At 36.7% G+C, this 72,089-nt stretch overlaps 1 protein-coding gene across 1 annotated transcript; it reads right to left on the bottom strand.

Annotated features, from left to right (window-relative positions):
• Window positions 1–15,380: 15,380 nt before the first annotated feature.
• Window positions 15,381–16,426, bottom strand: LOC149156589 (uncharacterized). Its single transcript, XM_089445039.1, has 3 exons — window positions 16,041–16,426; window positions 15,855–15,947; window positions 15,381–15,682 (listed from the first exon to the last, which is right to left on the bottom strand). Exons 1-3 carry the CDS (start codon window positions 16,167–16,169, stop codon window positions 15,485–15,487), a joined length of 420 nt encoding a protein of 139 aa, XP_089301165.1. The 5' UTR covers window positions 16,170–16,426; the 3' UTR covers window positions 15,381–15,484.
• Between the last annotated feature and the right edge of the window lie 55,663 nt (window positions 16,427–72,089).

Raw genomic sequence — 72,089 nt, forward strand, 5'->3', positions numbered from 1 at the left:
TCAAAAAATAAGAGCTTTATCGGGACAAATTCCTGAACAAGCTAACTAGCTAATACATTTTTTGAACACCAAGACCAGCAAAGAACTGGAAGCACTGGAAATCAGAGATAGAACAGGCACCATTCTAGACGTCAAGAGAGTTCTAACCATGAGAAATTTAATGAAAAATTTGGAAATAAGGTGCCAGGACATGCAGGTAGAGATTAATTCTTGCATAAAATGGGTTTGCCAAGTCCTTTGGGAAGTAATGATCATCTGATCAAACACAAAGGCTATGTACTTAAATTGAATACATATGCTATGGATCCAGTTAATACATCATCAAGTACTTTAGGAGAGAAGGCACTTCCATCACCATCCCACCTAATTTCTTCAGGTACACAGAGACTAACAAAACTTTGAGGAAGCTTCAGAGACATAAATTACTAGGACCAGAGTGGTGGCAAAGTATGTTAGAAATTCTATAAACTAATCTTTGGTATCCTTGGTTAATTGAAAATTTTGAACCATCCACTATAATGCGGAGAACAGAAATGAATGAGAGTCATGCAGGTCAAAGCGCATCACATCAGGGTCAAAGAAATTTTGGCCAAGATAGAAAAACCAGCACAAAGTATCATTGGATGGCAGCTGCAAACCAACTCGCAGCACCTACCTCTGGTACATCTCATAAAGATGGAACAACCAGCACAACATCAATTTATTGCATCAATTTATTGTTCCCCTGTTTTCGAGACTGTCTGTCTCTATCTTTGTAAAACGCATTAATTGTTATTAGATATTATCTTCTTCAGATACTTTGTAATATGTTTTGATTTTTTTGTATAAATACCCCCCCAGACGAAGTATTTGGGGTTGGTTGGTGGGTGTTCATAGCTTTTGACTATAATACTGAAGTTTTCTGGAATAAAAAGCTGTTGGAACCATTTTTGTCTGGCTTACTGAATGAGGAATTGATGTTGAGGACCATGTTACAAAATTCTTGAATCATCTTATGGATCAATAAGTCCTTCTGACTTGTGTTTTATAGTTTCTATGTTTATTATATCATCTATGTTTCATGATCGAAGTAATAGAGAGAAAGAATAACTCAGAATTTTCTTGATTTCACTCTGTGTTCAGTCTTTGTTATTATCAATGTTTTCTTTGGAATTAGAATAAACAGTGAATTCTTAATTGCTCCTGTTTCCCCTGATTCTTTCATCTTGAATATTTACTAAGGAATTATTAGCTGCTCCTTAACAGTAGTCAGCCATTTTCCCTCTGTTAACATGATGAAGGATTCTTAATTTCCCTTCACCCATTGACGCCATTCCATCTGATTTCAGCCTATGAATTGTCCCATATTTGAGTATCTTGTTCTGTGAAACCATCCTCAGTTAGAAACCGAATCCAGGAAGCTATCCTCCTTTGACTCCATCATGCCTGATGGACTGAAACTCTTCAATTTTACCTCACTGTTCTATTGAATCTCCATTCCTTCAACCAAACTCAAAACAAAACCCTTGTACTTCATAGCAAGCCTAATATATCTCAAAACAAAGCTAAATTATAAATATAGAGCCCTCTCTGGATGCAGATTGGCTAGAATCTGTATCTAAAAGATTGGTCTGTGGTTACCTCGGCCGTATTCCCTTTCTTACAACTTTAGGGAACAACCTGAGTGATAACAGTCTAGATGAATAGTTCCAGTCCCTGCAACACTAAGAGATCTATCATCACCAGCATATATATTTATGGTGTTACAATCACTTAAAAAAGAAAACATGGCTTTGTTTCTGGCCATGTGATAAGAAGCTCTAGAATCAATGAGCCACTCATGGGAATGAGAAGAAGAAGATACATTTAGTGCATAACCAGACCGAGATGCTTGGCAACCACATGCATAAAGTGTTATTCCTGAAGATGAAGTTGAAGTTGAAGAGTGGTCTAAATGGATGTTATGCTTCTTCATTGTTGCTTCCAAAGCTTCCATCTTCTTAAAGCATTTGGATTCTAAGTGGTCATCACGATTACAAAAGTTACAATGTCTATGAGTATTATTCCCTTTGTTTTTATTTGCCTTATCATTTTGTTGAGTTGATTTTTCATTGTGAGACTGAAGTTGCTTAGGACCCTTGTTTGGTTTAGAACCATTCTTTTTAAGATGTTTCTTCTTAGGATTCTTTGAACTTTATTGCTACTAGGCTACTACGGCTTTCTTAGAAGAGTTTCTAGTATTAAGAAGACCAATCTATAAGAGTTTTCCTGTTTTCTTATTAAAGAATAAAAAAAGGCATCAAAAGAGGGGAACTTGTAGTCTTGTCCTTGAGAAATAAAGGCTCTTCTAGTAGAATGGAAGGTGGAAACAAACACAGAGTAGAATGGTCCTAACTTCGTAAGAATGAAATAGATAAGGCTACCATCTTCTTTCTTAACCTTAACACCTTCCAAGAGAGGTCTAAGGGTCTTGAACTTGGACAAAAAATGTTCAATGAAAAACAAATTATTGGGGTCCAACGTAAGCAACTCATTTTTGAGTTGATGGGCTTTAATTTCATTTTTAATTTAAAAACTTTATTGAGTTGTTTCATTACTTCATCGAGGGTATCAATTTATGCGATATGGAATCTAAGGTCTAGAGAAATAGACATCCATATCAACCCACGTGCTTGATCTTGCTTATTTTCCCATTTGGCTTGCTTATCTTCATCTTTAGGTTTAGACTCTTGGACTTAGGCTATTATATAAACACCTTTACTTCTAAGTAAATCCACAATGTAGGATAACCATTGGAAGTAGTTGGTGTTGTCAAAAATAACTAGGCATGTAATTTCTATTTTAAAAGAAACAAAAGCTATAGATGCTGAAAATAAGTGTTCTAATCGAAGGATCTCGAAAAATTAGGCCGATTAAAAAAAGGACGCTGAAAACATCTTCCGGATGAAGAGGTTATGGTTTTTTAAGAAACATTGTTGAAGATGCCAACAAACCACGTGAATGTTGGGAAGTAAATGATAATGCTATATTTAAAATAAAAAAAGCCCCTTTCCAAACTTAATCTAATTAGCTCACTTAAGAAAAATATTACTTTATGTGACCCACTTTTATAAATAAGTGAAAGTCACTTTTACAATGGTACTTTATGAACTATCTACTAAATTGTAACTTAAATAAAAGATAAAATGACTTTAGAGTTATAAGTGGCTCGCTTTTTATAATGGGTGAGAGCACTTTTACATAAAGTAACTTTAAAACATAAGTTACATGTGCTTTTTGAAAATGTAACTCAAAAAAATGGGTGAGAACGCTCTTACATAAAGTAACTTTAAAACATAAGTTACATGTGCTTTTTGAAAAAGTAACTCAACAAAAAGAAAGACTGGGTGATAACACTTTTACACAGTAACTTTAAAACATAAGTGACATGTGCTTTTTGAAAACGTAACTCAACAAAAATAAAGGCTTGAACCCAAGACCTCTATTCTCATAAAGTAACTTTGGACCAAATAAGCTAGTTTAAAAGGTTAATAATTTTTGGAAAGGGAGAAGGGGTGGTAGCTTTGGGTTGAATCTTTGGGGTGTGTGCTTACTTCAAAAACCCATTTTTACCTACAAAACAAAAAAATAACCACAAAAACCAAAAAAAAAAAAAATCAAAATCCATACGGCTTAAAGTTAGATTTGGGCGAAAGCTATACATTTTCCTCAATGTTTTTTATTTTCCGAGATCACACTAAGGTGCAACGAAAAAGACCATACACATGAGAAAAATATTTTACTTTTGTTTTTAGCTTTCCCAGACCACATAGAGTCGTGAGGCAATGAAAATAAACAAAAATGAAAGGTATAGATCTGATAATAATACAAAAATTATAGAAGACTATAAACCGAAATAGACAGAGAGATTCATAACTATAACTGCAAATAAAGATTGTATACCTCCAAATCATAAAAATGATGTATCTAGGGCTACCGGAAACCGTTTCTCATGAAACAAAATGGGTTCCTCACTGGAACATATGCTCCTAACACAATAGAGTAGTCCTCTCAGCCTGAAAGCAGCCAGAAACAGTAGATCTAGGAAACTACAGTCAGATGCAATTGTATTGTCTTCAAATTTGGATCACCAATGGACGTCGTCCTCGAATAACGTTGATACCATGTAGGAATTTACAAGGTAAGTTCCTTAGATAGAACACCAAAGGAAACTGCTCACAAACAGATCACAGATCAGTACACCAGTAATCTCGATGTGGTTAAAACCCTCAAAGAGGGAAACACTCCACGACTTGAGCCAACGTGACCACTTCAGGAAATTTATTAATCTAAAAGAAAGAAAATTTAAATAATATTCTCTCATGAATGGTCACCTTACAAATGACCCTCCATGCTCTTTAAATAGAGATCATGGACCAATCGGGTGCTAAGCCAGGGATCAAGTGTCGATAATACAGAGGAGAGAATGGACCATCACATCAGTTCATGTCTAGAACATATCACGACCGTTGGATTGTAAGTTACAAAACATACATACTAAAGAAACACACTTTGCCTAACTATACACTAGACCAAGTTAGACTTAATTATTTCCTATGTGTTAGAATGTCCTAACACTATCTAGTCTGGTGCGTTACTATGTATGTCTCTCGGGCTGGTGGACTGAGAGCTTCATAAATAGTTCCACGTAAGAATTGCCATCCTCTGTTCAATGTTAATAAACATGATCTGACTCCTCTCATAGACATTCTCATTCAGTGTTGTTAGTGTAATTCCTTGGTGCTTCATCTGAATTGTTGTGTATATACTATAAGTGTGTGTTTGTAGTCTCTAGATTTGTGGAGCTGAGGAAGGACAAGTTGTAAAAGTTTATTTGAATAGTGATATACTACAGGAGGACTATGACATGTTTAAAAACTCGGTTCAATCTAAATTCTTAGTAAAGAGGGAGGATGATTCAAGTACATTCAAGAGTGATAATGCTAAAGTTGAAATTTTTTCGCAAAAGTTCTATTGGAGACAAAATTCAAATGCCAAACCAACATGAAACCGTAGATAATGGAATTTCTCATCATCTCCATTATTGTTCTCCATGGTACTTGAAGGCTTGAAATGAGACCTCAGGTTTGTTTCGTCATTGCCATTTGTTGACGGTGTAGGAACCACCAACATGTCAAGGGGATCTCCCTAGTAAGAAGTCCCAATTAGACCTCAGACTGTTTGGTGTAGGAGTCCCAGCAGTGGGTCGTATGGTAATGCCTTGACTATGATGTCGCACAGAGGCAAGTAGAATAACTCTGTCAGTAGCAAGGGTGTGACTGATACAGTGAGTCAAGGAAGGTGTGTGAGAGGTTCCAACACTTTGAAAGGGGAAGGAGGTGAAGGTGAGTTCCAGGTTGAAAGGGACCAGTCCCAACTCAGCTAGGAACACAAAACACAAAAGACATGCATAGCTTCTGGTAGAGCAATCCACTTAGATGCAATAGTCACATCATACAAGGTAAGGTAACATGTACGGCACTCATAGATCAATCCGAGAAGAGTGTGAGAGTTGTTATAGCAAGGTTCAAGTGAAAGGTTTATCTGATGACCGACAGAGTTGTCGACATGGACGGTGACAACATTAACAACATCTGCAACACATTAACAACAAGATTCATATAATTGCATGTGAATCAGTTCATACACAAGTACGTAAGTTAAAAAAACACATATAATTAAAGCAACCGGAGTAGCCCAACTACAATAACAACATATGTATGAAAATGTGCTGGCTCTTATTATATAAATAAGTGTAAGTCACAATCATACAATACATCCATGTAAACCTACTAGCCCCAACAGTGGAACATTACAACCACATCCACCTAGTCCTCCAAATATATGTACTAACTTCGTGCAGTGGAGAAGCAAAGGCGCGTTACAATATTGTCCAAGCCTTCTTCAAAATAGTCTTAGTAGAAGCTTGGGTAACCAAAAGCCTATACAATGAGTTATGAGGGACCATTTATAACAAAGGGTGGGGTGACCCTTGACATTCCCCTTTGTGACCATTCAACTACCCTCATGACTCTTCACCTACTATATGACTATTACATCCACTCTCGACACTTGACATGACTCAACATTACAATGCACATGTACCTATGTGAACAATGGTTTGGACAAGCCAAACTAGACATCATTCGGACTTAGAAAACCATAGAAGTCCAACTACTTGACATCCTCATGGTGATCAACAGTGACATGTTGATGCCAAGATTGGTAGTCCTTGAGAGCGTCCGTGTGTTCTGCTGTGACATCCATCTGAAACCTGAACCTTGCCTCCATAACATCTGGGTACACTTCTCAGGCTCCTCTGTCCAACTCATCTGTGAGCATGTGCATCATTATCTTTACTGTGGCTGGACCAAAAATGTACTTTCACATGATGTCTTCACTAATAGGCAAGTATGGGCTGGTGGCGGTGCACATCAACTCGTCAAGGTATGAGTCAAGCTCTTGTTGGACCTGCATCTTGGTATTCACCAGGGTGAGGGTCCCAAGTGGTGGGATCACATGAGTGTGCACTATAACCTCCATGATTTTGAATACTCATGCATGGGAAGCCTGTATGCTAGTGATGAGTTGCGGTAGGTCTTCATAGTTCTGGACCTAACTCCAGATACATGCTTGCAGCTCAACCGCATTGGCCTTCATCGTCTTTGGAAAGTGAAGCAGTGCTCCCTTGTACTTCATCGTCCATACTCAAATGTTATCAACAATAGTATGTATGTTCTTCAAGATGCGTACTCCTCTTTCACATCGTTGCCACCATCCGTGGAGATGAAAGACTGCTTGATTCATGGTACTAAACTTGGAGTAAAATGCTCACCTAACTGTGTCCAAGGACAACACTTCATCTAGTATTGCCTTCTTCATTTCATCTCATGCAGACATTTTCACCAAGTCTCCTCCCTTCTTGGCCACCCACTATGAGAAAACAGACACTTGAGCTAGTGGCTTTAGCATACACTCTAGTTGCATCGCCAACATAGCTGGATGCTTGTGCACATCAGTCACGATCGCTTGCTCTTCAAATTACGCAGGGGATGTTTGGTCTTCCGAAGTCAGTACTCTCTGAGACTACACGACTCTGTGATGATTTTCGTCAAAGGAGATGTTGTGCATCTCTGCTTCCAGTTGACCACCAAGGATATCAGTGCCTCCTTGGTCATTCGAGACATGCTCATCGTCTAGATGCATTGAAGCAGGTGAGGCGATCTCTCTTTGGTGAGGCATGAGGTCAGTGTCCTGTTCCAATTCCTACTGCTCCATGTCTGCATCCAGCTGTTCAAGAGGTTGTTCTATCTCATGAGCAATGTCTTGCCCCTGCAAGGGTTCACCCTGTTCGCCTGATGCTAGCTGTTAAAAAGAATCAACTACTTGTACAGGCACTGTTTTGTCTATCTGTACGTGATGCACCCCCCGTTGAATCTGTTGTTGTTGCGCTTCCTTCTATTGTTGGCAAAACTCTTGTTCTTTCCAAGCAACTCCTCCACTTCTTCTTCCATTATGTTCTTATCCCTCTACCTTCGCACAATTCAGTTGTTGCACTACTGCCTCTTCTATTGAATAACCATAACTGCTTGTTCTACAAGTGGATCTACTTGAAACTTGTAGCTTTGCTCCTCCTCCATGCGGTTGACAATCTTCCTCTTCCCTTTGTTGCACACAAGTATGCTAGGCTCTGCTATCTCTGTTGTTGCTACTAATGCTGCTACTGCTAGTGTTCTCCGTGATGCTGCTTCACGCTGCCATGCTAACAACTCTATGGCGAAACTGACCTATTCATTGGGTCTGGGGAATTGTAACAATATCTCCATGTGTCCTATTCGGCCCAATGAAATGCCCCATGGATCCAATTGAACTAAACTATCGTGCAGTAATGCTTCACAATGCAATGTGGGTCATACGAGTTGAAGCTTCGGAGATTGAACATGTACTTCTTCATCTGTTCAGCTTCAACATCTGCTTACTTGATGCTCCAGATCTCATATAACCCAATCCATAACGGAAGAGCGGGCCAAGGTGCCTTCTTCTTCCGCTGCAACCTAGTTGTCAATCCTACTGAGATATGATACGCTACTTCCTGCATGATAAGCACATCCAAAGCAAACATTGGCAGAACATGGAGAGGCTTCTCTGCACTGAACACTCATATGAATGTGCTGTTGAGTGAGGCATACCAATATGCAATGCCTAATAATGCCTTCATCACTTCTTCTGACATGCAGGGTAGATCCTATTCGAATATCAACCTATACACTGGGGTGACAAGATGGTCAGACAATTGTATGATCACTCATCTGAAGCTGCACTTGGACAATAGCTTGAAATATGTGATCACAACAGTCTACACCAGTGACCATGCCCACCCTAAACCCTGGAACTCATGTCAGGCATAGATTGCATCTAGAATGTAGGTGGACATGTAAATCTCTACATGCATGCCTTCAGGTGATTGTCGAGCCTTCATGACTTGCTCCTTTAGCTGACGAGCTAGTTTGTTGGACCAGTTGCATGGTCTTCCTTCTCTAGCCAGTTGGTCCAGCGTGACCACCCAACTTTGAGGGAAGGTCTCAGTTCTCGCTTGGCCACTCAGTCAACATGCGAATATGACCAAGTATTCATATGCCTTCCTCAATATTATCATCTTATAGATCTGATTAGGGGTCATCCTGAAACGAGCTGTCTCCTTTACCCAATCCTTCAGAATGTCTCTGGAGTGGCCTATGCCATTGGGCAAGCTGAACGAGGGATTCATGACAGTCATGGGCTCAGTCATTTGATACATCTCATCGTAATCTCGTGCCCAGTAGGTTGAAAGCTTCTTCCCACTAACACTGCTCAATGTCATCATCTCAGGGTCAGTGTGAGAGACAATCCAGTGAATCATGTCTACGCATGGGAACGCCATGTATCTGCATGCAACCCGATACAAGACGGATTTATGAGTGTTTACATACACCTGATGGTCTTCAAGGTCTTCCCCAAAAGTACCTGCGGATGTTTCATTCACATGGTTGCCACTTCAGTTTGATGTCCTTGTCTAGATACAACTTCATATCTTCATAGATTGACAAACCAGAGGACACCTGCTCAGCTGCTTCTCCAGCTTCCATACCATCAATGTCCTGAGATATTTTTCTCTTGGAAGCCATTGAGACAGATGAGCACCTGAAATATATGGAAACAAGTGGCATCAAAGGCAAGAAATATGTCAGTGAAAACAAAGCAAATCTGGGGAAGGACACGACACATACCTGGGAAACTGATAAGCAAGATTGCGCAAATTTCACTAGGAGGCTGAGTGACTAGCTGCCAAAAATGTGCAAAAGGTAGTATGGGCTGTCTGGGAGGCTGGACTAGCTATTGGATCTGCGAAATGTGCAATCAAGTTGGGCAAAATCCGCGCAAAATAGTTTCATGCATCCGACAATAGTGAGATAACACCGAAAATTGAAACACAGCTAGGAAAAGCTATAAGATATGTGAATGACATTAGGCATTCAAAGAAATCAAGATAACAACACTCACACAAGAAAATACACAGAAAGTGACAGAAATGCTAAAAAAGACAAGTTGAGGCCACTTAACCATGAATAGCTGAGCCGGATGTGTCAAAGAGTCCTAGATGTGTTGTGGGATGTCAGAGATCCAAGATCAATGTGAATGAATGAGCTATGATGCATCAAATAAATAAGTTTTGTCTCATGACGCGCATGCCACAAATCTAGGAAAAGCAACACTTGGGGGGGAACTTTTAAAACATCTTTGCATGTAACCCTTAGGTGCTAAAAATAGTTCCCTAAATCATGGGATTGATTTTGCATGTTGTCTCTTGCTATTCTAGGAAGATCAAGTCATGAATGCATGTAAGTCAAGTTTCCTTAGTCCTGGGTGTAATTGGTCAACCGGACTGTTCATGCATGCGAGTGCTCAACTGCTTGGGAAAAATGCGCATTCCTAACTCGAAGGTGGGTTGACTTCCGAAGGGGATTATACAATTTCTAGGTAGAGCAGCTGACTGTTGCCCAGATTTGCACTGATCCTGGGCTGAACAGGCTGCTGCTGGGAAGAATTTCATAAAACCTGCTAGGAGGGTTGGCTGGCAGGATTGCGCAATCCTGGTAGCCAAGAGGTTGAAAGAGAGGATTGTGCAATTCCTAGAGGGAAGGCTAGTTTCCCTCCAAGAATGTGCAATTTTCAATGGGAAGCTACTCAGCCTGCAGCTGAACCAAGTCCTGGAAAGCAACCTATGAGGGGAATGGATCAACTGTGATCGACAAGCTACCTTTGTGCGAGGAAAACACTGAAGCTTGAGTACTTGACAAAGCAAGACAAAATGTTGTGTAACGTTGGTAGGGATGCTCCAAAACAGGCTAAGGAAAAAATTTGGAGGGTGGCTGTGGCTGCTACAACACCATTATATGTCTGTTCCTCTTGCATTTCTATGATCTGCAATAGTACTTTGATGTCATTTCCGTAAAGTCAAGTTATAGTGAATTGTGTTTGATAGTTGTTTCAATTGTTAGATTGGACTTCAATCCAGATATTTGAGGATGATTGTGTTCCTTTGGCATGTTAATGAGATTGGTTGTTTTATGCTTTTGTTATTTTCGTATTGAAAATTGCTATCGATATAAGTTCAACAATTTATTGCAATCAACATAAGTTCGGAAGTTGTATTGTACAACATAAATCAATGCATCAAAATAATCATGCTAAGCTCTCTATTTTGAAAAAAATTGAGGAAAATTTGTGTGAGAATCCATTATAATAACTTATAGATAGAATGGGAGCCATGAATTATAAGGGCCAGAAGAATGGAGATGAGAGCTTAAAGACTATCGTCCATGGAAATCTTCTAACAGAAAGAAAAGTGGATTGGCAGGTTTAAGTAAAACAAGTCACAAAAGCAAGATGGGCTTAATATTAATATGGTGAATGACTTCAACGTCACCCCAGTACAACTTCAGGAAGAATCTGGCATTCATACTTTGTGGAAAACAACACACTTGTTCATGTATCATGGATTATATGAATAGAAATTCTACAAGTCCAGATGCACGTGTTTATGCTTATGCTACAGCTCAAATAAATAAAACCATGGAGGTCACACATCAATTAGGAGGAGATAATTTTGTCTTTTGGTGTGGAAGAGAGGGTTATCTCTTGTAGCACAAATATGCAACAAATACAGTGAGGTCATGTAAAAGTTCTGAGTTAGCAGTTTAGCAACTTAAAGATGTTATACCTCTTATACCCATAGTTAATAGTATCAGCAGACCGACCTGTCATCTTACTAAACACATAGCCAAAAAACAAAAACCTCTAGTTGGTAAAATTGGTTCACTTGTTAAAGCCTCTACACACTTCATCAATGAAATCAAAAACATAAAACTTGATAAAAAACTACATATTAGTTAGCTTTGATGTAACCTCTATTTACACAAATATACCTATTAATGAATCCATGGAAGTGGTTAGAAAAATAATTGATCATGATACATGTAAAATCATTGAAACTTGCCTGAAGTCCACATTCTTCATCTTTATAGGTGACATCTATGAACAAACCTGTGGTGTTGCTTTGGGCTTTCCATTATCCCCTATCATTTCCAATTTGTTTATGGAAGATTTTGAAAGTAGAACCTTGAACTTTGCTCCCCTAAAGCCCAAATGGTGGAAAATATTTGTCGATGATACCTTCGTCGTCTGGCCACATGGGAGGGACGAGTTAGAAATATTCAAAAAACACCTCAATAGTCTATCAAACTCAATCCAATTCACTATGGAAACGAATATTAAAGCTAGCCTTCATTTTTTTGACATTCTCCTCTCTTGAAACCCTGATGGATCCTTATCCCACCAATTATACAAGAATAAGACACATACTGAGCAATTCCTCCATGCCACTTCCCACCATCATCTAGCCTAGAATCTTGGTGTCCTCAACACCCTAGCAACCAGAGATGTGAGAATTTCTAACAAAGAACACTTGGAATCACAAAAGACACATCTAATGGATGTATTTTTAAGAAATGGTTATAATAAACATCAAGCTATCAAAGCCTTCCACAATGCAAACAAACCTCAAAATAACAATAAAGATAAAGATAAAACTATTGGAAAGGTAAGATTACCTTACATTATAGGTACCACTGACAAGATTTCCTATATCCTATGAAAAAACAACATCTTTACCACTTTCAAACCCAATAACACCATACGTAGTAACATAAAAGTTGTCAAAGATCCCCTTGACCCTAAATGCAAAAAAGGCGTTTATATGATCCCTTTCTCATGTGGTAAACCTTACATTGGGGAAATTGGCGATTCCATTAGAATTAGGCTCAAGGAAAACTCTGTGGATATTAAACATAATCGCTCCAAAACATCTTCTCTAGTTGATCATTCCAACAACAGTAAACATCACATTTGCATTGAAAATTCTTGTATCATAATGATTATTTTCATAGAAAATTATGAGAATCCCTAGAAATAAAAAAACACCCTAATAACCTTAACTGAGACGATGGATGAAAAATCCGTGAGAATTGGATTTGGACATTAACCTCTAAATCAACCCCCTCTTAAAACTTATAATTTATTCTTAATAACTTAAAGTCATTTCCAATATTTATATGATCCCAGAGTGCCACAAATGTGTTTATATGATCCCTTTCTCATGTGGTAAAACTTACATTGTGGAAACAGGTTTTTCCATTAGAATTAGGCTCCAGGAACACTCTACAGATATTAAACATAATCGCTCCAAAACCTCTGCTCTAGCTGATCATTCCAACAAAAGTAAACATCATATTTGCATTGAAAATTCTCGTATCATAGCTAAAATTAATCATTATTTTCATAGAAAATTCAGAGAGGCCCTAGAAATCAACAAACATCCCAATATCCTTAATCGAGATGATGGATTGAAAATCAACGATAATTGGATTCCCAAATTAGCCTCTAAATCAACGCCCTCTTAAAACTTATAATTTATTCTTAATAACTTAAATTCATTTGCTATATTTAATTACATATCTATCTAGCTTAATTTTGAAACTCATTACCCTTAACATAACTAATTTTTTCACATAGTAATGAATTCAATCTCACTCCTTATAACATTTGTCAACAATAAAGTATTAATATAATTTTAATAGAACTTCGTAAAACAATAAGTAAGTAATAATATTAAGATATTAATAAAACTTTAAATTTCCCATTATTTATATAGTTTTAATATCATATAACATAACATCATCTATTAATATAACAATAATATAACCTAATAGTATAACCTCAATTGAATAATATATAACAAATTTAAATCTAACCTATCACATAACATAGGTTAATAATACATATATAACTAACATAATCTGAAAACAAAACTATTTGAAATTAACATTAATCAAATAATTTGATTCCATCAGTTTAGAATTAATATATTATAACTCAATGATATAATATCAGTACAACAAAACCAGCGATTTGCGCCAGATTTAGCGCTAGATTTTAGTGCATTTTTTTTGTAATTGTGATGAGCAACCTGGCGCTAAATCTGGCTCTATTGTACAATTTTTAAAGCGTCCTTTTTTGCACCTAATTTTGCATCCTTTTTCACGCTAGATTTTGCATCATTTTTTACACCAAACTATGCATCATTTTTTGCGTCAAATTTTGAACCAAGATTTGCATCTTATTTTATGACAGGTTTTGCTTCTAGTTTTGTGTCATTTTTTGCATCTATTTTTCATTCTCTTTTGCTTCCTATTTTGTGTCATTCTTTTCTTCCATTTTTGCACCATCATTTGCATCAAGTTTACACTGTATTTTGAATCCAATTTAACATCTTTTTATGCATCCATTTTGTGTCAGTTTTTGCATCTAGTCTTACGCCAGGTTTTGTATCTAGTCTTACACTAGTTTTTGCTTCTATTTTTGCACCAGCTTTGGTGCCTATCTTTGCACCATGTGTTGAATTTGATTTAGCACCAAATTTTGCATCCATTTTTGTGCCCATTTTTGCATCTTTTTTTGGACCATTTTTTACATCCACATTTACGTTTGATTTGTCTCCATTTTTCCCATCTCATTTTGCACCATATTTTGCGTCATTTGTTTCATCCAATTTTGCATCATTTTTAACACCATCTCTTGCATCTAATGTTACATCATTTTGAGCATCCAAATTTGCATCTTATGTTGAGTCATGTGTTGTGTCCACCTTTGCATCTTATTTTGTGTCTAATGGTACATTCAATTTAGAGCCATTTTTTACGTCTACTTTTGTATTTGTTTTTACACCAAGTTTTGCATCTAATTTTAAGCTATTTTATGCCCCTTTTTGCACCATTTTTTGTGTCTACTTGTGTCCAATGTTGCACCATTATTTACACCGACTTTTTCATCCAATTTTGCATTTTTTTGGTTTCTAGTTTTACATCGTTTTCACCATCCAAATTTGCATCTTTTTTGCCTCATTTTGTGTCCACATTTGCATATAATTTTGTGTCTGAGTTCGAGCCTAAATTTTCATGTGATTAGGAATCATTTTTTACATCCAATATGGCATCCTTGGTTTCACATTTTTTCAGCCCCATTTTGCATCTTGTTTTATGTCTTTTCTTACATCTTTTTTTTTTCCTTTTTTTGCACCCAAGTTTGCATCCCAAATTTACACCATTATTTGCATCATCATTTGGCATATTAATTTGTAACGTTTTTTGCTTCTTTTTAACGCTCAACTTTGCATCTTATCTTACATCTAGTTGTTGTCTTTTTTTGCATCTAATTTGGTGCCCATTTATGTGTCCTTGTTTTTGCCCAATTTGATATCCTTTTGTATGCCATGTTTTGTTCCCTTCTTTGTGTCAACTATTGCACAATTTTTCACTTCTAATTTAAAACACTTTGTATTTCAATTGTTTGCATTTTGTATTAATTCCTAGTTTAACATCCAGTTTTGCATCCATGGTTACATCCGCATTTGACTTCTTATATAGAGTATATTTTTCTTTACATATATGACCCCCTTTATAGATTCATAGTGAAATATATGATAGTTTCTAAATATCATTAAAGCAGATATCACAATTCAAAATCATTTGTAAAGAAATTTAAGAGAAATTGACAACATCCATCCAAAAAAATAACAATGTGTCATTAACAATTTTCAAAACATGTATAAAATAGCAACATAATACTAATAAAATCAGTATTATTTTTAATCAAAACAAGTAAAATTCAAATATGATTAACAAATCAAAATATTTCATGAATATCGTTATTCTACGATAAAAAAATTAACAACATACATAAATCAAACTCATCGTATGATTACAAAATCAAAATGTCTCATTGATATAGGGTAAATTCACAACACCCATCTAAACATAACAATGTCATTCTACACAATAATTTCTTCATAAAAAACAATGCATGTGCATGCCTAGCTACCACCACCAAGATCATCCTCATGATCATCTTGACCATCCTCATTACTCTGATCCACATCATCACCAACACCGCAACTATCATCATCATCTCCTCCTTCACCACCATCATCCTCATCCTCATCCTCATCATCTCCTGATATATGTTGAACATAATTTGGATCATCGTCTTGGCAATCATTACCTATAGCATTCTGACAAAAAAAATCAATATTACATGTTAGTATTAATTACATAACACAATGCATGATTTTGTTATACAATGTTAACCATAAAATGAGGTAAGATATAATATCTAATAGTACTAAAAAATAAAATGAAAATATGGTTTAAAAGTATATTGGAAATCCAACTAAAATTACATACCATAGAGTCCATCCAAACAACAAATTCAACCCATCTCTTTTGCTGCAGCACCTCCTTTTCCAAATGATTTGGAGGTCTTCCATATTTTGGTTCCTATCAATCAGTAAATAGGGAGAAATTAGATAACAATGACTTTCTTCTAGTACAAAATTTATTAAAAAAATATCACATGTTTAATATACTTACAAAGGTTGTTATCAGTGCTTTTAAACCTTTCTGGCCACTACGATGAGTGACTTTTGTCTTGGTTAACCTCGCCTTGGATGCCTTGTCCTTAAACATAAACCAATTCAATTTATTTTCACACAAATACATGTCTAAGATACTTATAAGTATTAATACATTCTAAATAATGTTTAATGAAAAATTCAATACCTGAATGCTCTCATTGCCGGCTTTTGTTTGTGCATCCAACTTCTCATATGATTTTACAAGTTCTTTCCATACTTTAAAAGGTATGTCAATAGGTCTTTGTTTCAGTCTTTGATCTTGAGGCATTTTTTTAATTTTTCTTGTTTGGTTAAAAAAAACCGAACAAGTAATTCACATCAATGGCATGGGGACTCTATGGATATGTGTAAAAGAATGGCTATAAAGAAAACATCCAAAAAACATATGAGCTCTCCCTTTGATGGTCACTTGGGGCATATGGCTGGAAAGGAACAACTCCATTTTTGAAAATCAAGGACAATCCTTTCTCAAAGTCCTTCCTAATATTTGCTCCAAATGTCTTAAAATGAAAAACAAAATTCAAACGTCATCCTTAAACATCTCCCTTAAATATAACGTTGGACCATAAATTCTTCATTTTTATTGTTATCGGCTCTGGAATGATTTTTCTATATGCAATTATATAATGAAATATGTGTGCACTAATGAAAAAACATTGAGTTTCCTTTTTCATAATCACAAACAATGAAAAAAGAATCACACGTAACTAGCATCATTTTGGAAATTTTATATTTATTAAAAATCTTTAACATGTTTTCCTCCCATATCTCATAAAAAGGTGTGAAATTTTTTATATACTCTCCAATAAGCACTACAACAAAACCAGCGATTTGGAGGTTTTACACTAAGTTTTTCAACATCGAGCTTACTAGGGCTTGCACCACCAGGGTTATTAGTAAGAATCTCATGAGGTTTGCATAGCCATGATTATTAGAATCAAAATAGTAGGATTTGCACTAAAAAACAGTTCATAGTGCTTTCCTGCTGGGGAGAAAATCACAAGTTCAACTTCTGTAGTGCAGAGCACCGAGAGCTCGTAAGATTTCTTCAGCAATCCACCTACGTTTGGAAAATGTAGCCTGCCTGCTGGCGATGTTCTCAATCCTCTTCCTCTGCATCTTTCCCCTCACTATTCTTGTATGTCCTCTTTCGTTTTTCCCTCCAAACAAACCCTCTCAAATTGAGAAAGCAGAACAACTCACTCGATGAGAATCCGAATCCAATTATCACTTCTAACAATAACCCAATACGATACCAGAAGTGATTACACAAAACCTCATTGACTCTTCATTTGTTTGGAAAAGAGCCAAGAATAAACTTTTGACGAGGGTTTTCGTCTCAAGTCTGGCTCACAGGACGTCGCTTAGTCAATTGCGAGAAAAGTTTTCCACCTGCCTGTCACATACGGTTTGTCACACTATATATTAAAATAAGGTTGATCATACTAACAATAAGGTTGTATAGTGTAAAAGGAGGGCTCTCCTAACTGCATTTGGTTGGTTTATAGAAAAGATTGCTGGAATGTGTAATGTGAATGCTCTGCTAACTATTTTTTAAGCATTTGGAAGTATTAAAACCCCCTAGGATAATTAATGTAAGATCTGTTAATTAATGTGTAAAGATGGCTATTGTCCTTGGGCTACCTTAGCTATTCGTGTTTAGTGATCTGTGGTATTATGACTCCTCAAGTCACTATTAAACCATGAGAACCATGCCCAGGCAGACTAGTGTGACATTGTGGATGAGAACCAAAACTAGACTCCTATAACCTCCTTTTTCATCCTTTAAATTGCAGAATTAACTGACTGTTCTAGTAATCGTTCTTGAGCACCTGAAGATGTGCACCCTAAATAATAAGAATAATACCTTGTAACATATGAATAGTCCATCCTGTGCATGTAGGATATGCACATGAGGTCCAATAAAATCACTAACCAGAATACTAGGTGTTATTAAAGCCTCTACAGGTTGATATATATGAATGTTACAGTGTGCAGGAGTATGATTCAATTCCATACGAAAATACAAAACATCTGATAGGATTTCCTTATACCTCATAGGCAAACAACCATTGTCCCTTCTATAGATGAGCAGAATAAGTGCTTGGTTCTCTACACTAAATAAAGACAAAGTATAGTACTTATTGCTGACAAAATAGGATTTAAATCGCGGTTCAATTGCTTGACATTCAGCTGGTCACAAAATTGTAGAGTGCATAATCATAAGTGATGTTGCGAGCCTCATTGCTCAAATTCTAAGGGTCTTGCGAGCCATAATCACAGCCATGTATGGAATATCTTGTGATTATGGCATTTTATGAGGTCAATTCTTGTGAAGACATTTCAGTTTATAATAAATTTTGAACCTCAACAGAGTTTTGGCAAGACCTGGCTGAGCTAGGACATCAACAACACAGCTGATATGAATGACATAATCTAGCCTCAAGAGGGAGCCTCTTTTGTTTCATCACTCTAACAATCTATGAAGTGGTGGAAAGCATAACAACTTCCCCTTGAATATGACACCTAAACTGAGTACAAATCCTAAATGATGCAGCCTTTGGTGCATGTCTCTCAAAGTATCGATATTTCAAATGTTGAAAGCTCTTGTGCCCATTTGATATGCATTCGATTGCAGTTCCCCTGAAGAAAGAATCTTATAAAGGTGAGGCCATGGCCAATATGTTAGCCATATCCATTGGAGTTGCCATTGCTTGACAACTTTAGTGTGATCAGTCCCACCATGATTCACATGGGCTTCTACTCAACACTGGCTGTTGCTATTGTAAGAGTCTTCAAGCTCGTTGAACCCATAGTATTGATAAGTGTATTCTTTGGGTCCCTGGTTTTCAAATTCTGCCTATGTTTTCCTCTCAGTATCATTATTTCAAATGCTGAAAGCTCTAATTCCCATTGTTGTGTATTTGATTGTGGTTTCCCTGAAGAAAGAAGCTTATAAAGGTGAGCCCGAGGCCAATATGTTGGCCATATCCATTGGAGTTACTATTTCAGCTTATGGGGAGGCCAAGATGAATGCATGGGAGGTGATTCTCCAGTTAAGTGTAGTTGCATGTGAGACTACCCAATTGGTTCTCATACAAATTCCACGAACATCAAAAGCGATTAAGTTGAATCCCATCACATCTTTGTTGCTCCTTGTTGCCTTGTTTTTCTCAGCAACCCCTGGGCCTTAGTAGAATACCCATTTCTGATAATCAGGGTCTCTTCCTTTGATTTGGATTACATGACATTCTGCTTGTGCCTTGGCTCTTAATCTTGCAGTGTTTCTTCTGATAGGAAAGACTTCAGCCTTGACTATGAATGTTGCTGGTCTTGTCAAGGACTGGCTGCTCATAACATAATCTTTGTCTGTAATAAATGAAAAGGTTACAGTCATAAACTTGAGTGGGTGTGGACTGGCTTTTCTGGCTGTCTGTTACTATAATCATTTGAAACTTCAAGCTCTCAAGTCCAATGACAACCAACCAACGTACCTCAGCAGTGCAGCTGATGCCAATGATGAAGGAGAAGGTTTGATAATGACGAGTGGGAGATTCTCAATCAGAGATTCAGAACCAGTAGAGAAAAATCAAACTCAAGCTTCAGGATTAGGTATTTAGATCATTAATATTGTCTTGTGCTAGAGATTACTGTTCTTGGATTGGCTCCTCTATGCCCAGATCTATTTGCAGGGAACAGGCCAGTCATTCACAGTGAAGAAGATAATGACAAGATTAGTGTATAATGATGGACAGGATGGTGCCATGGTGCCAACCTAAATCTCAAGTAAGGAGACATCTGTTCATCAATTTGTCAAGAAGCATGGCCTACAATTCAATTGCTCTAAGCCTATCACTTCTTCCACCTGTCAAATAAATTGTTTCCTGTTTGTTTAGTTGACTATGGTTCTAATAAATATACTATTGTTTGATGTAAAAAGACAAAACAAAACAAAAAATATGGAAAGTTGTGACCCAATTTTCTAACTACAAATTGAAATCGGATTACCATAGTGACCACCTCTGCTTATTGGAATAAAAAAGGGGGTGGGTTATGCACAATCCTCCGTATCATTTTCTATTACCAGAGATAATTAAAGCCACCCTAAACTCAAGTCTTAACTATGCCGATAGGGTGTTTGGGGAGGGGGATCCCTTACCAACCCACTATAATCTGCACAAAAGCATCCTAAGAACATATGCAAAATGCTCTCCTATCATCTAATGTCCAAGCAAGGAAACTCTTGAAAATATTATCTCTGCTCTGCTGAATGTAGGGCTAGTCTAATAGGTGGAAGGTGCCATACTCTGGATCAGTCTGGAGCTAGTTTACCCCTAATGGGTGGAAGGTGCCATACTCTGGATCAGTCTGGAGCTGGTTTACCCCTAATGGGTGGAAGGTGCCATACTCTGGATCTGTCTGGAGCTGGTTTACCCCTAATGGGTGGAAGGTGCCATACTTTGGATCTGCAAAGTATCTGTCTGGAGCTGGTCCATAACTCGCTCTGATTATGTATGGCCTAGTCTAATAGGTGGAAGGTGTCATACTCTGGATCAGTCTGGAGCTGATTTACCCCTAATGGGTGGAAGGCGCCATACTCTGGATCTGTCTGGAGCTGGTCCATAACTCGGTCTGATTATGTATGATCTGTAACCTAATATGGCACAACCCCGAACAGGCATCAAAGATGTTGATTGACCACCAAGGCAGAAGGTTGAGGTGAGATCCCATCTAAAGTTGGAAGGAAGGAAACTATGGATAAAATCTTGGCTGCTCCTCTGAATCCGGGGTAGAATAACAGTTAGGAAGTACCCTGTGTAAATGATGAAACAACATAGAAATGCTCCCTTAGTGCTTCCAGATGTATACCAATTAATGAGCATTCAAGTGTTATTTCAAATATGAATCAAATTTGAAACAATGTCAAAATTTTCCAAAATTCAAGAGAGCAGGGCTGTAAATGAAATCAAAGTTTAGATTCCAACATACAATGGTCAAAATAGTGCCAAATAAACACATTAATGATGTTCAGATATGACAGAAAGACACCAGCACCAAAGCACAAGACTGTGTATGTAAAACAATGCATCCACAATAATAATAATAAAAAATAAAAATAAAAAATAGAAGATATATACTAGTTCCAAAACAAGAAAGTTTACATAACAATGATGCAAATAAACCCCAAAGTTTGATCATTCAGGACGTTAGCATGATCTCAAGAATTCTGCAGTAAAAGCTAGTACTTGAACTCCTAGTAACAGAAGATAGAACCAGTGTGATGCTAGTATTATTGAGTGGATGTTTTGGTTGTTATCAGCACTGATTTAGTTTTGGATATACCTGAGATATCAGTCATGCAAAAATTTTCAAAAAGGAAACTTTTTGACAGAGCAGAGTGTGATCTGGTTGCAGAGTAGCAAACCTTGTTCATAAATTCCAAAGGGTAGAGAGGTAGGCTTGTTCATGCGTTAATGTGAGTCTTTAGAAGATGTATCAAGCTATAAAATACCAAACCCATCATGAATACTTGCAGATTAGAATAATGTGATCTCAAACTCCAGACATCGAACTTCAATAACATAGATCATTCCAATTATATTAGTCAAATTGTTCATCTTGTTTTGGCATGACTCTGTCCTTGGAGATGTTCTCTGTTGCTAGATTTATCAGAATGATTGCAAGAAAGCAATGGAAACAAGCTAAAAATTAAACTGTTTATGTAGTCAATTGTTCCATCATGAAAGTGACTTGGAAGGCATGGATCTCATGCATTTGAATGTTATGATGAGCAATAAATGATTATTATGCCATTTGTGTGTTTTATCTCTCATAAACAGATTCAGCTCTGAAAAGAATTAGATTTGTAGCCCTGAACGTCAAGCAATTAGGGCAGAATTTATTCAACTTGCCAAGCAAGTTGTTCACCTTGATTTAGGGTCGACGCTTCCGTAATGTGTAGATCAAGAATATGGTGCAACACTTACCCTAAATCCTTAGTATGTGAACTTACACAGGAACTAATGGAAATTTCAAGCCTCCTGGAAACAATTCTGCCTAAGGATAACGCAAATGAAAAAAAGGTAATTTGTATCAACAGGATTACCAATGTCAAATATTTTTTTTTGGGAAGATTAGAAAACAGCCAGTCATGATTTTGGCAAAACTGAAAAATCAGTTGCCAGTCAGAAGATGCATATATTTTTGCCTAAATAATATATACATTTTTTTTCTTTGAAAAGAAAAAAAGTCAAATATTATGTAGATTATTACAAGAAGGAACATAGGTTATCAATAAATGGATTCCAGCTATAACTGTGAAAAAAATTATTAACCTCGGAACCATTCTGCAATCACAAGAAATTAACATAAAAGCCACTTATCCCTGCCTGATAAATAAAATTAAAAAAAAAATTAAGAAAAATCTCATCCAAGACTTTCACAATGAACTCTGGGAGCAAGAGTAAATCAAATTGAAATTGACCAGCCTCTGCTTTTTTCAATCTTAGAGGAAGTACTAAAGAATTTACAAACCGTTTCTCTGTTTTAAACATCTTATACACTCCAAGATAATTGAAAATTATTCCATTTAACCTGGGATATAGATCAGGACAGACCAATCCTGTAAAATACAATAGCAGTAGATTGAATAAACCATTAACTTGGGGAGGATGAAAATAATATTTAGTTCCACAGAATTCTATAGAAAGAATAGGAAGTTCCACAAAATTGTAAAATAGAATTCATGGAATGTGTTATCACCTAGAACTGCAGTCACATGTACATAAATTTTGTCCAAAAAATTTCATTGTCAAAAATGGGTGTCAAATGGTTGTTGTCCTATGTTTACTACTTAGGGGTCATGTTTCTAAAGGATATTGATGTGAATCATTTTCAAATACCGTTAGTCATCCTCCATCATGATTGTATAAGACATGTCTTATCTTGTATACGTCACTGGTCCTTTCCGCATTTTCGCAGCGCAATTTTATTGGTTGATTTTGCAGTGCAATGATGTTTTAGCCTTTTCGCAGCGCATCAGTATCCAGCCATTTCACAGCGCATTTTTCTAATTTATAACTATCTGCGCTACGAAATCACGGATTCGGGGATTTTGCAGCGCAGATTCTTAAAGTGTCATGTCTGGGGATGAGTCATTGTGTCCGTCCGGTTATTGTCAGTTGGCGTTCTTTCCAAGAAATTATGAGCCATCACTCCACCAATAGGTTCATAGCCACACACATAAAAATCATTCAAACGGTTTTGTCATGCATGGTTGTGTTATGATGTTTGTTAATGATGCATAAACTGACCCGCTTGGATGATAAGACAATTGAATTGCAAATGAGCCCGAGTTTCTTCTTCAAGAGAGCCGGATTGCAAGCGAGCCTGCGTTCTAAAATTTGAATTTGCCATTTGAGTTGAGGCTAGTGGTGTTTCTCTATGCGAAAGATTTCAAAAGCGGAATGGAGAAGAAGGAGCATCGGTCTGGAAGATGTCAGAAGGCAGAGCCTGAAGGATTGGACCTTGCATTGAGAGATGAAGGTGTAAGAAAAGATTTCAAAGATGCTGGTTGCTGGAGTTTCTGTGAAAAACTGAAGGGTGGCCACACTCAGGTAACAAAAGAGTTTGCCTTGAACTTTACAGGTTTAAATTCTAAAGTGTCTATGTTAGAATTCCAAGTATCTCCAGAGGCTATTGCTAATGTAACTGAGATTCCGAGAGGAGGGCAGGAGTGGTTTAAAAACTTCAAATTTGATATGAACCCCTGCAAAGAGTTCTTGAAAGAAGCCTATGTGAATGAAGATCTAACCAAGGCTGTGCCTAGAAGTTATGTTAAGGAGCACTATGCCATGCTTCTTAACTGTATTCAAAAGTATTTAACCTGTGAGGGCAGATATAATAAGGTTTATTCCTATCATTTTAAGTTGTTGCTGCATTTTACGGGTAAAGCATCTATAGATATCCCATTTTACTTGTTTCGTAGCCTCAACAAGATGTGTGACAAAGTCCAATTGAGGAAGGATGATTGTGAGACATCGTTATTTCACCATGGTCTAGTCAAACTGTTAGTGCTGGATGGTCTTCAGAAAATTGGTAGGGATTGGAATTCTTTCATCTATATGGCTGGTTTTCAGAGTAAGACAGGCCTCACCCCACAACCGGTTAGAGAAAGAGAAGAATCAGTGGAGGAACCTACAATAGCTGAGCTTAGAAAGGAGGCTAAGGATAAAAAGAAAACCAGGTCTCAGTTGAAAAAACCAGTAAAGCCCTTGGTTATTAAAGAGACATCTCAGCCATCATTAAAAGAAAGGGTTAAGCACAAGAAAGATGCACCTGGATCAAGTGGGTCTGAAAAGGTATCAAGAGTAAAGACCAGGAATCAATTAAGCAAAGAGAAGGGCAAATCAGTAGATGTTGAGGAAAGTCCGATATCAAAGGCCAGCTTAAGTGATTTGCTTGAGGCCATTGAGTTTGAGCAGGTAGAACCGGTGCATATTGAACCTATGCATATTGATTTAACTCAATCATCACCTGAGAGCACTAAGAAATCAAAAGCTTCGAAGAGACTAAGGTTTGATGAACCTAGTGAGGAGTTTATGTTCAAACCACGAAGGCTGGTTACAAGGAAACAAGTTAGAGAAGCTGAGAAAGTGCATAAAGGAGAGATAGCTGTAAAGATGCCCAGAATAGAGGTAATTGAAGTATTGACCAAAACAGTGGAGGTAGTCAAGCATAAAGACAAGAACAGAAAGGTTATTATTACCCAAGGAGGAAATGTTATAGCCATAAAGAACCAAGCGGGAGCAGCAAAAGATGAAGTTGCCCAGGTGAAGAATGTTACTAAGGAGCTTGCAGTTAGATATGCCAACTATCGAAGAGCTGTGTTAAAAGGTAGCAAAAACCTAGTGGGTCAGGTAGATTCAGTGGCTGATGTGTATACATGGACGGTTCCAGCCCTCAAGCAAGCTATACTCATCAGAAAAATGAACATGAGCCCGAGAGCTGAAAACAAAGCCTTAAAGGAGGTTGCAAATTTGAAGATACATCTAGGTCAACTAGCTCACTGATTTGAAGAAAAAGGTGCCATTCTTAGTTTTGGTCAATTTTGTTTAAGCTCCATTATTTTGAAGTCATCTAAGTCTCTGACACCTGTAGAAGAAGTCTTAAGAGTCATAAGTTCAAGCAAAAGACACCTTAATGCAAATATACTCTGTTTTAGCAGAAAACAGCAGTTTCGTAGCGCGCTACGAAACTGTTGTAGGTGCTGTTTTATGATGAAAACAAACAGTTTAATGATGAGATCAGCAAATTTTTGAAGGAAACACCTAAGGAACATAAGGAAGACCACATGAGGCTATCCTAGCTATTCAGAGAATGACAAGTGTGCCTTTTTGAAAAGGTGAAATATTTTGTCTTTAGTGAAAGCTTTGATAAAGGTACTTTATTACCGGTTGTTAGGGTTCTGATAGGAAATGCATACGGAGATTTTGGTTTATACACCTGTTCAATCAACAAGGCTTCCAGCACATTGGGGAATATGGTGATGCTCGTAGTTTTTGAGGAATTAAAGAGCTGGGAACATGTTACTTAATTTGTGAAGAATGATGGGAGACAAGGACCGGGAAAACAGGGGACTTATCTTGATGATTAATGAACCATCAACGCATCCAGTATCCAAAGCCAGTTTGTTCATTGCATTCTCCTCTAAGCTATCTCGGCCAAAACAGAAAGAAGACAGGTGTCAAGAATCAAGAAGGAATCATGCTACGAGGAGGACAGAATTTGAGTTTTGATTAAATTAGGACTCTTTGTAATTACAGTTCAGCACTTAATGTATTTAATGAATTAGTTAAACAGTAGATAGGAGTAGTTAATAGCAGTCTTCGAGCTCCCCTCATGCTGGAGGAGGAAGCTCAAGGTGTTTAAGAATGTATCCCTATATATAGATCAGACTTGGATGTAATAGGGGTTGGATGTTTTTGGAGAAGACTGTTTTGGTTTATGTATAGCAGATTTCAGTCATGCAAATGACTGTTGTTTCTTCTCAGGATTCACAATAGATCTTATTGTTCAAATATATGATGGTTTATTCTCTTTAATGTTCTTTTACAGTTTGGTTAATGCATAATCACTCAGAACTCATGAATCATGCTCTGACTTCCTGTATGCCTAGGCAAACTATGTTTCATGTAAGTTATGTTTGAACATTAGATGTAAAGTGCCCTGATTTCTATGAAAGGATAGTGTTATTGTTTACTGAGATATTAGTGACTCCATAAGCCCAATGGGAAGCAATTCTGTCCAGCCAGTACATTTTTCATGTGTCTTGTAAGAGTTAGCCATCTTGTTCAATTCAATAACCTATGAGAGAGCCCTCTCAGACTAAGGAGGCTAAGCCTTAGTTAAAAGCCTGGTTTGAAACAGTTACACAGAGTCTTGCTGATTAGCAGCCTTCAGTACCTGATTTTGTGATAACAGAATGCTAGATGACCAGTCTACAAATCACTTTTATTTAGCTTAGTTTATTTATTAGTGAAAAGTAACCTTAACTCAGCTGCAAACAGTTGTATCTTAGGCAACTACTCTCCATGGTCAGTCCAAATGGTGAATAGAATTCATACTTGCAATGTTCAGAAAGGTTCAAATCTCATGGGGATTATACTGGCCTTGACTCATGAGGACTTCTCACTCTATTCAATGAAGCAAAATAACTTGAGACAACTGCAAGCAACTAACTTGTTTCTGCCTTTCTGGAAAAAGTAATTGAACTCGAATTGTACCACCTTGTTGCAGCAAACACATAGTTAGAAAGCTATGTCGCACTGGCTTTGGGATGGGGGGTAGCAGGGATGGTGGGTAAGTTTCCGGAACCACCAGAGTGCACCCCCAAATTTTTCAGGGGACAGAAAGTTGGAGATGGCAATAATATATAAATTATTTTATATATTATAATAATAATAGTAATAGTAATCATAAATATTTAAAATTTTGAAAATAATAAAATATTAAATATAATAATAATAATAATATTTTTTTCTTAATTCACCACGATAAATATAAAACATTTAAATAAATTCCAATTGCAAATAAGAAACACTGTGAATAAGAATTTAAATAAATTCAAAGAGAAAATTTAAATAGATCCCAAAAGCCGCCGTTGATGCCCACCCCCCTGACACTAATAAAGATTATAAATACAGTCAGGGATAAGAATTGCAGAGGAATAGCAAGTATTGACTGAGAGTATGATGCACTGGAGTCTGTGAGTGCCAGCGCCGCAGAAAGGAATTGCTGAGAACAATTTTAGAATGATATGCTGAGATGACAGGTAGGATTTAGAAAATTAGAAGCAGGTAGGATTTAGACTTCAGGCAGGTGCAGGGATGGATTTAGGTTATATATATCTATATATATAGATATAATCTTGAACTGTCAGTAGGTTCAAGGGTCAGTTGACTGTCCCAGATATTTTTGTGAGGGACGGATTGGGAATGCCCTAGAAGTTCCCATGTCTCCAATGATGCCCCCAGCTATTCTGGGACATTCCCAAGCCATTTTTAAGTCCCCAAAACACTGGAATGCAGGGTACAAGGGATTTTTCATCAGGCACATGTTGACTCTCCATGCAACATAGTTGGAAAGTAAGAGAGATATGGGAGACACGAGTTGAAAAAAAAAAATTAAAAAAAAAGAGTCTGAAGTACAATTTAATTACAAAAATGTAGATGAGAGTAAGAATGACCAAAAATTCTTTCAGTATGAATGACCAAAAACACTCCAGTGGTATTTCATTAAAGAACATAAGTTTATTATTTTGAATCCTGACTGTCTTCTCCCATATAATCAACTTCTAAAAGGTTAAAAATTCCTCTAATGTTTAGCAAACAGACAAGTTGCTGAGTCGAGAGAACAAAGGAAGGCAAGTAGCATCTGTCTCCCTCTCAACCCTGCACATCCTACCCCGCACCTAGAATGGTTTCGCTTACTGTAGAGGAGATTCTGTAGCACATAAACAAAAAACTTAAGAGCCACCCTTATTGTCTTTAGCATAAACACTCTCAATAACGAAAAAGAATTTGACTTTGTGTTTAAAATGGCAAGTGCATGATGTAGAAGTAGTTTTAGATAAGCTAACTCTAGCTGCTTAGTACTTACTAGATTAGGAATGACTGCCATAGGTTATTCATGGATATAAATTTTAAGATAATGTGTTGGATAGCAAAAGGTTAGAATATGATTTTTATTAGTGTATTTGTTGTACTTTGAACTGCAGCATTTTGCTTGGAACTGGATACAACTTACGCTTAATTAATTAAGATAAGCTAACTATAGCTGATTAGTAGAATGGGGACGACTTTCAGTGGTTGTTAATAGTAAATTAAAAGTTGGATGAAAAAGTCTTAGAATGAAACTTTTATAAGTTTAGGTTTGTTGTACTTTGAGCTGCAATATTTACTCAGAACTGAATAAAACTTATGCCTGATTAACAGCACATGCAACAAAATATTCAATATGAACATATAAGGGTTTAAACCAGGAATTTCACGTAAGGAGATGTTAAAGTCCTCTCTTTTTTTGAAAGATGTAAAGCAATGAAAAATATAGCACATGCTCAGAATCAACAGGGGAAACCATTATTATCCTCATTTTGTTACAAGTTGTATTTTAATAAAATCTTAATTACCCCAAAAATCAAAGCATGCAGCATGAAACGATATTGAAGACGACTGTGCTAAGATATTATCTAAACAGCACTGTTGAATGAAAAGAGATTCAAACTTCCTAATGCCAATCATTTTCTGGGAATGGAACCTAAGCAACATTAAGCTAATTAAGACTCAAAATTTCTGTATTTAAATTTCATAGACAATTTAATTCCTCCAGAGCAGATGGCTTCTCATTGACTTGAAGTGTTTTGAGCTGTATTTTTCACTCAATTTAGGTTCAGTGAGTCATACGATTAGCCCTTGTCACATGCCAGCCAGAGGTCACAAGTTCAAACTGTGCAGAATCAGCAATTGCAAAAGTAAACCTCTCAACGAGCCACTCAGTTCTGCACTTCAACATGTTACATAACACACAAAAGTTCTCGCATTATCTAGAAGCATGATGATTCATGTTTACAGCCCTAAATTTGATCAACTTAGCAAATCGTTAACAACAAAGACTCAACGAGAACCCTTTTCACACAATGCTACAATTCATTTGAAGGTAAAGCTCAACCTACATGCATAAAAATTCAAATAACATAACAATCAACCCTCAACATAGCATGATAGCCCTTTACACATGCCAGCGAGAGGTGACGAGATCAAGCCCTAGGGTCACTGATTGCCAAAGGCAACATCTCAATGACCTAACAAGTTATGTTCTTTCCGCCACTGTGATCAAAAACTTCTAGGATTTTCTATCTAGCGACTTCATTGATTATCTGTGAAGTTAAGACAGGCTATCCTGATATTTGAACTTTTACCCATGGAAATTAATCGTTCATTCGAAAGGAACACTTCAGTGATTATCTATGAACTTAGGACAGGCTGTCGTGATATTTTAGTTTCACACACGGCCATAGAGTTTTTCTTTTAAATGAATACCTCATTGATTATCTCTAAAGTTAGGACAGGCCGTTGTGATATTGGAAGTTTTAAGCATCGAACCGCGCTTTGCTTTTAAAGAAATTGAAATGCTACGTCGGAAGTGATTGTTATCGGGTTTACAGATCCAGTGTAAAAAACATTGGGATTAAATGTTAGAAGTCTAGGATGTAGTGATTTCATGCACTATATTTTTTTAAGTTAGACGGGCTTAATAAACCTCTAGAATTGTCTAGATGATTAAATCATCGCCTAAATTCGATCTGCATAACTCGAAGAAAACCGTTTTGGGCAAAAAAAAATGCAATTCATTTTAAGGCAAAGCTCAACTTCCATGCTTGAAACCTGAAATATCATAAACTGTCCTAACTTTACAATTTATCAAAGAAATCACTACATTCTGAACTCATCAAGAGAACTAACGCTTCGCATTTCATTTTTGAAAATCATTCGTCACAGGCTATCTCTAAAACGCAACAAGAACCTCTTTATCGCGAATTCTTTTAAAGGAAAAAGCTCAATTTTCTTGAAAATATAAATAACGCAACAGCATGCCCTAACTTGAAAAATGATCCATGAAATCGGTACCTGGGAAGCTTGAACGAGCTCGTCCAGGGAAGCCGGAGGTGGCAGCTGCTGCTGCTTCTGGCTATGATAGACCGCGCCCAGTTTCTCTTTAACTCCATGTTTGCTGAGTGAAAACCCTCGCAGCTTCCTTAGAGAAGACTTCATTTTCGCTACAGAGATTTTATGCTTCAGAAACAAAACCTCGAATCACCGTCTTAAAATGCAGAAAACCCCCCCCGTCCTGAATCTGTCCGAACTCCATTACGCAAACCTCGCAATAGCCCCTCTGAAACGGTCAAGACATTATTGAGGGTCATGGTATGAACGAGCATGCTGAAAATGCTCTTGGGCTCTTTTCTCAAATGGAGCACAGTGGCGTGAAGCCAACCTACATCACATTCGTGGGTGTTTTGACTGCATGCAGTCATGCCACAACATCTCTGTCAAGACATTTTGTCAAAAAATAGACGTGCCATTTCAATACTTGCACATTTCGAATAGAGATCTGTGAGGGAGGTATCTACAAAGATGTTGATCTCAATCTCATTTCTAATCATGTAACTATGCACACACTTACCTTGTTGAAGAGCTTCGACCTATGTACATGCTCGGAGAACACTAACCATAGTAACGGGACCTGGTACCACCTCCTCTAGCAGCGTTTGATGGAAAAGCGTCAATGCCTCATAGGCATGTCCATTCTAAGAATATCCAACAATCATAGAGTTCCATGACACCAAATCTCTCTCACACATTTTGTTAAACACTTGGCGTGCGTTCTCTATACTTCCACATTTTGCATATAGAGCAAGAAGGGCGTTCCCCACAAATAGATTGCAATCCAATCCGGCTCTTATTATAAAATGATGAACCTTCATCCCCTTCAGAATAAAGGGAAGAATGAGTTCATCGAGCTGTATGCCTTTCTGCAGCATTTGGGAATAGAGTAGGAGGGCTTCCTCACAGGGTCCATTCATGGCATACCCTCTGATGGGCACATTCCATAAAACACAGTCCCGTTTAGGGGAATTTTTAAAAACCAGTCGTGCATAATTCATGCAGTCGACTTTGTATAGAGGTTTATTAGTTTTTCTTAGCAAGAAAATATTTCCATGAAACCCAAATCTGAATATGTGTGTACAAGCTTGCAAATATGAAGCCACACCTTCGTAAGTATCAATAACGGCGTTTGGCTTCTGTGTCTGTTTCTGTTTGTCAGTGGTTTTTCATTTAATGGTAGTGGAAGCTACAGTTGGGCTACGACAATGGATGAGATAGGCATCGCCATTGATGTTGATGTTAGAGTGTGCATGAATATTTACATGCTCTTCCTTTTTAAGTATGTGACAAAATTCTGCTAAGTTGGAGGTTGCACAAGGTAGGATTGTATGTGCCAATTCCATTCTTCAACTGAGGGGACGAGAAAGACACCCCATGTATTTATTTCCAAATTAGTAATTAGTATACGGTAAGCTTCTTCGCACTCATAATACAGGGAACCCTTAATGCAAGAAATGTTACATGTAGAAAGCGAGAATAGCTAGAGTTTTTATTTTTTATCGGGAGAGGAGAATACATAAAATTGCAGAAATGTTACATTGGAAAGCGAGAATAGCTAGAGTTTTTCTTCTTACAAGGAGACGAGAATTTGAGAAATTTTATATTGGAGCAATACTTAACAACACTCTTAATTGGGGTTTAGTGGGCTTTGGGTCTCAAAGGAGGGACTTTCTTTTTGGGGCAAAACTAACCTTTTTTCAAAACATAGTTTCTATAATTGAATCCATCTTCAATATCCATTTCTTCAACCCCACTCTGCCGGATTTGAATATTGAATCCCCCTACTTATTTTGGGATGAGATGATCTTTCAAAAGCCAACATAAATATATTGGGGACTTACAACAATATACAAACTAAGCAAGGAAGGGTATACACACATGTGTTAGAATTTGAATTGAAGTTGACTTGAGCAAAGGTATAACAATGCATATTTAATTAAATATTGGTGATTTTAACAACCACGTCCATTAGATTAAAATAATGATACTTTATGTGTATCTATATGCAAAGACAAAATACCTGAAAGGCACCTTCCCAACAACAAAGGTCATTATAAGAAAAATGGAAAAATAACAAGTTGATGGGTGGTATGATTGAATGAAGAATCAAAGGGCAAGAAAGAAGAGACATCCAAGTTTAGTCCTAATAAAAGATGTTATGGCCCCTTCCAAGGAGTGCGTTATTAAGAGGGACACAAACATGATCATGGAGTCTGTGCTAAAGTCTTATGGGAGAAATAGGAAGCATGTGAATGAGATATTATGGATTTCAAAAGAGAAATCATGTTATTCAATCCAATAGAAGTAAGGGGATTGGTGCTACTTGAGACTCCATAAGCTCTAAATCAATTGGTGAAAGCAAGAAGTCTAAAAGATAAATGCAAAGAAAGGAATATCCATCTATGTACAAATCTACAATAAATAAATTCAAAATTATACAGTGTTTCCATATAGACAATGTTAGGTCCCTATAACACTAGTGATTCCCCCATTACTAGTGTCATTGTGGCCCTTACTGTTATTGTTGTGCCCTTATTGTCCCCATATTGTTATTATTGTGCCCCATAGAAGCCCACTATTGTTATTTTTGTGCCCTTATATTATTATTGTTATGTTGACTTTGATTATATTGTGACCCCTTAGACTCCTATATATAGAAATGAGGCTTTGTCATTTGTATCATCCAATAATTGTTCTTTTGTGTAATGTAAAGGAGGTTTCCCCCTCGAAGAAGCTGATTTCTAAGTTGTTGATCTATCTTTTCTATCTTTTTGTGAGTTGGTTTCATAACAGACAACCTAGGTTCGAACCCTAAAAAGTGTAGGGTCTTTGTGAGTGTTTGTGAGGGAATGTGTTTGACATCACATAATTGGATTCCCTTCATCATCAAAGAGACATGTGTCCCAAAAGTCAATTTGGTTTAAGTGGATGTTAATATGATACATTGTATATTTTCTGAGGGTAGTAGCACAATTGGAAAAAAGCATGTTGGCAAGCCCTTGTGTATCCAAGTGATCGAAAGTTCAATCCCCCAGACATATCTCACCAATTGAACTTAAAAAAAATATGATACATTGTTTATTGCAAAGCCATTAAGTTAAGTAATGACCTTGGCTAACCCAAATATTTAATTAGAATTTAAGCTCAAACACAACATTAGAAATGAAAACTTCACTCTAGATCTAAGGATATAGGGGTCAACATTGGATATTGGATACAAGACAAGGTGATCAAATGTATCGCTTGGACTAGCATTTTTTACAAAGGAATACAAATTTTAATGCTTATATTAACATGTATGTATAATATAATAATGAAATAGTCACTCTTTAGTTCATGGATAAAAGTGTTGGTGTGGAAGGAAATCTCGAGGGATGTGTCACTATAGTCATAAAAATTTCATTTATTGTGGCACATGGAGAACTTATTAATTGGGTGTAGCTTTAAAAATGGATAGGAGTGTTATCCTCCCCACCTAACTGCAATTCCTACAAATGACATATTTAGTGATTAATGAGTATATTGTTGTAATAATTTTGAACCCTATGTTAAGAAATCCCTATGCAGTCCAATTTAACTTATGTACCATCCTCAAAATGAGGAGAAGTCATTTGTGGGTTTCCTTAGAATGTGTATTTCAAGGAAGAATGTGTACTTTGTTGATATGTTGAAAGGTTTTACGGTCTTTGTGTTTTAGTGTACCATGTCATGTTTGGCATTGAGCGTTGGGTGTGTTGGAAGCCAACTCTTGGTAAACTCAAATACACTTGTCCTAAGGAGGGAGTTGGGGTTTTAAGGTTCTCTGGTTGTAAAAGCTTTCAAAGTCAATGTTTTTCATCCTCTTCTTGCATATTGCAGCCTCAAGGCCATTTGATGAGTTGGTGGTCATGCTTAAGGTTTTCATCCTATTCTTGCATTGTGCTTAAGGTTGATTGGTACCTTGTTCCATGAATTATGATCATCTTTGGGTCCTCTTTCAGTAGACACCTCCTAGCCACAGTATTAAAGGCAACATATTGGTTTCCTTTACTAATTTTAGCTTGTAATAAATTTAGATGTAATGGTTGTCACACGCGTTCATATACAACTACCTCATAACAAAGCTAACACAAGCACTTCTACCCATGCCTACATCACATCACAGAGGAGGAATCAATCAATATTATTCAATATCCCGCATTCGAGTATCCCTCCTTTGAGGATTCAATCCAACATTTATGGAGATCAGGTCATCCATTTACAATAACTAGCTTTGCCATATAGCATGTTCATATTCCTATTGTCATGGCCGAAAGTACCACCGACATATATCTTATGCAATACGAATAAATAATTAGAACGCCTCAATGGATGCAATTCATCCTATAATGCATAATGCATATATTAGATAACCCGAACCATAGACTCTACCGTTTCAAAACAAAATCATTTATCATACATAATCAATAATCCGTCTGCCATAGTTGCATGACACGTTAACATGTGTATCTTAGGGATTATGCACAATTAATCAGAAGCGTAACATTGGATGCATAGCACAAATAACTTGTACCATAGTTTATACAGTCGAGCCTTAACCACAATTAACAAATTTGCATAGCGGCTCAAGCACGACTATTCACTATCTTAACAAAAGACAGGTTAACACCAATTCTACATAAGATCCACATACTGTGACTGTAATTAGAATTTCATTTATGTGCATCCATAAAATCATCTCATTAACGCCACATGCAGTGCATTTAAAACTCAAGCAAATTCTCTCATATGCTAAGGAATTTATAACATAGAGGGTAAGAAACCAACATACAGAACAATCCACGCAAGTGAGTCAAACTAGATCAAAAGAGAGAACGACACTTGGAAAACAGAGCACCGCTACCCAACCTAGAAATGACTCTTCAGTTCACCACCGAGTCGAGGTTCTTGCCATGGATCAACCGCCTCCAATTGATCTATGCAATGGGTATTTAATACCTTCTTTCATGATATGGTTTCCATTAGCGATGTCTCGCTTTTATGGATCTTTTTATCCATTTGCATAGGCTTATCTCATAAAAGCTCACCTTTCTCTCCCACGAGGATTTTCCTCATAGAAGATTGCCTTTCTCTCCCGCACAACTTTTATGTTTTTCTCAATGGATAAATTTTATCTCCAATCCATCCAACTTATCTAGAATTAAATCGAGAAGCTTTACCATGAAAGAATTATCCTTTCCCATTCACCAATGTGATTTGGCAAGAATCTCATCTCTTTGTGTCTCGCTTTTCCAAGTGATTAATTTATTAATAATGTATTTACTTTTTATATTACACATCATACCTAGCTTTTCTCAGCTTAGGTTTGCAAAGTTTGACACACAAGGGAGGGGTGTTACATTTTGGATCCCTCTCTTTCCTTAAGATCCCTCCAACGACAGCTAGAGTTCTTAGACGACTGTAAGGAGGAAGCCCCTATTGGAAAGGGACAGACAGTTTGAAGGTGTCTATCTTGTTGGTAATTCCTATATCAAAAAGTTGTATTTTCACAGTCCAGGGGTTGGGAATACACAATTCCCATCCACTTGAGCTCAATTTTATCTCGCAAAACTTCATTGGGATCTACCTAAACACATATGCAAACATAGGTGAAAATGCCTTTCAAAAGTCTTTCCCTGTCTACTTTGACGAATCTCCCAATAAAATTGCCCACTTTTTCTAAGAGATCTAGATGGGTAAAGTGAATGGGAAAACTAGGAATCTTACCCATACTAGAGTAGTCATCGGCAACATAGTGAGAGGATTGAAGTTGGGAAACCATGGCTTCACTAGAAGACCAACTCATCCCCAAAACCATGGACCTTGGTCAAGGATTTTTTTCTTATCCTCAAGACATTTGAAGATCACCACAAAAAAACATGGGTCTACATCCACCCAAACCGGCGTTCATCCAATCCTATCATAATCGAACAGAAAAACGCTACGTTTTCAATAGAAAATGGGTAATAAAAGTATCACCCAAGGATAATGACCATCGCATCAAGCGCTCAATCATAAGGGAGGAGCAATAATTTGACAATCACACGTCCTTGATTTCTGTTGATTTAACTCTGAACACTCACGTAATATTCTCTTGCTTGGCGAATTAAACACCACTGCATGGAATGGATGAGGATTGAGCCGAACCCTGGATGAAGCCCACTTCATTCTCATCTAAACACAAAACTATATATACGTCAAAGCTATTACAATAGATTCTAACTGTCAACACCTCGAAGTTCTGTTTATATGTGGCTACCTTTTATGGTTACTATTGAATGTGTGATTGGCAATAGTAATGGCAACTTAGGGCTGCCAAATTTCCTTCGATTCCCTCACTACATCCTAACGCAAATAGTTGTTCAATGCCTTGGTTGTCTTTCAAAACTGGTAGGCAGCGTCTTCTTTGATATTTCTCGATGGTTTTAATTCCACTACAATCACAACTTTCATTTACATAAACTTCGTGTTTTCGCACAAGCGACGATTGTTCCAAGGTGAAATTTCACTTGGATGGTTTCAATGTTGTTGACCCATCATAACTAACTAACGGATATGCCCATTACAATTTTATACCACCCCATTATCAATATCAATTATGCATGGGAACCAATTAAAGCAACTTTTCACATTAATTTTATATGAGCATGAGAACATGTGTTAACAAGCAGCCCATAAAGCCTCATTTTGAATGCCATAGTAGCTTAGAAGGAATTCCTCTTGTAGTAGCATCCTCCCTACTAAACTTTGCTAGTGCTAACATTAGAACCACCATTACAACAAGATATCTTTCTAGTGTTGACAAAACCATTATAGTAAGATACCTCAAGAGAGACAGAAAATTTAAAAAGTATGATAGTAATACGTATCCAGAAGATGGTATTGAAACTAGTAATTGTTCACGAATCCATAAGATTGTAAGGTCATTCTCATTATCATAATCATTGTCATCATCATCACCATCATCCTTGTCATTGTTATTGCCATCATTACATTATCATCATAATCACCATTCATGCCATCATCATCATCATTATGGACATTGTTTGCAATTGTTCATAATTGTAGACGTTGTAAGAAATATCATCAACCCAAAAAATGTGATCAGTTCTAGAAAAGGGTTGTTTAGGACACATTGATATACGTAAGAGAAATAACAACTCTATTTTTGACAGATGATCGATGATGATCATCATCACCACCATTATCATCGTCATTGTCATTTTTATCATCCCCATCATCATCATTAATGTAATTTCTATCGACATTGTTGTAATCATGCATCATCATCATTCATGCCATTATTGTTTTTTATGATGACCTAGATTAAATTATGATCATGACACCAAAGATAATGCTTATGATTATGACAATGACAACATCTAAAATTGGGAAGATTCGCCAACGTCATTAGCATCGTCATCATCATAATCATTGCCATCATCATCATTGTCATTGTAACCACTATCGTCTTTATTATCATAATCACAATTCATGTCATCGCCATCATCTTCATTTTCATCATTGTCAATATTATTGACATTGTCATCAATTGTTCATAATTGTCAATGCCATAAGGAATATCATCAATGCAGAAAATATGATGAGTGTTGGAAAAGGGATGCAAAAGCGAACATAGAAATGGGGGCAACAATAGAAGTAAAATTGGATGAAAAGTGGATACAACATAAGTAGATGCACAACAACATGAAAAAACTGACACAAAAGTGGATGCAAAAGTAGATGCAGTTGTCAATGCAAACTTGGATGCAAACATGAAGGCAAAAGTGGAAGCAAACATGGGTCCAATGGTAGGTGTAAAACTTGGCACAAATTGTGGTGAAACAAATGTGGATGAAACAACAGAAACAAAAGTATATGAAAAAATGGATGAAACAAAAGTGGATGCAATAGGGGATGCAAACGTGGAAGCAAATGTGGTTGCAATGGTAGGCGCAAGATATGGTGCAACAAAAGTGGATGTAACAATAGACAAAAAATATGCAAAATAAGATGCAAAAATGGATGTAAAAGTGGAAGCAAACATTGATGCAACAGGCAAAACAAAATTGGATGCAAAAAATGGATATAATGTAAGTAGATGCAAAAGTAGATACAAGATGAGATGCAAAACCCAATGCATAAACCTGACATAAAAGTGGATGCAAAAATAGATGCAATATTTGATGCAAAAGAGGATGTGAACATGGATGCAAAATTGGAAGAAAACGTGGATACAACAGTGAGTGAAAAACATGGTGCAAATTGTGGCATAACAAAAGTGGATGTAATGATAGATGCAAAAAAAGAATCAATGTATGATGCAAATGAAGATGTAAAAAGGGATGCAAAAAGTGAAATTTAAAATGGGTGCAACAGTGGATGCAAAATTGTGTGCAAAAGTGGATGCAATAGAAGTCGATGCAAAAATAGATGCAAAACGAGACACAAAACCCGATGCAAATCCCGGTCCAAAATTGGATACAAAAAAGGATGCTAAAATAGATGTAGTAGTTGATGAAAACCTAGACGCAAGTGAGGATGCAAAGTTGGATGCAAAATTATAATCAAAAGTGGGTGCAAAAGGAGGTGCCAAACTAGGCGCTAATTGTGGCACAAAAATATTAGATGCAATAGTGGGTACAATAATAGATGCAAAAGAGGATGTAAATATGGATGCCAAACAAGAGGGAAAAGTGGATGCAACAAAAGTAGATGCAAAATTTTATGCAAAACTAGACACAAAACACGATGTAAAACTTGGCGCAAAAGGGATGCACAAATGGATGAAAAAATGGATGCAAAAAATGATTTAAAAAAGGATGCAAAAAGGATGCAAAAGTCGATGCAAAAGTTGATGCAAGTGTAGGTGCAAAAAGTGGATGCAAATGAGGATGCAAAAGTATGTCAAACAAAATTAGGTGCCAAACTTGATGCAAAACCTGGAACAAAACCTGGTGTAAAGGATGATACAAAACTTGGCATAAAATTTGGTGCAAAATGTGGTGCAAAACCTATTGCAATACCTGGTGCTAAACTTGGTGTAAGATTTGGTGCAAAACTTGATGCAAATTTTGTGTCAAGTTTTGCACCATATTTGATAAATGGATGCAAATAGCACCAAAAATGGGCTCTAGATGCAAAAAAAGAAGTAAAAAGGGACGCTAATCGCTGGTTTTGTTGTAGTGTATCAACAATATTAAAACTAAAATTAAGACATTAATATAATAATATTTATTAATATTAATATAATCAATCTTACCTTTTAGAAATTTAGGGTTTCACTGTGGGCTCATTCTTTTCTACACCTAAACACTAACCTATTTATTAGACATTCCTGAGATCAATTCTGTCTTATATGTTTACATCTTGATAATGAACCTCAGTAGAAGGTTCGAAACGTCGAAGAAGAATTATCAGATGTGATCGATCTGGAAACCTCAGTAAAATAAAAATTTTATATTATAAAATAGGGAAAACCAACAACTCTCATGCACAATTGAACTCAGTTAGAATGACTTCAACTAGGGGGATATGCCATATATATATATTGGCAGCGTCATCAAGGTATTCCATGGAGAAGAGATGGATTTTCTGTTTATCCTTAGGTTGTATCAGAACTAGAATCTCGCAGATGGACTTTTGTTGTTTCTGGCAGTTCCCATAATAGTAATTACTATGGAGCAAATGGACTAGTAAATGGTGCGATCAAGGGTAACTTTGTTTTCCAAGAATATTCTACTTTTCAAAATGATGAAGCGGTTATAACGTATGAAGATTTCATGAGGGATTTTACTTACCACAAACACAGATATGAAAGTGAAAAAGTGTTGTGTGCCCGCTGGTGTTTAGATGGTAGAATTGACCTTGAGAAAAGGGAAGTTGATAGATGTCTAGTCAACCAATTCCAGGTTTTAATGAACAGTTTAAAGTTCCCAGTAGATAAATTGGAGATATTATTTTATTTTTAGTTATTATTCAGGATTTTATTCCAGAATTATTGTAATAATTTAGGAGATGTTTAGTCTATATATTGATTCATTTGTAATGTAAAAGGGTTGGATTTTCATACCAAAACTTGTCATCTCTGTAAAAAATTTATTACAAAATTCCTAATTAATTCCTTCTCACTCTAGTTCATGACATAATTTGTGTTTCCTGTATGTTTTTCTAGTGTTTTCATAACTTATTTATGCACACAATCAAAGTAACATAAGAAATTATGGGTAAGAATAGATTGAGTTTCAATCTCTCTTAAATCCCCTACAAAGTTATAATCATTTAAAGATATTAGCTTATTATATAGTTTGTCCAAGATAGCTCCTCTACATCTTTTAATTGTTTCCTTCTATCATCTCTTGAATGTGTTCTGTTTGGTTGTAGAAATCTTTTACACGCGTCCACTGTCTGGTTGATTAAGTATTCAATATGACAACTTAATTATCATGAATTATTTAACACTTATCTGTCAAATTCTGCAAAATTCAAGTTATTTTGTGAAACTGGATGCTAACACTTTGACCAAGGACTCTACAAGAGAGGGATTTATTCATGAATAGAGTTTTTGCAATCATCAACAGCCAACCCAAATTAAATCATAAATCTAGCCATTGTGGTTCATAGGTTGTTGTCTAGTGACAGTGAAAAGTGTTAAACAAGGCCTCATAACTATTAAGGGAACCCCCTCTGGTTCAGGGGCTAGATTGAACCTACAGATTGGTCGAGTTGGTTTCTTGACGTAGTTTTTACAGCCAAGAAATGCCTACGAGAATGAGGCACAACATTTGGCGTCGTTACCATGGAACAAAGTGACGAAGGAATTTTTCCCTGGATCATGGTAATGACTAGATATACTCTTTGCAGTGAACAAAGACTAGCCAATTGATATTGGTTGTATTTATTTCACCTAGCGAATCCACTTAGTGATATGGCGATTCGACTAGTTTCTTGATTCAGCTGGTTCAAAATGATAAGTGTATATCTCGCTGTGATAATAGCAAACAACTACATGTTTTTCTTCTTCATAGCGATAGTTGCATTCAACAAGATATTTTTTTCTTTTTGATGATCACGAGAAGTTTCGAACATCAACAAAGGATGCAATTTTTTGAGTTCACATGCAAGTATCTGTTGCCTGTGGAGTTTGAGTTCTATATTGTAAATATGTTTTGAGTTTTCAGCTACTGGCAAAGTGATCTGCCAGTGAATCCACTCCTCTTTGGTTACATTGGATAGAAGATTACACCTAACAGTGCATACTTTTAGTTCAGTTAGGTAAAGGTGTTGGGATTGAATTAGTCATTTTCATATTCAGTGTGCAGTGTATCAATGGTTTCTGTGCAATAAATCAGTGAATTTTTAGTTTATAGATGGATTGGTTTCAATAGTATCAATATACAGTAGAACATGTCTACTTGGTCTATAGAGATGAATGTTATAAATTATATGACAATTTATTTTTTGAGAGACATTTCAAGCACGGGTTGGGGCTTTCATATTTTATATTAAAATTGCAGGTGACTCTTGATTGTTGACTCCATAGCCCAATGGAATAGGCAATGTTGTGCTTGTCTCACTTATAGCAGGTGGTTGTGTGTTGTTTTCTTGATGATGAGTAGAGTTGATTTAAAATGACAACAACTTACAGGTATACAGGGTATGGTTTTAGTTTGCAATTTGGAGCTTTAGGTCACAGATTGATTAACTGACTCCATACCCAACAGATTGAAGGCACAGGTCTATTGGTTCTTTACTTCCCATAGGGGGAAACAGTCCCAAGTTGGAGCCAAAGATGTAACTCTTTTTGACACCCAGAAAGTTACAATTTTTTTGAATTTTAGCCTACCTTTCAACTAAATCTTTGGGCAGATATAAAATTTCATGGCAACATGGTTGCTCAGCTAATTTTGAATATTTTAAATACTTAATAGTTTTTAATATTTTAAATACTTTATTTTATTAAAAATATAAATTATATTTTTATTAGAAATTTTTTTATTTAGAATTTAAAACTATTTGGAAAAGAAAAATGTTGGTCTTGTCACCCAACCTTTAAGTTTGACATGGTTAAGTGCATCAAATATTGAAGTCAAGTCCACTACCAACCAAACACCAAACACAAGCCAAGTAAAAATATAAATTATAAAAAAAATTTATTTAAAATTTAAAACTATTTGGAAAATAAAAATGTTGGTCTTGTCACCCAACCTTTAAGTTTGACATGGTTAAGTGCATCTGACATGGTTAAGTGCATCAAATATTGAAGTCAAGTCCACTACCAACCAAACACCAAACACAAGCCAAGTCAGAAACTAGTCAACGACATACACCAATCAAATCATGAAGTCAGTCAACGACATACACCAATCAAATCATGAAGTCAAGTCCACAACCAACCAAACACCAAACACCAAACACAAGCCAACTCAGAAACTAGTCAACGGCATACACCAACCAAATCATGAAGTCAAGTCCACTACCAACCAAACACCAAACACAAGCCATGTCAGAAACTAGTCAATGACATACACCATTCAAATCATGGGAGGAGCCCACAAGGGCATGCATCTCATTCAACCATGAATTTAAAAATATTGAATACAGTGGTGTATATAGACACCATTTATATTACTCACCTTGTACATATGGGATAAACTCTTGTGGAGAGCAAACTTCAAAGTCAAAGTAGCATATCAATTCAAACCTAAATATTTTTGGCAAGTTAAGGCCCACACATGGGATAAATATGGAGAAGTTTTTAATGGTTAATATTAGCGCGTTTAGATCAATGATATATATCGGATTTCGAACCCCTTAGGGTTTTCGACATTTAATAAAGGAAGAGGGTCTGAAATAAGTTGTTTTTCAAAAAATTATGATTACGCGGCATATTCCTATGAATTTTGGTAGCCCCTACAACAAAATTACTTACCATGTGCAGTGCCCCCCTCTACCGCACGAAAATCCACTTATGGTTTCAGTACAATAGGTTCGGCATTATTTTTTCAAATACGAGCAACAAGAGTCCATCCGAATAATTTAACTTCCACATCTATTCTGCCATGGTGTGCCAAATTGTAACACAATGACATTGGTGAGTTGTCCAGTCTGGTGTGTTGCTATGTATGCCTCCCCAATTGGTGGGCTGGGAGCTTCATAAAAAGTTTCACGCAGGAACTTCCATCCTCTATTCAACATTCATAAACATGCTCTGACTCCTCTCGTGGACATTCTCATTCAATTTTGTCAGTGCAATTCCTTGGTGCTTCATCAGAATTGTTGTGTATATACTATAAGTCTGTGTTTGTAGTTTATGGCTTTGAGGAGCTAAGGAAGGACAAGTTGTAAAATTTGATTTGAATAATGATATACCACAGGAGGACCGTGACACATCTAAAAACTTGGCTCAATATGAATTCTTAGTAAAGAGGGAGGATAATTCAAGTATGTTGAAGAGTGATGATGCTAAAGATGCGGTTTTTTCCCAGAACTCAAGTTCTGTTGGAGACGAAGGTCAAATGCCAAACAAAGTTGAAACCATAGATAATGTAATTCTTTTGTTATCTCCATTATTATGCTCCATGCTACTGGAAGTCTTGAAATGAGACCTCAGATCTATTCTGAAATTGCCATTATATATTTGTTCCTCTTGCATCTCTATGATCCGCAATATTACTTTGATGTCCTTTCTAAAAATTAAAGTTACAGTGAATTGTGTTTGATAGATGTTTCAATTCTTAGATTAGACTTCAATACATATATTAGCGGATGGTCATGTTCCTTTTTCATGTTAATGAGACTGGTTGTTCTATGCTTTTGTTATTTTTGTATTGAAAATTGCAATTGATATAAGTTCAGCAATTTAATTCAATCAACATAAGTTCGACAGTTGTATTGTACAACATAAATTGATGCATAAAAACAATGATGTTAAGGTCTCTATTTTGAAAAAAATTGATTTAAATTTGTGTGAGAAGCCATTATAAGAACTTAGAGGCAGAATGGGAGCCACCAATTCTAAGGGCCAGAAGAATGGAGTTGAGAACTTAAAGACTTTGGTACATGGCAGTCTTCTAACAGGAAAAAGAAAAAGAGGATTGGCAAGTTCAAGTAAAATAAATGGCAGAAGAAAGATGGGCTTACTATTAATATGGTGAATGACTTCAAGGTCACCTTGGTACAAATTCAGGAAGAATTTGGCATTCATACTTTGTGGAAAACAACACACTTGTTCATGTATCATGGATTATATGCATAGAACTATAAGAAGTCTAGATGCACGTGTTTATGTTTATGTTGTAGCTCATGTAAATAAAACCATGGAGGTCACACATCAGTTAGGAGGCGACAATTTTGTCTTTTGATGTGGAAGAGAGGGTTATCTCCTATAGTACAAATATGAAGCAAATGTAGTGAGGTGTTGCAAAAGTTCTGAGTTAGTAGTTTAACAACATTTACATTATAAAACAAGGAAAACTAGCAACTCTCATGCATAATTGAATTGAGGTACAGTGACTTCAACCAGGGAGCAGGATGGGGGATATACAAGTATGCCATATATATATTGTCAGGGTCATCAATGTATTCCATGGAGAAGAGATTGATTTTATGTTTATCCTTAGGTTGTATCAGAACTAGAATATCGCAGATGGACTTCTGCTGCTTCTGGCAGTTCTCACAATAGCAATTACTATGGAGAAAATGGACTAGTAAATGGTGCAATCAGGGGTACCTATGTTTTCCAAGAATATTCTACTTTTAAAAATGATGAAGCAGTTACAAACTATGAGGATTACACGAAGGATTTTACTTACCACAAACAAAGATATCAAAGAGAAAAAGTGTTGTGTGCCAGTTGGTGTTTAGGTGGCAGAGTTGACCTTGAGAAAGGGGAAGGTGACAGATTTCTAGTGAACCAATTCCATATTTTAATGAATAGTTTAAAGTTTACAACAAACAAATTGGAGATATTTGATTTTAAATTATTATTCAGGATTTTATTCAATAATTATTGTAACAGTTTAAGAGAGATTTAGTCTATATATTATTTCAGTTGTAATGTAAAAGGGTCATCTTTTGATGCCAAAACTTGTCAGCTTTTTAAAAATTTTATTATAGAATTCCTAATTAAAGCCTTCTAGCTCTAGTTCATGACACAATTTGTGTTTTCTGTATGTTTTTCTAGTGTTTTCATAACTTATTTTTGCACACATTCAAAGTAACATAGGAGATTCTGAGTAAGAATATATTGAGTTTCAATCTCTCTGAAATCGCCTACAAATTTATAATAATTTAAACAAATTAGTTTGTTGGACAATCTCTCTGAGATAAATCCTCTACATATTTTAATTATTTCCTTCTGTCATCTCTTGAATGTGTTATGTTTGGCTGTAGAAATATTCTACACGGATCCACTATCTAGTTTATTAAGTATTCAATATGAATTCTTAATTGTCATGAATTCTTTCATATTCTTCTGTCAAATTCTATAAAAGTCAAGTTATTCTGTCAAACTCGATGTTGACACTTTGACCAAGGACTCTGCAAAAGAGGGATTTATTCATGATTAGAGATTGTACAATCATCAACAACCACCCCAAATAAAATCATAAACATGGCCATTGTCCTTCATAGCATGTTGTCCAGTGATAGTGAACAATGTTAAACAAGGCCCGATAACTATTGAGGGAGCCCCCTTTGGTTCAAGGCACAGATTGAATTTAAATACTAGTCGAGTTGGTTTCTCACTGTATTTTTGCAGCCAAGAACTGCCTATGAGAAACAAGTACAACACATACAAACCCTTCATATGTGGTGAGAATAAATCCTTATAGCTTCTCAAGGTAAACTTCTTCTTCCATATCTCCATTGAGAAATGTAGACTTCACATCAATCTGATATACCTTAATGTTTTCATGACTATCAAGGGTAAGAAGAATTCTGTTAGCTTCCAGTCTTGCTACTGGTGAAGAGGTCTCCTTGAAATCTACCCCTTCTATTTGGGCATAACATTTCCAGACCAATCAAGCCTTGTTTCTGATTACTTGACCCTTCTCATTCAACTTGTTTTTGAAAACCCATTTGGTTCCAATCACATTTTTCTATTTAGGTATTGGAACGAGCTCCCAAGTGTTATTATTTTCAATTTGGTCAAGTTTTTCATTCATAGCTTTCCCCCAGAAATTGCCCACACTTGCTTGGTTGATATTCTTGAATTCAATCTATGATAGTAGAGCCAGATTTGCACAACTTGAACTGCCAACAAGTGTTATCCTGATCTGAACACCATGTTTTTGATCTCCAAGCATATGACTCTCAGGATGTTCTTTCCCTACATACCTAGAAGGTGTTTTTGGCCATGGAGTTGTTATTATTTCCTCACATTCACTATCCAAATTTATTTCTTCTTGACCCGAGGACCTCATACCTTGATTTACTTCACCATATGAGTTAATATCTGTTTTTAATTCACCATATGAGATCATCAGGGTTGACTCATTTTTCGAAGGTCTTTCATCTACTATTACATCAATGAAATCCTCAATCTTCTTTGTTCTCTTGTTGTAACACTTATATCCTTTACTTCGAGTAGAGTACCTGAGTAATATTCCTTCGTAAACGCGAGAGTCAAACTCTCCAAGATTCTTATCATTGCTTTTGATGACGAACTTGCTCCCAAACACCTTGAGGTGTTTAACTAATGCAGGTCTTCCCTTTCAGAACTCATAGGGAGTTTTATTACTATTAGGCCTGAGTTGAGATCTGTTTGACAGATACATTTCTTCATGTGTTGATTTTCCCTAGAAGATGTGAGACATAGCTGCTTCATCCAACATTCCTCTGACCATTTCCTAGATTATTTGTTCTTTATCTCCACTACTCAACTTTTTTGTGGATCTTTGGCCACTAAATACTTCCTTCTAATGCCATGTTCTTCAAAAAATTCTTCGAACTCTCTTGAAGTGATCTCTCCTCCTTTGTCTGATCTTAAGCATTTTATGTGTAAGTATTTCTCATTTTCTACTTGAGCTTTAAGTTTTTTAAAATTCTTAAATGCTTCCGAATTTTCTTTTAAGAGCACAATGAAAGTGGGTCCTCGTAAAATGATCAGTGAGCAACATGGAATACATTTCTCCTTTTGCGGATTTTTCTCTAGTTGGGCCACAAATGTCTATGTGAATGAGCTCCAGTGGTCTAGATGAGGAGAACTCTTTTGACTTGAAATGAGTCGTAGCCTACTGTCGAAATTGCCATGACTTATAGATTTAGTTCTCATGCCTTGACAATCTTGGTAATCCTCTCACGACTCCTAGCTTGCTAACTTTTATCAAACTATAAAAATTCATATGGCCAAGAATCATGTGCCATAATCGTGCTTCATTTGTCTTGCTTAAATAGAAACCTACTATGGAGTCATCAAACACATATATATAATTGTGAGTTTTGATTACTTTTCCTACTAGGTTTCTATCCTTCATATTTCAGATCTCATATTACTTGGATCGAAAGGTCACATCATAGCCCTTATCAAACATCTGGCTCAAACTAAGCAAGTTTTTCTTGAGACCTTCCATGTAGAAAACATTTTGTGCCTTTGTGTTTTGATCAAGATTGACTATGCCTTTACCCTTAATTCTTGATGGAGCATTGTTTCCTCTGTCCTTTCCTTTTAGAAACATAAATTTTCTTTTGTCCCTGATAATATGCTTGAAACAACCAGTATGTTGGGTATGTTTTATATTTGGACCCTATATTAGGTGGGAAAACCTACCTATGGTTTTGTGCATGGGTTTTACACATGGTTTTGGGAATGATGATTTTATGCCCATGGTATTTTGTAGATCCGGTTAAGTGAACTATGATTATGTTCTAATCCAAGGTTAATGGATTGGGGTTTATGTATGTGTCAACATGTATATATATGTATTGTAACATTGAAAGGAATATAATGAAAAATAAATCTAGTCGCTCTGGTTTTGGGATCCAAGGGAAACTCTCTATGTATTTGTTGTGTTTCTTGCCATTGTATATTTTCTGTTTTTAAGAATTTGTTTGCAGGTAATTTCTATACAAGGTTAAAACCTACACACTATCCACATACCATATATTCTCTTGATTGTGGGATGATAGAGCAAGTTCACACTGCATTCTCTTTTTAGTCTTTTGTTTCCAACTCCCCTTATTCATATGTTCATACAATCTATCACATGAATATCACACACATATTGACACCAGTGTTTTCACATGGAAACCCAACCACCAATCTGTTGTTATTAATGGTGTTAATTAAGCACCTACTTATTCGCATCAGTTTATTTTTGTGCACCAATTCACAGGAGGCACCGACCCCCTTGGGGTATCAAGCCCCAACTTGTTGAGGGGCACCAACCTCTTGTTAATGCAGGCTACAACCTGTGCATGCCACTGTTCTATTATTTCATACAATTTTCAAACTAAAAACATAGGCATATATAATTATGGAAAAATACCAATTTTGTTGGTTGCAGAAAAAACTTCTGCTCTCGGTCCTCTACTATTTCACATACTCCTTTAGTCTCATACAACATCACTTTATCCTCTGCTCAAAACTACAAATCCTCAACTTTTTTCCTTTTCTCACACTTGCTCTCTGCTACACACCTTTTAGCTCTACTCTTGCGCTCCTTTCACTACACTCTCTACTCTCACTGCTCACCACTTCAACAATACAAACTTCCCCACTTTTCTCGATGGAAATCAATGGTTTTGATCCTCTGTTGCACACTGCACAATGTTGTATCTTCTGCCTATTTCCACACTTCCCAAGTTTACCTTAGTATGGATCCTCCTACTGTTATTGTGTCTGATGGTTGAATTCTATCATGACATTGAATTCTGATGGTTGAGTTCTTTTCTGACTCCCTATGAAATCTTCCATACTCAAAATTAATCTCAGTTAGATTGCACACTCTACTGTGTCTTCCCATACTTATTCATTGCTCCACAAAGCTTGAAAGTACTGAGGAATGGCCACTTTGTTCCTTCTTTAAATCTATAAGATGTGCATAGGAATTAGAATATGGGTTTATTCATCTCATCAGTTCTTCTCTGTGGACCGTTTTCCTCATTTCCCTCTCTTTGTGCTTTCTGCAAATCCCACTAACTCCATACATCAACTCCACTGATTTGAATTTAACCTCTAGCTACTGGCCCATTCATCCTTTTAATTCTCTGTATAGTTAAATTGGAGCCACAACATATCATAAATCATATAAGAGGAATGTTACGATATCAAATAATTTCAATACCTTTAGCCCCTTGGCACTTAGCTCCCTCAACATTTTCTTTCTCATAAGATCGGGCCTGTGACCATTGACTTAGCATAACACTATAGCGTTATATCGGAGCCCCTGCATATCATAACCTTTATTAAACAGTCCTTACGAAACTTTCAAATCCCTATTTCATTTTAGCTCGCTCTACCTAGCCCTTAGTTCATTTGGTCTCCACACGACCATGTGCCAGATAATATCAGAGCCCCTTTTATTGTAACATCTTTCAAATTCCATTTGCGCAGGAGTTACAAGGTTCTTAACTTCCACTATGCTAACCTTCGAGATGATGTCATGCTTTTTTCATCTCCCCACATGGTACCTCCTGAGTGGTGACACGTGTCACCCTAATTTTCCCCATTAGGCCATCGCAAATGCCAAAACAAGATACCATGTGTCCACCATACTGCCATGTCATGCTGATGTCATTTTCCACTTAAGCTCTTCAAGGCCAATCACCTCTTGCCAGGTGTCATGTTTGAGGAGAAAGAAAGAGACTCCTTGGTCCCTGGTGCTACACTGAATTTCGTTGTATTTCTTCTCCTTCACAAACCTCGTCACATTCAAAGAGTTGAAATTATTGGACTTATGAGGTTCTCGGATTCCGATGACCTCAACCTTCTGATATTCCGATATGCTCTGACCTCCTATGTTCCAATGGCCTCTAACTTATGATATCCCGATATGACCTGCTCCAATATTTGCCTTCCAATGTTCCTAGGATCCAACCTTTAATATTCATCATTTCGCTCTGTTGACCTCCAATATTTTTCTTCCCAATATTTCAACCTACTTAGGAATTCAAGAGCCTGACTTCGACAGTCCATAACTTTTGATCCAGGTGGCCATTTTGAGACTTCCACACACTATTGGAAATCTCTTTCAGAGAAATTTACAGTGGAGAGGGTTTGGTGTAGCCTTTGAACCCATATTCTAGATACAAAATGGCTCCAAACCGAAGAGATGATGCCAAGAACATGGACACTCAATTCACCATAGTCATCATTTTATGGCTTTTCCAATAAGCATGCTACTTTGGTGATTCTCTACTAGAAGCCTGTGGCTACCATAGGTTTCCTCCAAAGCCTAGACTACCAATCACTCTAGTCATCATTTTATGGCTTCTCAAGTAAGCCTGCTACTCGCTACAGAGCACTGCAACAACCATGGGATTCCTCTTGGACTCCCAATCACCATGCTAATCCGATTGACATCAATGCAAACACACTCACAACCACTAGCCATGCAAAAAATGAAAACTATCCAAAAGATAAAAATGTGAAGTGTTGGAATTCATTTCAATAAGGTCATGTTTCTTCTTTTTATATTCTTCAAGCTAACATAATGATATTATTCCTCCTCATGATGCATGATGAGTGTGATGAGTGTTTGGATTGGTGGCTTTGTTGGTTGGTATTGATGTCAACATGGATTTGGAGGCTAAGTAGAGATGATTGCAAGGCAGGGTATGATGGATTGTCATAGGTCGATGATGTTTCTACATATGTTGAAGATGTCTCTCATGCAGGTGATTGGATTGCTGCTACAGGTGTTTCATATACTTCTACATATGTTGGAAGCATTGGAGTTGCCGCCACATGTTTTGAGGTGTTGTTACATGTGTTGGAGGTGACTCTATAAGTGTTGGAGGTAGTTGGATGACTTGATGCTAGTTCTACAGGTGTTGGAGATGCTACTATAGGTGTTGAAGGTGTTTGGATGGGCTTTAGTTGCTTCTTAAGGAGTTCGAGGTGTTGGTTTTGATGAGGAGTTTGGAAGACTAGAGCTTTCATGTCACTGACTTGTTGCATAAGTTATTGACCTCTGTCATACGTCGAAAACTTGTTACAAAGGATTGAATTTGTGTTTAGGAGTTGATAAAGGTGTCCAAGAATTTTGGCAATGTTTTGCAGTGATTTGATTGAGTTTCTCCTTATACTCTACCTGAATCACACGGAGATAAGCACATGAGAGTGACTAAAAGTTTCCAATCATTGGGAGACAAGCCTATGTGAGTGCTTGAAGAGTTCCAGTCGAGTTTAGACATTGTTGTGTATGCGATTGAGTTTTCCCACGTAAATTTCTTAACATTCCTCATGTAACTCAACTAATTTTGGTATTGTAGTAATGTTTTTAATCAAAACTTTTCAGTATATGGTCGGAAAAGGTAATGGAGCTTCTAGACATTGGTTAAAGTTGAAAATATCAAAATGTTAGCAGGGAGAGTGGATTAATCAAGTCAGTGAGCTAAATCCAGATCAAATCAAGCATATGAAGAAAGTTTGTGGAGCTCAGTAGTTCCTGGTAATTAATGGGTTGAGCACCTTAGTTCATCTATATATTGGAGGAAACTGAATGATAGTATTGTTGATTTTCTTGATGTGTTGAGTGAGTGTGAGAGTGGAGGAGAGTGTGCAAGTTGTCTGGGGGTTGTGTTATGTATATTTTTTTAAGTAGGGTTTAGGTGTTGCAACAATTAGCTGAAGCATTTCCAACCAGCTTTTTGAGTAAAGAATGAGGAGATGAGGTATATATTGATTGTATATTTTGTTTGTGTTTGGAACTACTTTTTTATTCATTATGTTTTGTTGGTTGCGTGTAGTAGTTGTTTGCGAGTAGTTTTATTTGTTGTAGTATTATACAAATTATCTTATGCAATGTTGATGAGATTGCATTGCATATTTGGTTTTTGATTGTGTGCTTTTAAGATATGTTGTTGTGGTTTTCATGTTGAGAAGTTCTTAGTTCCAGTATGAAAATGTATGAAACAAGAAACACATAGAGGAGTGGAGTCGGATGACTCTGGTGAATTCAATATAAGTGAGTAGTTTTCTCAATCCAATGGTAGTTGGATAGTTTGGAATAAACTAGGCAGTGCTTGTTGATCAAGGTGGCTTTCAATAGATAGGAGTTTGTAGATTCATTTGTTAGTTCAGTAGTAACCAGGTAAGGATTGTTGATCATGGTGGCCTTCAGTGGATGGTAGTCCTTAGATTTGCATGAGAAAGATATATCCATTTGATAGTAGTCATCTAAATCTCTATGTTAATAATTTGCTTGACATAATAGAATATTTGAGCAGCACAACAACAATGAGTGGTTTTTTTCCCTGGGGAGGGTTTACCACAAAATATACCTACATCCACGTGTTGAATGTTTTTCATGCTTTCATGTTTATTTTGATGCTTTGATCTCTATTTGTGTGCTTCACTTTGTGCATGGTAAAAGAGTGATAATTTTGAGAAAAAATTATAAGTTCCTTCACCACTGATTCACCACCTCCCCGCCTCCCCCCTATTAGTAGTGATCTAGTTTCCAACAATTAGTATCAGAATGAGGCTCTTAGTTGTAGCTTGATCGCTAGAGAGTGGATTTGGGAGTTTTGGCAGATTTTTTTGCAAAATTTTTGAAATGAATTGGAACGAATTCCAATGCTTCATGAAGGTAAATTTGAAACTTGGAGGATGAATTTATATTCATATTTTCTATCTCTTGATGAAAATATTTTTCTATCAATAGAGTATGGAGTTAATTATGTTTTTAATGATAAAGATAAATAAATTATTTTGCATGGAATTTCAAGATCTAATAGATTGTATGTGAAGCATTGTGAGACTGCAAAAGAGATGTTGAATAGGTTGCAGAATCTGTATTGTGGAATAAAATTCAAAATTTCAAAGATGGAGAACCATGCAAAGGATTCAACACATATTTAAGTGATAAGTCAAACTTGCTCACAAGATAAAGAGCAATCAAATATTATGGTCCTAGAAGCATAAATTAAAAGTCTCACAATTGAAAATAAAGATCAATGAATGTTGTTGCAAATGTTTGATGAAAAGGAGTGTGCATTCAAAGAAGAAATTTTAGATCTGAAAATTGAGATGGAAGAAGGAAGAAAAATAAAAATATTAATGAGGAAGCAATACAAGGAGTTGGAGGATTGCCAAAAATTTAATGTTGAAGGAAAATCTTCAAGAGAAGAATTAGATATAATTATCAAGCGACAAGGAGAAAATCAGAAAATGCCAGAGAAGCCAACAATAGCTTGAAAAAGGAGAATCTTCAAAAAAATCACTAGCCATGAAAGAAGGAGAAGAATAAGAGAAGGAGGAAAAATAAAAAGAATAGAATTGATAAATGCTAAAACTATGGCATTCGTGGACATATAGAAACAATTTTAAATAATGAAGAGATTAAACCTTCTGACCAAAAGGAGATGTAACCTCAAGCATGCATGCAAAGAAGGTCTCCATATAATAGTCTTTTTTATGGCTATTGTTCCTCATGTAATGATTTTTTCCATAGGGCTATTGACTTCATGGCATATTCAAGGAATATAAATAACATCAACATAAGATATCATCATATTCCTCAGTTCCTTAGTCACATAAGATTTTTTGTGTGTTTTAGGAGATATAATCAAAGGATGAAGAACATGTAAGGCCAACTGCATAAGAAAAAGAAGGATCAGTAGTGGAAATTTTGGAGCAGAAAAGACCAACATGGAACTATCATAAAAAAACGAGGCCTGCATGGTATCAAGGGGAACATATGGTTGCCTCATGAGTTGCATGTAGATTTTTGGATGTGCAACCACATATGAAAGAGTGCATGATGATAAATTTGCATATTGAGAGACGCATGTGTTAAAGGGTATTTCATGAGCTGCATGTTGAGGAGTGATTAAGGATCATACATTTAGGGGAACATTGTTGCTTCCTAATAGAGTTGCAAACGCTTGGAATTGTGTTCCTATGTAGGAGCATGAAGTCCATATGTTTGGCATTGATTTGAGTTAGTTTTTGATGTCTCTTTTGTTGAGATTAATTGACGCATTTTCATATTATCACTTATATCTTCTATTTATAGATGTATCTTGTTTTTCCTCATGTTCCTTTGGATGGATGAGACATGAGGAGGATGGTTGTTGGTTCTCATGATGTTTTAGTGCATGTTGATGATGAGATATTGTGAATTTGTGGAAAATATGAAATTATGTGTTGCTCACAATACTTTATTGTTGGACCTTATGTTGTTGCTGCATAGATTAGTTCCTTGATTTTGTTGCTCAAATGCATTGCATAGTCACCATATGTTCATGTTGATGGAGAAATTACATGTATTAGTTCACGTGCTGCTAGTGATGGTATTGTTTCTTATGGATGAACCCGCTTGGATCACATCTGGGCAGATAGAAGCCGGACGAAGAACGATTAATCGTTATGCCCGTCGTGGTGGAAAAATATGGGTACGTATATTTCCCGACAAACCTATTACAATGAGACCTGCAGAAACACGTATGGGTTCCGGGAAAGGATCTCCCGAATATTGGGTATCTGTCATCAGACCAGGTCGAATACTTTATGAAATGGGCGGAGTATCCGAAACCGTCGCTAGAGCAGCTGCTAGAATAGCTGCATACAAAATGCCTATACGTACTCAATTTGTTACTACTTAACCCAACCCATCCATACAGAATCAAAGAGTTATTTCTGGTGGAAGAAGATTACTAGTTCGTAAGAACTCTTCCTTTTTTTTTCATGTTATCTGCCGAGGTAAAAAATATTTTGGAGGAAAAATGATTCAGTCTCAAACTTATTTGAATATAGCGGATAACAGTGGAGCCCGAAAAATAATGTGTATTCGAGTTCTAGGAGCAAGTAATCGTAAATGCGCTCATATAGGTGATGTTATCATTGCTATAATTAAAGAAGCAGTACCTAACATGCCCCTGGAAAAATCGGAAGTAGTTACAGCCGTAGTTATACGCACCTGTAAAGAATTTGAACGTGACAATGGAATGATGATACGATCTGATGACAATGCAGCCGTTGTCATTGATCAGGAAGGAAATCCAAAAGGAACTCGAGTTTTTGGTCCGGTTGCTCAGGAATTGAGACAATTGAATTTCACGAAAATAGTTTCATTGGCTCCCGAAGTATTATAAGTACTGATAGATCTTGTAAGAATCTTTGACTTAAGGTTCATCAAATGGTACATGGATCAATTAAATTCATTGCACCTCAGGCATATTCCTCAAAGAAGATCGAACATGCCTTTTATATCGAGACCAGGAATTCCTAAGAATTCGTTCGTCATGGGTAACGATACTATTACCAATCTAATTACTTCTATAAGAAACGCTGACATGGTATAAAAAGGAACGGTTCGAGTAACAGCTACTAATATTACCAAGAACATTGGAAGGATCCTTTTACGAGAAGGTTTTATAGAAGATGTTAGGGAACATCAGGAAGGCCAAAAATATTTTTTGATATCGACTTCAAAATATCGGAGAAGGAAGAAAAGGACATATATGACCACGTCAAAGCGTACCAGCAAACCTGGTTTGATAATTTATTCTAATTATCGAGAAATTCCAAAAGTTCTAGGTGGAATGGGGATCGTAATTCTTTCTACTTCCCAAGCAATTTTGACGGATCGAGAAGCTCGACAGAAAAAAATTGGAGGAGAAATTTTATGTTATATATGGTAATTAATCCAAATGTTGTCCAAAAATATTTATTCTGTAAGATATCCCCATAGTATGAAAAGTCATAGCAAGTCGAGACACCATTCATCTTCATCCAAGCACGGTAGTCAAGTTTTTGAATCAAAAGAGGAGGAGATTCGATGAAGAAACAGAATCTGATCCATGCGGAAGGTTTGGTTACTGAATCACTCCCCAACGGTATGTTTCGAGTTCTGACAGATAATGGATGTCAGATTCTGACTCATATTTCGGGTAGGATTCGACGTAATTCCGTACGAATACTACCAGGAGATAGGGTCAAGGTCGAATTAAGTGCTTATGATTTAACCAAAGGACGTATAATATATAGACTTAGCAACAAATCTTCAAACGATTGAATCACCTTTTGAACATCCGATAGGGATCGAGAATCACAGATGAAACAGACTCTCTGTCTCAGGAAACAAAATGTAATATGAGCAAATTGGAGGGTCACAAATATGAAAATTCGTGCTTCTATTCGTAGAATTTGTGGAAAATGTCGACCAATTCGTAGACGGAAACGAGTTATGATAATTTGTTCTAATCCGAGACATAAGCAAAAACAGAGGTAATCCTCTTCTATATCAATTGACGGATCTAGTGGTAAAATAGATTTCGATATGCATTTTTCGAACTGAACTCATAATGATTAATATGTCAAAAACTATAAAAAGAATTGGTTCACGTAGGAATGAACATCGAGTACTCAAAGGAGTTATTTACGTTCAAGCAAGTTTTAACAATACCATAGTGACTGCTACAGATGTATGGGGACAAGTTCTTTCTTGGTCTTCTGCTGGTGCCTGTGGATTCAAAGGTACAAGGAGAGGTACACCATTTGCTGCCCAGACTGCAGCAGAAAATGTTATTCGTGCATTAATGGATCGGGGTATGGAACGAGTAGAAGTTATGATAAGTGGCCCTGGTCGAGGGAGAGATACAGCATTACGAACCATTCGTAGAAGTGGCATACTATTAAGTTTTGTACGTGACGTAACCCCTATGCCACATAATGGATGTAGACCTCCCAAAAATAGACGTGTGTAAGAATTGAATGAATTTCAAGAGAAAGAAATGATTTAATGATCTGATCAAATATTCTTGGTATGATTCGAGATTAAATCTTAGTCTCTATTCAGACACTACGATGGAAATGCATCGAATCCAGAGCATACAGTAAGTGTCTTCATTATGGCCGTTTTGCTCTATCCCCGCTCCGCAAAGGTCGAGCCAATACAATAGGCATCGCAATGCGAAGAGCTTTACTTGGAGAAGTAGAAGGAACATGTATCACACGTGTAAAATTAGAGAACATAAAACATGAATATTCCGCGATAATAGGTATTGAAGAATCAGTACATGACATTTTGATGAATCTAAAAGAAATTGTATTTAGAAGTGACTCGTACGGAATCCGAGAAGCTTCTATTTATATTGTTGGACCCAGAAATGTAACTGCTCAAGATATCATATTACCACCTTCTGTGAAAATAATTGATACTACACAACATATAGCTAGACTTACTAAATCAATTACTTCTGATATCAGATTACAAATTGAAAAAAATCGTGGATATATTATACATAGTCCAAATAATTATCAGGACGGAATTTTTCCTATAGATGTTGTTTTTATGCCTGTTCGCGATGCGAATTATAGTATTCATTCCTATGGGAGCGGAAATGAAATACGAGAAGTCCTTTTCTTGGAAATATGGACGAATGGGGGGTTAACTCGTTTGGACAACACTTCTGTTTTTGCTACTACATTTAGAAACCATATGGCCTTGCTCATGGAGGCCTTGTATTTGATGCATATGTCATGGATTATATTATTGTTGGTTCTACCATATGGAACATATATCATTGCCCATTGATGCCATGTACTCATGTTATTTCATGTTTTGAGCATGTATGAAAGAGAGCGACATTGTGTGCAGTTATAAAATCCATGTACTATCATGGTGTCATTTTTTGGGTGTATTGCTTATGGAGAGACCGATGGTGTCTAGTATGTCTTGTCATTAGGTATGTATGGGTCAAGAGAAGTCCAAGTCACGTATTATTTTATATATCATTGATGTAGCCCCACTACATCGGGTGCATGATGTAAACTTGGGTCCATAGAAGTCTTGGTTATTGATAGGAGAGTTTATAGAGGATTAATAGGTCAATCCTATGTACCAGTCACAACCATGTATTTGATCCATGAAGCATTGTATGTATTGTAATTCATTATATATCATTACTCAAAGTTAGTTAGAATCATGGTTCATGAGGAGTAGTATCTTTCTCTTTGAAAGGAGGCTTATTGCAGTGAACAGGATGAGTTGATTTAGTAGCAATGAGAGTGTGTTTCCATTGTCATGACAAGCTTAGGGGGAGCATGTTTAGTTTTAGATATTACATGGAAATGACTAGAGACATGATTGGTAGTTGATCTTCTTGTTTTATATGCACATTCTTGGTCTACATCAGCCTTGCATCAACATGATATTATGTGTGACAAGGGGAATCCTACTCTCATATGAAATTATCAGTATCGTCTTTAGTGTTGGTATGGCCCTTTGCCACTGATGTCAAAGGGGGAGATATCAACTTCAAAGTTCAGCTTCAGAGTTGGACATCAACCTCATATGTTGGAGATCAGGTTGAGGTTGACATCAATTCCAAAGGGGGAGCTTATTGGAATTTTAGTATTGGCATTGATGTCAACAAGGTCATGTTATTTCTTGTTATATTCATCATGTCAACCTAGTGATTTAGACCTAATCATGATGTGTGATGAGTATGGTGGGTGTTTGGTTTGGTGGTTATATTGGTTGGCATTGATGTCAACATGGATTTGGAGGTTGAGTAGAGATGGCTGCAAGGCATGGTATGATGGCTTGTCATAGGCTTATGATGTTTCTACATATGTTGAATAGGTTTCTACTGTAAGTGGTTGGATTTATTCTACAAGTGTTGCATATGCTTATACATGTGTTGGAAGCATTAGAGTTGTTGCTACATATGTTGAGATATTGTTTCATGTGCTGGAGGGAGTTGTATTACTTGATTCTACTACTGCAGGTGTTGGATATGTTGCTATAGGTGTTGGAGGTGTTTGGACATGTTGGCATTGTTGCTTGAGGATTTAGAGGTGTTGCTCTTGACGAGGAGTTTAGAGGACTAGAGATTTCATGTCACTGAAGTGTTGCAGAAGTTCTTAGCCTATGTCATTAGTTCCAGACTTCTTACAGAGGTTCAGAGTTGTGTATAGGAGTTGATGGAGGTGTCCAAGAATTTTGGCAGAGTTCTGAGCTAATTTGATTGAGTTTCTCCGTATCCTCTACCCTAGTCGCATGGAGATACACTCATGAGATCGATTGAAAGTTTCTAGTCAATGGGAAATAAGCCTATGTGAGCAACTAAAGAGTTCGAGTCAAGTTTATATAGTGCTCTCTATGTGAAAAAGATTTTTCATAGAAATTTCTCCTCATTCCTCGCGCAACTCAACTAATTTTGGTATTGTGCAATGCTCTTGATTGTAACTTTTCAGTATATGGTCAGAAAGGGTAATGGAGCTTTTATATGTTTGTTAAAGTTGAAAATATAAAAAGGATAGTAGAGAGAGTGGCTTGATCAACTCAATGAAACAAATCGAGATCAAATCAAGCATATGAACAAAGTTTATGGAGCTCAGTAGTTCTTGGTAATTATTGGGTTGAGCATCTCAGTTCATATATATATATATATATATTGGAGGAAGCTCAATGATAGTATGGTTCATTGTCTTGATGTGTTGAGTGAGTGTGAGAGTGGAGGACAGTGTGCAAGCTGTGTGAGGGTTGTGTGATGTAGATTTTCTGAAGCAATTTTTAGTTGTTGTAGCAATTTGCTCAAGCATATTTCAGCCAACATTTTGAGCAGATAATGAGTAGATGAAGTAGATATTGATTGTATATCCTTTTGGTGTTTGGTATAAACTTTTTTACTCACCAAATTTCATTGGTTGTGTACAACAATTGTTTGTGAGAAGTTTTATTTGTTGCAGAGAGGATTTTTTCCAAAGTATTCTACAAATTATCTTATGCAGTGTTGATGATATTGTGTTTCACATTTGGTTTTTGATTCTGTGCTTTGAAAATATGTTGTTGTGGTGTTCATGTTGAGTAGTTCTCGGTTCCAATATGAAAATGTATGAAATGATTACCACATAGAGGAGTGGAGTTGGGTGAATCTGGTGAATTCAATATAAGTGAGTAGTTTTCTCAATGTAATGGTAGTTGGATATTTTGTAAGAAACTAGGCGAGGCTCATTGGTCGTGCTGGCTTCCAGCAGATAGGAGTCTGTAGAGTCGTTTATTAGTTCTGGAGCAACCAAGCGAGGATATTTGGTCATGGTGGCCTTTGGTCGATGGTAGTCAATAGATCCACATGAGAAAGAGATATCCATTTGCTAATAGTCAGCTAAATCTCTATGTAAATATTTTTCTTGACATAATAGAATATTTGAGCAGCGCAACAACAACGAGTGGTTTTTTTCTCTAGAGACGGTTTTCAACTAGATATACTTATGTCCATGTGATGAATGATTTTTATTCTTCCATTTTTTTTATTCTCTAATATCTATTCATGTGTTTTAGTTTATGCATGGTTAAAGAGTTATAATTTGGAAAAAACATTATAAGTGCCTTCACTACTAATTCACCCCCCGCTCTATGTAGAGATCTAGTGTCCAACACCAAGACCTTCTTGGTATATATAGGAGTCTAAAGGGTCACAATGTAACCAAGGCCTGCATAACAATAATAATGTACGGGAACAACAATAACCATATCAAGCTTCTATGGGGCACAAAAATAATAATATGGGGACTATGTGGGGAACAACAATAACAATATGGGGGATACACTAGTATTATAGGGACCTAACACATCCTTTAGAAGTAAAATCACTTCTAAACCTCCATGAACAATTTATCCACGCATAGTCTATTATGATTGATGAGATGTGATTCATTGGTCCAAGATTGATTTCCCATATGGACGATCGCTTGAGAGAAGCATTCACTTTTGAATGAAATACACCATTAGACAATCACTCCACTATCATTGTTGGAGATTTATGCCAACTTCAACCTGTAAAAGATATTTCTATTTACATTGGCACATCACATGGAAATGCACTATAGCACCACTTCAATAAAGTGATATCGCTTTCAATTTTTTTTAGTAGAAAAGGTGTTATCCCTTCTCAATATGTTTTTCTCCAAATTATAACGAACGTTAGGAATGGAACACCTACTCTAGAATTCTAGAATATTCTAATGTCAAGGAAAAAATCCTCTCTTATGCATGACAAGCATCAAACATTCCAATATTCCATGCACCTATATGCAAGAAACCATTCAGTTTCTTTGTATAATATGACAATGCTAAAAAATGAACATTCCAATTGCATTATGTTTTGCTAAAAGCCAAAAAGCTCCTCTTCTGTAATGATCAAAATGTTTTCCTCACCAGTAACTTGTGGGTTGAAGCAGTTTTATACAGAATTTGTACCTATGGATAAGTATATCTTCCCTAAGTGGTATTAGAGTTCTATTTCGGCACATCACTCCCGACATTTAGATCACTGCAATTAGGGCTCATCAAAACCTAATTCAGTTGTTACATGCCCTAGAAAAGTCATCAAATTGAATGCTTCCATCCATGAAAGTTTCCTAGCTTGAAACCCTGCTGAAATTCCTCCTTGGGACACCACCGTAGCCTTGGTTAGGGGTAATTGCGCTGTAGAGCAAGTAGGCCCATTCAGGCCTGCATTACACTGCACTTAGGCCCTCTTTTCCTGCGCTAGGTGAGAATGAGCGAAATTCAAATTGGATTATGGGAATATTCTCTGATTCTAGAGCATTCTAGAAGGATGCCCAACGCTTATCTCATCCTATGAGGTCGACTTTGGATAGGCTATGGATCAATTACCCCTCTATCCTTTCATCTATTTCTTCATGGAAACTAACTCCAATTTTGGAAAGCCATTCAATGCCCAATTTATGAAATAACCACCTACATTTCCCTATAAATTGACCACTCATCATAGTGATTAGGGGGCTAGAATATGAATTTTGTAAGGAAATTTTGTTGGTTTGAGAATTGAGTTCATGTTAAGCAATGTTATGCTGCTGGATTGGTGTGATTTTGATGTGGCAAGGGTTGGACTAAAGTTAGAGGAGTGGCACCAGATCAAAATATATTGGGGGATACTCTTCTTTCTACATTAATAAAGAGTTTATTACTTTTCTCATATTATTGTTCATATCTATGATGATTATGTGTTTCAATGTATTCAATTCCATTGGTTTATAGTAGATAGATAATGTATGCTTTGATCGTTCCTTGTTTCTATTTCTCTTGGCACAGGTACCAATTGAGCATATTTAGGTCAAGTGGGAGCGACATGAGCGATTCAAAAGAGATCAAGGAAGTGAAAGACTACAAATAAGTTCCTTCATCTCATCTATCTACTATAGGAAAAGGTTAAACTACTTTCTTTCTGTTTTTCTAGGTGTAGCTACCCACCTAGGGAAAATGTGTTTATCTGTAGACACAAATGCCATATAACAAGTGGGTAGTTACACTTAGAACAACTGAAGTAAAGATTTTTAACCTTTTTCCTACAATAAACAAATAAGATAAAGGAACGTACTTGTGATCCTTCACTTCCTTTGATCTCCTCTGAGTTGCTCCCGTCACTCCTACTCAAATTGAATTCTCTCAATTGGTACCTTCCAATAGAAATAGAAGACGACAACAACCAAAGCATATGATCTATTTATTGTAAACAAATTAAATCGAAAAAATTTGAACATACATTCATCGTAGATATAGACAAAAGTATTGGAAAAGGAACAAACAACTTTAATGATTCATAGAAGGAGAAGTTACACCCAATGTGGTTCGATCTCCTATCACTCATCCAACTTAGTCCAAACCCTCATCACACCAATAGCAACATCAATCCAGCAGCATAACATTACTTGACAAGGATTTCAAGTCTCTAAACCAACAATATTTCTCTATAATATCCAAGCTCCTTTGGCTCTATGATGGAAGGCCAATTTGTAGAAGAATGCAAGTGGTTTTGTCATTAGCATGGCATTGAATGGTTCTCCATAATTGGATGATTAGTTTGCATGTTCAAAGGGATGAGAGAATAGAGGATTAGATGATCCAAGTCTATCCTAAGTCGAGCTCATCTTGATAGGATAAGAGCTGGGTTACTTCTAGAATGCTTTAGAATCAAGGAATATTATGAGAATCCTATGCCAATTTCACTCATCCTTGCCCAGCGCAGGCTTAAGTGGGCCTAAGTGCTATGTAGCACAAGTCTAAATGGGCCTAACTACTACGGAGAGTAGTTTCCCCTGACATGGTGTGAATATATGTTTTTGTGTCGAACACCATACAGAGTCTTTCGGTCGAAGGTCTATGATGTCAACCTATCGCCGAAAGCGAGACACTTGCCATTGATGTATGCAAGCCTCAAGGTACTCGAAGGGTGTTTCTAAGTCAACTTCCTGGATAGTGTGATGATGTTGACAAGAAGCGACTCATCACAAGAGGGCCTTGATGTATCCCCCATCAATGACATGAAATGAGTGTAATGATTTTGAAGACAGAATGTGACTGATGACACAATGTTCAGGAATGGCAGCCATGAAAATGAAGGTTTATGAGTATTGCAAAGGATCAAGTTTACGGAGTGGCTTCTCTTCAACATGTCAGTGACACTGAATGAATTGGCAACATTGACCCAAAACCAAAGTGATGGATGGTGTGATAGACCATAGTTATGATGACCATCAAGCAAATAACCCAACCTAAATAGTCACAAAGATGAAGTGAAAGTGTCATGTTCAAGAGCGACTTGCTACCATAAAGTGATTTATCCCTTTTCCCATTTCCCCGGTCATTTCTGACCAGTACCTCTTTATTTATTTTTTAACAAGCTTGAGGAGGGTAACATATGCTTGAAGTATAATTCCACCCTTCGGGTGAATCCATCGTTGTGTGATGTTTTAACAAGTCTAGCAAAGGTGAGACTTTGTCTTGTCATGATGGACAAGTTTGTTGATATTTGATAATTTAACGAGTTTAACAACAATGAGAACTTGGTCATTTTTATGTTTAGGGAGATTGAAAAGGGACAAAAAGAAAACTCCACAAGTTCTTTTTTCGTAAATTTGTCTCTCAAGTCTGGAAAAGCATAAAATAATACAAGAGAGAACCTATTGACCATGTTTGATCAATGTATTCCTTTTTCGTAAGTAATCTATCTCAACCCGGAAAAGGGTTAAACTTATGCTGAGTAGATGTCGTTTCCAATCCATTTACAAGTTGAAAAGGACAAGCACCTAAAAATCTTTTCATATTTTGAGAGTATAAAAAGAGCTAAAAGAGGACTCTAAGGGGGTTCCTTTTTTGATTTTTAACAGAGCTCGAAAAAGAGATAAAAGTATGCTATGTGGTTAAAAGTACATTTTATGATCATGCATGTCAAATTCACTACGTCAACTGTAAACTTGCTCAAAGAACCACCAAATGGATTAAACATACTTGTTTCATTGGTAAAAATAGGTAAAAGCTATAGTTTATTCATTTAATGAACATGAAATAACCATAAAACAAGAATTTACCAAGTCATTTTACCATTTGACATTTACCATTCAGTTTTGTGCTCTGGACCAATTTTTTACCTCAAAATTTAGCACCTGATCACGAGAGATTCTATGGATCATTCTTTGTGCCATCAGGACTAGGTAGGAGATCTACCTCTTATCTTTCATTTAAGGTCATTCATTTTCAATTTCAAGAAAAAAAATTAGCGTTTTGGGGTCCCTAGGGTAAATATACCATGCCCTGGGATCAACACACCCTCATGCATCGAAAATTGCGCTACAAAGTAGTCAAACAAAAGGGAACCTACTTTGCAATGCACTGTCTATAGACCAAGGGTGCACTGGGTGCAGTTTAGAGTTTTGATTTATCATCTGTACCTAAAATTTCTTCAGTTTTTTGCATGAAATGGATCCTAACTAAGCCTATGGTGTGATTTTAGACTTTGATCAGATCAAAATGGCTATTACATGGCATGAAAGAGAACATGAAGAACAATATATGGCTGCCCTAAATGATCCGGGTACTGTTGAGGCCCTCAAAGATTATGGGTTACTCAAATATTTCATGTTTTCCGGGATGAGGCAACAGTTAGAACTATTGCAGTTCTTGGTTCATTCATGGGATCCAATGGAACAGGTCTTTCACATAGGGGACAAAGTTATCCCTATATTGATCGATGATATTTACTTTCTCACAGGATTGTTGAGACGTGGTGCCCCCATTTCTCTTTCATGTTCTACCCGTGGGGGTGAATCAATGAGGGACTCCATTCGACAATTCTTCCAGCCAGGTACATAGCCTAGCAAAGATGGAAAGATAAATATCAGGGATGTTCAAAATTTTCCCTTGTGAACAATCCTCTTTACTATCACAAAGTTGGTGCGTAGCATGACACTTCATGTCATGAATAGATCATACATGAAGTATGTGCTCAAGTGTCTCAAGACAACTATGTTCAACTAGTGTGAGGCATTACTCTCTTTGATGAAAGAGCAACTGACTAAATTAAAAATCGGTAAGATGAAAAATTTCAGCTATGGATCGATCTTGATTGCTTTTACTTTGGAAAGAATTCCATTGATGCAACCTCAGCATGTGACACTGAGTTTAGGTAGTCCTAGAGATCCACAGATGTAGAGATGGGTAGAGTTGATGGCTAGACATGCTGGTCAGTCATCAATCCCATTTTGTACCATATTCTTCAGCTAGCTCTATCGACAAAATATTGTCATCAAGGAGCATCCATATGCAGAGATGGATTTTCATGGAGAACCAGATTTGAGATTACCAGTGGGTGCTTAATGGGGTGCTATAGGAAAATTGTTTTGACAATGTATTTTTTATTTTGTGAGTTTTTAGATGTTTTTTTGTTTTTCGATGTTTCCAAGACTAAACTAAAAATGTTCTCATAAATACAGATGTTGGCACCATTCGACCAATGGGTCATCAACAAGAGGTGGGTGAACCAGCAGGGAGAAATGTCAGAAGAGCAGTTCTCCAAGATTTAGATTTGATCGAGACACTGGCGGAGTTACAGGATCATATAGAGGGGTTAACCCTCTTTATAATGGATGTTTAGATAGAGGAGTTACCAATGAGACTATAGCTCCATAATATTGGTGTAACTAGCCGTTAGATGAGGCTATTGTGCATGATAGCTCAGGTAGTGACCTATTGTCTTGAGCATCATTAGATATACTTAGGATGACTTATTGTATGCATTTTGAGGTTTTGAGGTCAGATGACCAACATGTCTTGGACACAAATTTTTGTAAAAACTTTGAACATCTATCTATTTTACTTTCAGTGTTTTTGTATGGTTATGTGTAATCTTATTCAACTGTTGATGGGAATTGAAAATTCACTCTTTACATATGTCGTAAATGTCTGTTTAACACGTAATTTGCTAAAGAATCTTTCAATGTGTTAAAGTTCCTGGAAATGTGTTGATATTGAATTTAATCAAAATGTCTTTACAAGAGATGAACTCTAAGGAACATATGATGAATAGTTTGATTTCGGATGGTATATACATTCGTAAGTTGTAGTACGACAAGTTGTGGGTCTAGCCTAATGATGATTCGGTGAATGCCAAGTGAAATGGCATCAGAGAGGAGTTCAATCAATGCGCTATACTCAGCGATATTGTTCATAGAACAACTAATACAAATCCCTTAAAAACTCACTAACTCGCCACTTGGAGTGAATATGGCCCATGCTGCAGAGGATAGGTTCTATGTACTACGACTAGCACCATCGGCATAAACAACAAATGGTTCCAAATATTCTGACACATGCAACAAATGCAAAGCGGATTACTAACCACATAAAAACTTTAAAAGTCACACTATGACACACTCACGCAATCAAATCATATATACAGTGTTTTTACTACACACAATCAAGCATAGTAACGTTTAAGATACAACCCGTTTCAGGGCTGTGACAACGGAATTCCATCATAATCAACCAACTCGTAAGCGCTTATTGCCAAAACACTCTTGACAATGTAGGGGCCCATACATAGTGGTTCAAATTTTCCCGCTCCTAATTTATCAGCTTCCTGATCATAAAAGCAAGAACAGGCCTCCTTCTGAGAATATGCAAGGCTTGACATTGCATTCATATTGCACCTTAGTTCGTTTCTTGTGTGCTTCGTTGGCCAATGCGACTTCACGATGTGTTTCATCTAGATGGATGAGTCCTAAGAAATGTGCTTCCTCATTAGAAGTGTTAGAAAACAAGTCAATCGTGAGTTTTAGTGACGAAATCTCACATTGTACTGGAAAGATTGCCTCAAGACCATACACTAGTTAGAAAGGTGTGAATATAGTTGCATTTCTTACCGAGGTTCGGTAAGCCCACAAAGCTGAGTACAAGATCAAATGCCAATTTCATTTGTGAACTCCTATCATCTGTTGAAGCATTTGCTTAAGTACGTTGTTGATGGCTTCAACTTGTCCATTAGCTTGTGGATAATAAGGAGTAGAAATATCATGTGAGGGTCCTAACTTGGTACTTAATTCAGTCATCATGTGATTGTGAAAATGCGAACCATGATCTATAACTATAGCTTGTGGTACACCAAACTGTGAAACCACATGGTTGAAGAAAAAAAGTGATGTTGTCTCACCACTGTTGTTTAATGTAGGCATCGCCTCGACCCATTTTGTAAAATAGTCGATGGTGACAATAATATACCCATGCCCCCCAACCAAGTGGGGGTTACATGTCATGAAATCAATGCCCCATTTTGGAAATGGTCCAACAATGACGACAGGATGCAGTTGTGCAGGTGGTAATCGAGTTTTACAGTGAAAAATCTTGCATGCATGACAACTTCTGATAGCAGTAATGCAGTCGTTAAAAATGGTAGGCCAGAAATAACCATCACAGAGAATTTTCTATGCGGTAGCATACCCAGATAAATGTCCACCACAAGCACCAAAATGGAAATCATTTAGAAATTTCTCGGCCTGCTAATGTGTGATGCACCTATAAAGAATCGTATCAATACCACGATGGTAAAGTGTGTCACCAATGATCAAATAATCTTTGGCTTGATATCGAATACGTCACTGTTGTGAGTGAGAGGTATCAAATCGAAAAGTTTGGGTTTGGAGATAGATCGGTATATCTTCATACCAAGGGTTAGATGATGAGATCAGAAACAGGGACTCATCTGGAATTGATGGTTCCATTGTTGAGTCGATGGCGGTAGAGGGAAGGTCGCAAAGAAGCTCGACAAAAACTAGAGATTTATTTGACTTGGATTTGATGAATTCCAAATCAAATTCTTGCAAAATGATGATCCATTTTGAATATTTCCCCCCAGCAATTGACGTGACAAGATGTATGTCATAGGGTTTTAATCTGAAATGACAATGTTCTTTCGGAGCAAGATATAATGGTGAAATCTTTGTACAGCTTGAACAGAAGCCAAAGCTAGCTTCTCAACGTAAGAATACTTAACTTCCATATCATTGAGATTACGACTCAAATAATAGATCGGATGTTCAATCCCATTTTCTTCTTGGAATAAAGCCATAGAAATGGTTGTATCTGCAGTGGTGAGATATAGGAAATAGTCATTTTGATAATTAGCAGAATACATTAATGATGCTCAGATGAGGGTATCTTTGAGAGCATCAAAGGAATCTTGCGTAACCTGTTCCCAATGCAAGGGAATTCCCTTTTTCAAAAGATGAGTAAATCCTTTATCCATTTCGGCATAGTTGGGAATGAATCTCCTTAGAAAGTTAGCCTTCCTTTGGATTCTTTGCAACTGAAGTAAATTGGAAGGTGGAGGCAGATCAAGGATGGCCTTAACCTTTAGGGGGTTGAGTCAAATTCCTTCTTTGGACATTACAAAACCAAGTAAACGACCAAAACCAACACAAAACACACATTTATGTGGATTGAGTAGAATTTGTTAGTGTCGGCACCGTAAAAAGATCGCTCTCAAATGTTGTGGGTGATCAACCCATTTCCATGAATGAGAAGGTAAGTCATATAGATAGGGTTGAACAATGTGTTTGATGTCATGGAATTCATAATTCATTGCCCTTGAAAAGTTGCCCCAACGTTCTACAAAATAAAAGGGAGTTTCCTATATGCGAATGTGCCCAGGGACAAATAAAGTCAGTTTTAGATTGGTCTTCTGGGCAGATATTGATATGAATAAAGCCGGAAAATCTATCCATAAATGAGAACATATCACATCTGGGACATTCATCAATTATCTGGTTGATAAAGGGAGTGGGATAGTTGTGTTTTGGACAAGCATCATTAATGTCCCTATAATCAACACACACTCATATTGTTCCTTGTTTCTTCATGAGAGGAATAAGATTGGAAACCCAATCGGTAAGAGGAACGGGGTATATGAAACCAACATGCAAAAGGTTTTCAGCTTCTGCTTTTATGGCAGCAGCCTTCTTCGGATGAACAAGACAGAGGCATGGTCATACCATCTTGACAATAGGATACATTTTAATCTCGTGTTCAACTATACTAGAATCAATACATGGCATTTCATCATATGACCAAGTAAATATATCGCGGAATTCACAAAAAATAGCACGGTAAGTTTCAAGTTCCGATGGAGAAAAATATTTACCAACATGGATATTTTCTACAATTCCAGGTTTGGTGGAAATATTGATAGAAATGGTTTCTTCGATATTCGATAAGTTTCGTTTGGAATCGACTGTGTCTATAAATATAGAATTTGAAAGGAAATCAACGATTGAAGGGTGATTTAGTTCATTTGCAATATCTTCTATGAGATCTGGAAGATGGGACCGATGATGATAATCTGCCCATGGTTCTTCTTATGTCATCATTGATTGGATGATTCCTTCATCTGTAGAAAATGCATGTGAAAAAGGATCAGAGGAAGTACCATATTCTAATGAATGATCAACCCATACAATTGGTGATGATGGATTTGGATTTGTTGTGCAAGAAAAAAAGATTGATTTCTATGCAAGATCAATTGGGCTTAGCGGCGTGGTTTCATTACGCATATCAGCATCAGAATTATTTGAAATCTTCCATGAGTCAAATGAAGTGGAAGATATCATGTTACAGGTCTCAACTTTTGCAACTTCCGCCATTTGTGATGGTGATGGTAGTGAAAATGTGCCCATTAGGGAAGAATATTTGAAGAGACCTACTCCAATGTTTTGAAGAGATAGTGGAGGTCTGTGAACTAACGGAACGCTTCTAGTTGCTTGTGAACTAGAGGCGAAGAAGGCGAGTTGATCAATTACTATGATTCCGCCTTTATGAGGGAAAGCGATCATACGAAAGTATGTCGAAACCACAATAGCCATAGCGTAAACCCATGGTCTTCCTAGTAAAATATTGTAGTCAAGGGGTCCGTCAATGACCTCAACTTCAACAGTTACAGTTTCCCCCCCTAGTTCTATTTGCAGGTTACTTAAAATTCCACAAGGTGTATAAGTGCGACCATCAAAAGATTTTAACATTGTAGGTGATTGTGACAAAGGCCATGAGCTAAGTGTTTTCCAGCAATTCATTAACATGATACAAGTAGGTGCACCTCCGTCAATAATGGTTTGGTGAATGAGGTGATCCAAAGCATTTAATTTGGTCAAGAATTCTAACTGTTCTGGTAATTGTGGTGTATAACCCGTATGGCTAAAAATTACGAGATTGGAATCCGTTGGATCAATTACACCAATTGCTGACAATAAAGCCTGCTTTTGGGAGGGATAATTTTGAAGCACCTCAAGTTTCGACATCGCAGAAGGTGACTGAGCCAAATATTCTACTACGTTATAGTTTTGCACTGCTTGAGCTCGAGGGTTGAATGTAGATTTATGAATAACTCCCTTTGGCTGTTTTATCGTTAACTCTGGTGTAATGGGTGGTGGAATAGAATTAGACAAAGTCTATGTCGAAGTATTGGGTTGATCTGTAGCCTGGTTATTTGACGACGACGGTGGATTGCGTAATATTTACTTCATGTAGTCACCAAAACATCAGTCTTAGGCTTAGTGGTGGATAGCATAAGCACTTGTGAAGTGGAAGAATGTTTTGTAGCAACCAAATGAGTCTCTAGGTTTCGAAAGGGCTCTGTCAACATAGCTGATGTACTAGAAGTCTTAAGAAGTTTTGAGACTTCAGAGCAGTGAGGAAAGTCTCACGTAAAATGCTCCTAATTAGAAATTAAACATGGGTAATGAGGTTTCCTAGCCAGAGAAGAGGAATCAGATGATTTCTCTTGAGGGCGAGAATTTTGTCTCTTTTTGGTTTTCCCGTTTTTCTTACTTCCAGGTTGCTTTTCATTTTTACCTTTGTTAGATGACGTGGCATTTATTTCGGAAGAAAGTGTATTATCAGGTGTATTAGAGGTTCGATTTGAAATAGAAAGTGTTTGACTAGATGGTCTACTTGCTATTTGTGTGCTTGAAGAACGTATCATACCGTCACCGGCATGAGAGTCCTTACATGATGGAGGTTGTGGAATAGTGAAATTTGGTCTAGCTGCATTTGGAATCTTATCATAGAGTGTGCCAGACTAGGTGTAAATCAAGTCTAAGTATTGGGAATGAGAAATTACTAGCTCTTCAGTAACAACTCCTTCTTTAGACACATCCTTAGTGATAGATGGAAACAAGGATTTAATAAACCACTCAGCTAAAATCTGATCAAGAACAAAAGTTTTGACCATTCGACGACGACAATGCCACTCATGAATAGGATCAGAAATGTGAGTAGCAGTGGTCTGTTTAAAGTTGGTCA

The sequence above is a fragment of the Pinus tabuliformis genome, chromosome 9 (assembly GCF_031772625.1).
Source record: "Pinus tabuliformis cultivar Carrire ecotype Pingquan chromosome 9, CPIR1, whole genome shotgun sequence".
In the NCBI taxonomy this organism is placed as follows: Eukaryota; Viridiplantae; Streptophyta; class Pinopsida; order Pinales; family Pinaceae; genus Pinus; species Pinus tabuliformis.

Coding starts and splice junctions, on each gene's coding strand:
- LOC149156589 (XM_089445039.1), bottom strand. CDS start 16,169: ATGTATTTGTGTGAAAATAAATTGAATTGGTTTATGTTTAAGGACAAG. Junction 15,948..16,040: donor AAGCACTGATAACAACCTTT/GTAAGTATATTA, acceptor ACTGATTGATAG/GAACCAAAATATGGAAGACC. Junction 15,683..15,854: donor TTGTTTGGATGGACTCTATG/GTATGTAATTTT, acceptor TTTTTTTGTCAG/AATGCTATAGGTAATGATTG.